Source organism: Lucilia sericata, unplaced genomic scaffold (genome assembly GCF_015586225.1).
Source record: "Lucilia sericata isolate MDLA Ls3-8-SP2 unplaced genomic scaffold, ASM1558622v1 Contig000170F_arrow, whole genome shotgun sequence".
Classification (NCBI taxonomy): domain Eukaryota; kingdom Metazoa; phylum Arthropoda; class Insecta; order Diptera; family Calliphoridae; genus Lucilia; species Lucilia sericata.
This window is the reverse complement of record NW_023994199.1, coordinates 6,034-78,122: the sequence shown is the minus strand read 5'-3', so window position 1 is coordinate 78,122 and position 72,089 is coordinate 6,034. Positions and strand designations below refer to the sequence as shown.

Here is a 72,089-nt window from a genome sequence, read left to right as displayed (position 1 = left end):
CTCAATGTGTGATGATTACGTTACCTATTGCGTTTAGACGTTCCCATCCGTTTTCTTCTACACAAAATTTTGACAGATCATATTACTTGTGTGCTCGTGTGAAGGGAGCTTAATAGAGAATATTTATGCAAAACTTCAACTGTCAAGCTCTATGCAGCCCCTATCGTGATTTCAATCGACAGACGGATCGTCTTGGAATTTATTAGGGATCTAAAATATATATATATTATTGTGGGTCTACGACCAACATTTCGATGTGTTACAAACGGATTGACACAATCCCATCATTTTTGATGGTGAGTATAACAAGTAAGAAACTATAGTTGGACATAAGTTGTGATTTATTTTTCATAACACAGAAAAATTAATTGTTAACCCAGAGATTATGGTTTTCTAAATTTATCCATCACATCAGGTTTTCCTGATATCGCGTCCTGAAGTTTGAAAAAAACCCGTTTTTAGCCACATTTGAGACGATATAGCAGAGCGAAGACATCTCTTTGAAATTTTTCTTACCATTTGGAAGATCAATCGGATTCAGCTCTGCTCAATCATATAGATATTTTGGTCTATGTGTTTCGATTTATTATAATTTTCAATAAGCTTCGAAATTATGATAAATTTCATTACATTAACTTTAAATTTGCGAATCATACCCTGCGCACAAGCATTACATAGATAGTTAGCCAGTCGGACGGACATGTTAGAAAATGGTTCTAAGCCGTTTGGTATAATAAAAGTGAGAAAATAGTTCAAAGCCGTTTGGTACAATTTAAAGTGAGAAACGCATGATATTTTAGTGCGTTACAATAGTAATCGTAAACCCATAATACCACTCCCTCTTTATTTAAATAATGAACCCTTTAACATGAAATTTAGTTGATAGTTTGTTTACGATATTTCTCTGAAATAATCTGTAATCGTTTCAAATGCCAATTTTAAATCAAAATAAAATACATCTCTGTAGTGTTTTTGGAAATCGTCCATAAACCTTACAACAATTCAAATATCGATAAAACATTTATTTTTAAATTCAAAACGCCAAGTAAATCTTAAATTCTCTCCCCTAATCATCAAATTGGAACTAAAATCGGCTCTATTCCAAATAGTAAACAATAAAATTTTTTATCATTTTTCAATTATTAGGACTTGGATCAAGTGTGTACCGATCTCTACAGATTTTATAATTTTTTAAAGATTTTTAAAATAAACTGATTTTCTGTTAAAGAATTTATCTACTTATTACGGCTTGGATCAACTTTGTACCGATTTTTTACAATACTTGTATGAAAGGAAATGTTCGATATTCGTCATTATTTTTTGGGTAACTTGTAACAAATTTCATCACCTAATAAACATAAGCATTTAAGACTTTATAAACTGTATTCCAAAGGAAAATTTACATGTGGGCAAAGTGATATATTTGACCGATATTGCCTATTTTCAATACCAAATAAACCTTAACAAAAGAGAGTACATATTTGTTGAAAATTTCAGCTTTTTAGATCCTCCTGGTTCAACAAAAGTAAGGACAGGCGGAAGGACTTAGTTACATCGTCTTAATATTATTTTGGTATTGAGTATAAAATCAATCATTATATTTGTGTACTTTTTCCCTCACCCAATACCAACTACAATTAACAACATTTAAAAACAACTACAAATAATATCAACACCACCCTTCCAGGCAAAAGAAACATATTCTTGGCTTTAATAGGTAAATATGTAAGCTAACTACCAGTTATTATTATCTATTTACTACATTTATGTAGCTGTAACAACCACCTCATTACAACCAAATCCACCTACCTACATCTTCATCACCATCATAGTCATCATCACTTATGTGATGTGTATGACAAAAAAAAAAGCAGCAGTTGGTAGTTAAAAGTTGTAAACCGAGTCAGTCAAAACAAAAAATCAAGATAAAATACGAAATTCAATCTGTCAAAAATAGATTACAGACCAATTATGTGCTCTTTAAGGGTTGCCATAATTTACAAATTTGTCTCTCTGCTGCACTGGCGGACTGGTTGAGTGACTGGCTTGCTGTTTACAATTTGCCATTGTCATATAAATGATGAAGATAATAAATACACAAAAGGATGATAATGATGTTGCAAATGATAATAATGTATTGTATTATCTCAATATGTGTTTGCTGTTAAAAGCATCCTTATTATATTTAAGAGCAGAGTCCACTAAAACCATTACACGTACTCTATACACATACATACATGGTAGCGTATGGCACTCCCTCCCCTTATAGCACTATATGTTGAATTTTTCCAATGAATTTATAAAAACTTCAACAGTAGAGATATATTCATTTAATCGACACCACTCTGTGATATTTCCTTCCTTCCGTTCAACTTCATCATCGTCATCGTTAACATCCTTATTGCCGTTTACTTTTCAAACCATTTCGATTTTATGCTTCAACACAACTAGTAACCTGCTGTCTTTATACTTTCACCCCTCCGCCCATTTCTCCGTAATACAAACAACATACGGTTCAATTTAATAGAATGAATCTTTATTTTGTTATCAAAACAACTACAACAGAAAATACATAGCTCTGAAGCTTTTGTTCGTTGACGTATTGTGAGTCAGTTAAATGGATAGATAGTTGATTGTGATATCGAGTTGATTTTCAACATTTCACTTGAATTTTTGTTTATTTGAGTGAGGGAGTGAGTGAATTTATTAGGATGTGTGCGAATGTTAAACGTTAAACTAAATAAACCAATATTAAACTTTAGTTGTTAACGTTTGATGTTTTAGTTTTTAGATATACACCTGTGATTCTAAAAACGGTGAAAATTGTATTGATTTCGTCAAATTCAAATCGCGGATTTATGCAACTCTAGATACACATTGATTTGTCACTTATACCACCCGTAAACTTTTTAAACATTTCGGCCATGGATTCCTTATTTTTGAAATATTTAGCGATCACTTCATAAAAACCAGTAATCTAGTCCAGCGGTTCCCACCGTTTTTTACTTCGCGGACCCCTTGAGGAATTTATTTAATTTCACGGACCCCCATACATATTTTGATATCTTATTGTTATAAATAATTGTTCATCCGAAAATTGTCTTAGTCCCTATAAAATATTCCCGTACATTGAGAATATTTAGTATTTCGGAGATGTTTTCAATTGCATGGTTTTAAATATAGAATGACTTCTAACATGATGTTTAATTTTATGATCGTGAGAGCTTTCATGTTCATTTCTCGCCAAGTTAGCGAAAAGGTTTCTTTATCAAGTATTGTCGACATGTGCTTAAAGAGTCATGTTTCTAAATTTTTTTGCGATTGCATAGGAGTGAGCTGAGTATGTAAGCTAAGTTTTCGGGAAAATATGTGAAAGTTAGACTTCTTCGATGTTGTTGCGTAATGCGTTACCCACATAAAATATGACCTGAACTCTTTGCGAATGTACTGTGAATTTGGATCTTAAATTTGAATTTTAAAATACCTACGAATTATTTTACTGCGTGGTTTTGACTATTTACGTAAAACGCTATGAATTTTCTGATGTTGATTTAATAATATTGGACAACAAAATGAAGTTAAAATCTGTGTATCACGTCGGAATTGGAATATTAATATTTAAAATTAACTAGATTAACACTTTTGATTACAATTTAAAAAAATATTATGAAATGTGACCTAACTTCATATTCCGGGATACCAGTACCTCGTTTCTGTAATTTTCTCGAATCGAGAAAAAACTTAAAATATAATAGTCTTCCAGTTTTTAACAGTGTGACTCTGATTATTTTTAAAATGTACTCATTAAAGTTTACTAAGAAATTTTTAAATTTCTTGTATTCACCCTGTTTTACACAAGATGATCATGAATTTTTCGACTGATTTTCTCGATGCGAGAATTACAGAAACGGGGCACAGTATCAGTATTTAATTCTAAGGCAAATCATTATCCGTCTGATATAAAAACATTTATTTCGATACATATACATTTATAAAAATTACAAATCACTTAATACTTTACTTTATAAAAGTGAAACAATAAATTTGTAGGGCCTAGCTTCATCCTGATAAACGACCGAAACAATAAAATTCAAAAAGTCACCAACAAAGCTGGGATTATTGAATAAAAATTGTGTATTTTAGTATTTATGAAAAATTTTGAGATATTTTTAATATTTTCTAACATATAGAGAATATTTTTTATTCATGATTTTTTTCGTTCGTCTTCGCGGACCCCCTAGAATTTTGCTACGGACCACTAGGGGTCCGCGGACCCCCTTTTGGGAACCGTTGATCTAGTCGACAAATAGGTCTTCTTCTCGAAAGCATCCTCGGTAATAACGAAATTAAGTTGATTGTTAAAACACTAAACTCTACGTAAGATCATACACTAAGATTATGGTTTCAAATTTTAGAGACTATTCAACTATATTGAAATCTATAAATCCAAAAAAAAGTTTCAATTACTAAAAGCATCTTTAGTTTCCGGAACTTCAAAAAGTATTAAAATTACTAAAGAGTTATCGACCAAAATTTCTTTTCAGAAAAATAAATAGAAACCATAAAAGTAACAAGAGTACTACAATTTCCCAAGAACTCTCCACGGAAATTCAACTTTCATTTTATCAAATGCTTGGTAGCATCTCTGAAAATCTTTTAAAAATGTCTATATCGTCTAAAGACTTCCAATCAAGAGGTCCTTCACTTCTAGTGAAATCTTATCAGACACTAGTCCTACCTCAAAAAATATTGATTTCAATTTAATTGATTCAAAGATTAATCATTAAAAACTGGAGAAATGTGGGACATGAAGTCGAAGTGTTTTACGTGAGTACCTGGCGTGGAGCCCTATCTCACGGTGGTACTTTTTCAACCACTGGGTGAGTATCAAGTAAACAACTCACCACTACCTCTTTGTGTTTCTTACACGCAGGTCGCAATTTTTGTACATGGATATGCCGGTCCATGTACAAGCACTTTGCTCAAGTACTCGAGCTATCTAATCTCTTGCCAAAGTAGTCACGTTGGGGAAAGACAGGTGTCATGAGCAAGCTCAATCTACCCCGACATAATGTCGCCCAACCACACTACTATGGCTCTGTTGATTCGGCAACAGCACCTAGGGGACGTAATTGGTAGTCCGAAAAACACAGATCATATAAATTGGCAAGACTTTATTTCAGTGGCTACAGAGACCCACTGTGATAAGTTGAGCTTGCACTCAACCATGTTGGAAAATCGCTTTTAAATTAAAGAAAGGGCAGTGACGACTTCGCACACCATTAGCTTGCTAGACCGTAGTCTAACTCTCGTTCATCGTTCATCTTACATCGTTACACCATTATCACTCATCCGTCAAATCCATCAATCACTCCATTCTCTTTATAGAATCAAAGTAGACATCAGAAACATCGTTCATCTTCGTTTACCAATTCTTCGCATAATCAGCTCAATTCCAACATTTTATTAATCCACAGTCATGCTCTGTAATTTGTACCGCTCCTTGCATATAGGAACGATAACAGAAATGTATCTTGAAAATTTATATTTCACCGTGTATCAGTATTTTAACCAAGCACCCCCTTCCTGCGATTTAGGTTTCAACCACAGCCACTACGTGGATCCCGAAGGAACCTCAACCAACTGACCAGCCAGGACAAGTCCTGTGGGCAACTGGCCGCCCGTAGTACCAGATTATGTGGTGTTCTGGTTAGACCTCTTTCCAATTTATGCAAGGACTTGGCCAGGCAATGATTGTCAACACCAATTTATAGTCCCGGAAGACTACAGGTATTGGTAGCACCTATCTACCCCCGGATTGCAATACACCAAGATGCGGTCTGACATCAAGGAAATATGCCCGGGGGACAGTTTTACTTGGGACATATGTATTTGGAAGAACTATAGCAATGGATCTAAATTTACATACATTTCCAAGAAATTATGAATTTAACGTGATCATGATACTAACCACCCAAGATTCTTTACTAAAAAGTCAAAATTCAAGAGTTCAAGGAAGATCCAAGTAAAAGAAACAACTTTTGCTTTGGAGACTGTAATTTTTAAACCGAAATTTTCTCCTCTTCAAAAACTCCAATTGCAAACAGATGTAAAGTAAGGCCACAACTTCTAAAAAGCAACATTTTTAATTTTTTTAGAAGACTTTACCAATGAAACTTCTAAAAATATTCCAAAAATGTCTACATCGTCTAAAGACTTGTTAAGGGTTCGAAACAGAAATTTATCCTAGGATTGGAAAACTACTCATTAATAATCGGAGAAGTGACGATAGTATTAATGGGATGATCTTGGCATTAGCCTTAAAACATTGGAATATTGGTCGTAGACCCAAAATTGTATATTCATATGTATGTATTCAGGGACCTTAATAGATTCTATTACGATCTAGCGCTGTCAGATTTCTTGTTAAATTCATAATTGGACCCAATTAACCCCAGATTGGACTAGTTAATAAATTTTATTACAAAGTATGGTGAATATCGATCAATATTTGATCCTATACCTCATAAAAGTCCATCTTTAGAAATGGACTTTAATCTTGATAACTGGCCCACTTATAAAAAATCAGTTTATTGTCTATAAATTTTTTTAAAATTATGGTCCAAAAGGACCTATATATAGTAGGGCCACCTTCCGAAATAAAAGTTCAACTTAACCAAACTTGTTATTTAATACACTTGCTATTCAAAAATTATACCAGCAAGAAATTACCATTACTCTAACCCCACACTAATTGTTCTCTAACAAAAAACTTTGATTTCTTTTTCTATTTTACCAAACCCTCCACCAAAACTGAAGATGTTTATCAGAACAGTCAAACGTTTATATTTTTGCTTTTCGCTTCATACCCTGGTAATTTAAAACCCTAAAGATACGATTAGTTTGATAAAGCTATAAAAATATAAAATGATTTGAAAATAAAGTTATTCCAATCATTTATTATAAAACCACACTTCTATACATATTTTGACATTTTGGAAAAATTATATAAAGATTTTTTAATAATTTGATTAGATTTTTATCTTGAGGGAAATCATTTTTTTTAAACTCAATTTTTTTATCCAACCAAATAAATCTCTATGACACATTGTGTAGATGTGTTAAGTATGTTAATTTGACAAATATGATTTAGGTTTATTAAACATTATTATCATAAATACATTACAATAAATACATGTGTGGATGTTTGTTACGTTTTAAAAGAGAATTTTTTTGTGAATTTATCATTTTCTTTTAAACAAAAGTCGAAAAGGAAAAAAACTTCATTGTGTATAAATGTTATAATTGCTAATCTTTCAATTTCACACTTGGTCGCGCTTGGTTGCCCGGATTATATTTTATTTTTTGTTACTGTGCATTAGAACAACAATCTGTTTAGATTGATGTCTTACTGTGTTTAAGTTTCTGAATGGTTGCTTAATTGGTTTGTTGGGTTGTTGACTAAATTTTCATTTTTATTTTTCATATTTTAGTAAATAGTTTAAATATAAACCTTGCAAGTTAAAAATGTGGCCATATGCATTAATAATAATCCTATTCAATCATGTAAGGTGCAAAAAACTAGGTCTTACTAGGAAATTTAAGCATGGATAATCCAAATAAATAAAATTTTATTCACTTGGAGTAAAATCATTTCCCTAACCTCTAGAAGTAGTTTTGAAGTGTTCATTTTTCAAATGAAAATGGATAAAATTCAATGAAAATGTTGATGGAAAAACCATGTAACAATATATGTATGAAAGAAATTATAGTCCAATCTTTAGAAACTCAGGGCCCAAATCATGGCATACGATATCGATCGAAATCTCAATTTAGATTCTATTGAGATTTCGATCGATATCGTATGCCATAATTTGGGCTCAGTTTTTTCTATCAGTAGTGGAGTAAATTTCTGAAATAGCATCCCTCCTAAGATATGTGGATAAAATTTCGATGAAAGCCTGGCAATGACAAAGGAAGCAATTCAGCGTTTCAATGTCATCTACTCATGCCCTGTATTTGTCAGATTCCTTCATTGTATTTTGTATAGTTGCGTCCATAATCCTCCCCCGGGGGCATGTTACCTTAATGAAAGACCATCATCTTGGTGTTATTGCAATCCCGGGGAAAATAGGTGCTACCAGTACCTCTAGTCTGCCAGGACTAGAAACTGGTGATGATCAAATGTATCCACAGCCTTTCATCATAGTGATTTGACATGGAGTAGAACTAGAGAACCACATAATCTGGTAACACTGAAAACGGTAGCCCGCAGGGCAATAACCGGACTTTGTCTTTTCCCGGTTATTGGAGAAGAGAATGTATAATAAAAGACTGTTGCACTGTTAAGTCTATAATTCGGGATAAGTTCGGTACAGTTGCCGAGGCAACAGGTACCCAACAGAGGAATGACTGAAGTGAGTTGGTGTATATGATACGGGATGAATGTAGGGGTATGCAGACCCTACCCATCCGTATATATAGTATGAGTGTGTCGGAGGTTTTTCTCAATGAGTGTGTGGGTTAGAGAAGAGAGGGAGAGATAGAGGAGAGTGAAAGAACAGAGACAGTTGCAAAGAGAAGGAGATGATGAGAAATGAGAAAGCCAGGGCAGCTGCCATGGATGAGTAGTGTGACTTACTCTAAGTCCTCGACTTATTTGATGGATTCGTGTTCGATCTACCGAATACGTCTCTAGGTTCTGTTACCGACTAAACAAAAGCCATCCCATTTGCGTGGTTGTCAACGAAAGTGATGTTTTTGCATCTCGGAAATTAAACAAAGGAGTGGCAATGGTCAGAGATTAGATAGCTCGAGTAGTACACGACAAGTACTTGGGCAAAGTGCTTGAACACGAACCGGCAGAACCATGTACAAAAATTGCCACTGGTGTGTAAGAAGCACAAAGGGGCGGTGGTGGGACGACTAATCATCTCATCATGAGGTTGAAAAAGTAACATCGTGAAATAAGGCCGTAAAGCACTTCGGCTTCTTGTGCCTATAATTATGTGTACCATTATACTAACCTTATAACGAGCTTATTCATTATTGGGAAGCCGTTCATCCTCATCTCGTTGGGACACGCCATAGGATTTTAATGGTCCTACCATTCTTTCAGCCATGTTTGTTAATTTAGACCTCTTTGCGTGGATGGGATTTGTACGCATTAGGTTAACTTCCTCAAGTTCCCTTATATCAAATACATTCGATCATTCATTGCTGATTATACCCGAGTGGCCTGTATTAATTTTATGTGGAGATTGGCTCTCTCATAATCCAAGAAGGTTTTAGATTTTTAACCTTATCAGCTGATATCTATCCATTCCATTTCAAATATTACGTGATATCACAGACTTCCGCCTGGAAGCTAGTGCTGTTAGTAAGAAGACGGTACATCTTGGTACACACTATTTCAGGATTTGCTCTAATGTTGCGTTTGAAATTCTCCTTCCGTCAGGGATCAATGTCTCATTTAAACCCCTCATAAAAATAATATATATCAGTCAGTATATTCCGTGATAGTATTGTAATTAGAAAGATGACAATACATTTAGGTTTCCGGGTTTTTAGTGTAGATCCAGACCCATTTATTTTCCAATTTAGAGCCATCCATGTAACAACAGATTTGTTGTAATGTTCCCTTTAACCACGATCCTTCATCTGGGACCAATGTCGCGCAGTTCCTGTCGATTTCTGTTAGCCGTTTATTATTGGGCTCGTCGGGTGTTCTATATGCCCAGTGTATGTATATTGATGACGTGTTCTTTAACCTTTGGTCAGCTCACCTAGAGATAAGAGCCGCTCGACTGCGAGTGCTTTTAGTTTTTAATGTTTTGCTTATAATTATTGTTAAATACAGTCATTGCCTAAAGTATAATAATATTATTTGAACTCACTTTTTTTGGTAAATCATTCAACAATTAAAAAAGTTTGGTGTTAAAACTACACTTTGTATTATAGTACTGAAAATAACCCCTAATTTCAATAACAATCGACCCTCATTTGAAATAAAAAAAAACATTTTATTTTAAACTTTTGCAATTTATTTTCAGCAATACTCTACAAATTCTATTGTTTGCAGTTTTTATTCTCATTGATTTATTTCTACTGTGTGTGTGTAAATTGTACTTAAATAAATTATTTTTGTTTTTTGGGCATGTTTTTTTTTTCTCTCGTTGTATTGTTTATTTATTTATGTTTGTAACCTGTAATTTTCACACCAATATCCTTTTTCGTCCAATGTCCACGATTAATGTATATTTTTTACACCATATAACCGTCTGGTTAAAATGTTTTACATTTTTTCCACGACTTTCGTCACTTTATTTGCAATTCCCATTAAATTGATATTATGAAAGTATTTAACAATCAGCAATGACAAAAAAAAACTGAAAAACAGCGTGAACATAAAGGAAAAAAAATCATTTGGGGCGTATTTTTTGCTGCAGGCATTTATGCAACATTTGTATGTAGTATGTGCAACAAACAACATTTATTCCCAATGTCAATAAAGTTAAAGGTAACAAAAGTAAATTCGTTAAACTTTTATTTTTTTATGTGTTGCTGCTGTTGTTGTGTCATGATACTCAATTTGTTATAAACCAGGGAATAAAAAATATGTATTGTACTGTTTAAAAGCTTGTACCAAACGAGTGATTGCACAGTGGGACAGGGAAGTAATACATTTTACTAACTAATGAGATAACGAAATGTTTGGAATTCCGGACTATCTTGTGATAGTCCGGTGATTATATACACCTGAATCTGAGAACAGATGTGCACTGTACGATAGTCTTCACCACCAAAGACCTCTCTAGGCCTAAGAACTTCAGACTTAACAGACAGTCATCATTCTTCTTGGAGTTGGAATTGGTCTGAAAACAAAATCAGTTGAGACTGCTCTTCAGTAGCTCATGGATTTCATAAAAAATCCCTCCATTAGTTGTCTCCCTATATTTAACGGATCTTCAAAAATGTGTTACCAGATTTGATTACATCCGCACTGAAAGGGCGGGAGGTTAGCCTGGCGATTACACGATTTATCGGCTGACGTATCGCTAGTAGGTTCGAGCAAACACAATTCTAAACATTCATGGAATATGCATTTCCAGACGAGAACTCCAAAGTTAGCTTTTGCGATTTGTTCAGTCCATTCTGGTGGGATATGAAGCATGCCATTATACACTATATTTTCTCGTTACTTCACTGATTTGGGATCCGATCTATCTTATATATAAAAACCCATTATTAATTAATTCATATATATAGGGAAACATTATCGTGGTTGATGGACGCCATTTAAATCTCTTATAGAGGTAATGAGTCTGCTCAGGACGGATGGTTATCCTTTTATTTTTATATATTTAATATTTTAGAAAACTCAAAAAGTACCAGATGAAGTACGAAAAAGTACCAAAAGACCTCTTTTATTATATGTATATATGTTCCTAAGTTCAATATTATAGAAAATTCAAAACGTACCAGTTAAAGAACGAAAAATTACCAGAAAATACCAGTTGAAGAAAGAAAAAGTACCAAAAAGTCTCCTTTTATAGATTCTCACTTAATCCGGGCTCACATGCTTAATTTCATGTTTCTTGGTTTAATATTACAGAAAATTCAAAAAGTTCCTTTTGAAGAACGAAAAAGTACCAAAAAGTCCCCTTTTATAGATTCTCATTTACTCCTTTTATAGATTCTCATTTACTCTACTTGCTTAATTTCATGTTTCTAGGTTACATTTAATAGAAAACTCAAAAAGTACCAGTCGAAAGACGAAAAAGTACAAAAAAAGTCCCCTTTTATAGATTCTAATTTCTAGGTTTAGTTTTAAAGAAAACTCAAAAAAGTACCTGTGTAGAGCGAAAAAGTACCCAAAAATCCCTTTATTATTAATTTCATGTGTCGATTTCAATATCATAGAAAACTCAAAAAGTACCATTTGGAGAATGAAAAAGTACCAAAAGATATCACTTGGTACCGGTGTTACATTTATGTTACTAATTCAAAGAATTTTATATAAATTGGATCATTGTGTTTGAATAAAATCAAATTTCCCTTTTTACCCCTTTTGGTATTTTTTTCCTCCCCATTAACGAAATAAAATAAAATAAAATAAAATACCATGTTGCAACTAGTATTGGGAGCCCGTTATTATGTATTCATATGTATATGTTAATAAACCAAAACAATGTTTAATGGAAAAAAGTACAAAAATAGGTACAATTTTCACCCCCTTAAAAGTCTGAATATCCAAAAAGTACTAAATTCATATTTTTATTTTTCGTCAAGTTATGAAGGAGTCAAAAATATCTTTTGAATGTTCTCTGCTTTAAAAGATACATGGGGTGCAAAAAAAAGTGCCAAAATACAGTTTTTACCCGTTTATTCCTTAAAGGGGCCGAAATTGATAGTATAGTTCCAAAAATTTGTGGATATATTTGGTGGGAGACCAACCTCCTGTCCAAACTTCAGCTCTTTAGCTTCAACTGTTTAGTCAGTCAGTAACGTTAGAATTTTATATACATATATATATATATATATAATATATATATGATACCTTCGTTAATAGAGATGCACAGTGGTATAGGAAAAAAAAGAGGGAAATAATTCGGTAACTTCTAAACGGTTAATGAAATTTGGTATGCACAAAGAGGAGGTGTTGTCGAGTTTAGGTTTTGAATTTGGACCTTATAGGCCAACCAGGGGCCCGGTGGGAGGTCCTCAAATTTGGACACTTCGGCTATGTTAAATTTTTAAAACGATCCTATTTCTTCATTTGAGTTCCGATTTAAAAAAATTTCGTATATAGAATCTCCTCATCGAGCACTATAAAAAATGTCGTCGTACCAGTAAATTATCTCTTATAGTAATTTTTTTGGGAAAAAAGTATCTTTTTCTTTTTAAGTTATCTAAAAAGTTTCTAAGAAGATGTATATGGAATTTATACTTTTTGGAAAGCTGACTTTACATAAAGTACGATAAATGAAACAAAGCCTAAACATTTTTGATACCGAGGGGACCAGGTCCATCCAAAAAAACCCTATTTTTTATGGAAAATTCAATTTTGAGCAAAAATTCTCAAATCGCATAGTTGATATCAAATTATAGTGACCTGTTTTATATGACCCAATATGTTCTTAATCATTTTGTAACGGGTTTTGATAACCCCGCCCCTGGTATGGATATAATAGGCAAAAAACCAAAAAATCCCATTTTTGGGATTTTTTAAAACTTTTTTAGGAATTCCGGGATTTCTAATAAGAAAATTCGAAATTTTTATTTAATTTTGGATTTTAAGTAAAAAATCTACCTAACTGTAAAATTTCATCAAAAAATATTCATAAATAAAATTTTTATTGCAATTTGAAAAATTTGTATCTTCGCTAAAACTGAATAAAAAACATTTTTTAATTTTTTTTTAAAAAAAGTATTCCGCGAATTTTTTAATTTTCAAAAATTATATACAGTTTTGAAAAATAGACAAAATTACCTTTCCATTGATATATGTATAACATGCCTACCTAATGTTTTTTAAGTGACAAATTAATTAGGGAAAACTAAACATCTTTTAGAAAATTTACCTAGCACTATTATTTTCATCCATATATGTAACAAATTTAAGAGTTAACCTTATGGATAAAAATAATAGTGCTATGTAAATTTTCTAAAAGATGTTGAGTTTTCCCTAATTAATTTGTCACTTAAACTCAAATAAAGAAATAGGATCGTTTTAAAAATTTAACATAGCCGAGGTGTCCAAATTTGAGGACCCCCCGCCGGGCCCCTGGTTGGCCTATAAGGTCCAAATTCAAAACCTAAACTCGAAAACACCTCCTCTTTGTGCATACCAAATTTCATTAAAATCGGATTAACCGTTTAGAAGTTACCGAATTATTTCCCTCTTTTTTTTCCTATACCACTGTGAGATGTTTGAAACTTCATTGAAAATTAACATAAAGTCGGGCAATAGGTCGTCTGCATAGCCTATAGTAACCTGATACTGCCCCAATGTTCTCCTAAAACAGTTTTAAATAGTATTCGACACTATGTAACAATTTCGATCATAATTGGTGTAACTTGACAAATATGTATTTAATGGATTTTTTCAATCAACCCACTGTGCACTATACATATAATTATAAGGAATTGAATTGCAGATTTAAATAAATTTATTCAAAATATGCCGGACGGTTTTTTTTATAGAAAACTACTTGTTTTTATTGCTACTGTACTGTAAGTACAATAATATCCTGCTGTTATTTAGTCAAATTATATGATATATCGTTACATGGGTTAAATTTTATTTTGAATGTTTAAATATATGCACTTTTTTGATTTTTATTATTGGGAAAAATATTACAAATTAACAAAAAATATATTTTTAATAACAAAATTCTCATTATATTACCCATAAATTCTACCATATGTTTTTTTTTACTTCGACAACAAATATCTACCCATACCATAGTTAAATTAACTTCCTACTTTTCAATTTTCCACTTCATCTAATTTTAACATCAATCATTAAAATGTAACTCGATTCGATTATTTTCTACTTCTTTTCCATTTCAAATTAAATATTAGTCTCTATTAAAATACAACTACTTGTCAACAGCAATTAGTGTGATTAAATCGTAATTAGAAACTAATCCCTTTAAAATGTTTGAAAAAAGAACTACAACAACTCGTTGTAGTTGTAATTTTACATTGAACATTTTAAATTTCTAGAATTTACGGCCTCTTTTAAACACACACAAATAACACTTTGCTATAAATTAAATTGACACCAATGGAAAAGAAAAATTAATGTCATTACCTGTAATTATGCTTAAATTACACAATACAATTTATTTTAAATAGCAAAGACCAAAAAAAAAATACAAATTTAAATTGTATTAAAAAAAACTCAAAAGAATTTAGTTTTTTTTTTAATAAAAAACAATAACAAAGTTGAATGGAATAAAAAGTCCTTTTATGTGAGAAGTACAAAAACATTGGCTTCAAATTACAATTTGATCAAATGTACCCAGTAACACCATTATATGTATACCATTAACGCCCTTTATTATTTAATTCCAGAAATATTTTTACATTGAATTAGCGTTAAAGAGAAAGGGAACTTATAGTTGATAGTGAACTTAAAGAAACAAATTTTCAATAGGAACAGTTTTTTTGATATAAAAGTAAGGTTAATTAAATTCAATAATGACACAATACAGTATAGGAGTTTTGTGGCGAATTTCACTAATATACTGCTTTCTATATATCAAAACATTATATGGGGGCTTTTGTCAGCTCTGAACAGGGGTTATATGTCGAAAAATTACGTACCTATAAAGAAGTTGAACTCCAAATTTTATAATGGCAACACTTTTTTATCATATATTCGGCTATGCCGAATCTTATATACCCACCATCAAACCTCGTTTGACTCGAATGAAACTTACTTATGTGGAATTTCATCTATATACTCGTATTTTTAGGTCAGTTATAAGCGTTAAAGTAATTTTCTGAGGGGGACCTTATATAGGGGGGTAGGGTCAATTATGGGTGGATCCTCATAAATTTGGTTCGTATTAAATTTATTTGTGTCGAATTTCATCGCTACACTCGTATTTTTAAGCCATTAATGAGCGTTGCAGTCATTTTCTGAGGGGGACCTTATATGGGGGGTAGGGTCAATCATGGACCGATCAACATAACATTTTTAGATAGATTTTGACTCGTATGAAACTTACTTATGTCGAATTTCATCTATATACTAGTATTTTTAAGCCAGTAATGAGCGTTAAAGTCATTTTCTGAAGGGGACCTTATATGGGGGGTAGGGTCAATTATGGACCGATTCCATAGCATAGTGATTTTGATCACAAGAAACTTACTTATGTCGAATTTCATCGCTATATTCGTATTTTTAAACAAGTTATGGCTGTTAAAGCTGCTTTTCGAGGGGCCACTTGTATGGGGGCTATCCGAAAACGTGGACCGATATTGCCCATGTTCAATACCAAACAAACCATATCTATAAAAAATATTTATGTGAAATTTCAACACTCTAGCTCTTTCCATTCGGACTCTATCGTGCTTTCAACAGACAGACGGGCGGACGGACGGACAGACATGGCTAGATCGTCTTAGAATTTAATGAGGTTCCAGAATATATATACTTTTGTGGGTCTATGACCAATATTTCGATGTGTTACAAACGGAATGAAAAAATTTTCTATAGGCCTTCCCATGCATGTTAAATTTCTCCATTTTTTTCCAAGTTTAGTGTTATTACTATGACCAATGTCATGTTCGAATATCTAAGGAATCAGAAATTTATCTCGAGCAAATTGCGATATAACTCTCTGAGCAGAACTGTCGTAAGTACTTTCATTTGTTATATCATACATGTTATTATGTGATCCCTAAGGTTTGTCCAAAAAAGTAAACTTACACCCTAACATGCCCAGTTCCACTTTTAACAGTACCATGTTATGTCATATCCAAGAAAATAAAAAATGATCAATTGAATTTGCATCGAATCGTATCCATTAGAGTCCAAATGAATCGAACAGAGTAATGAACCACAATTTTGGATGGTAAATCCAGCAAGAATCAAAAAAGCCTTATTTTTACACCTTAACACGCTGGCAGTTTCTTCCATATTTTCAAGGTACTACTAAAAGTGGAACTGGGCACTTTAAGGTGTGAGATTGCTTTTCTGTACAAAGTTTAGCAATCATACAAATGTATGATATAACAAATAAGAATACTTTTAATGTTTCTGCTCTGAGAGTTATATCGCAATTTGTTCGAGAGAAATTTCTGAACAAGACATTGCCCATAGTAATAACACTAAATTTGGAAAAAATGGATTCAGTGGAGAGAGCTAGCAGCCATGGAAAGGTTCCGTTACTGACTGATTGCTTAACATCGCATATCCCAATGTATGACTTTTTGGTTATAAGTGTTCTTTAACTGGAACTATTTAAATTTTCTATAATATTGAACTTAAGAACATGAAATTAATGTGTTGTTTCTAGATAACGAGCGAGTAGTTTGAGCACAAATTTTACTTGTATTTTGTTATTGTAACAAAAACAAAATACAAGTAAAATTTTAACTCAAACTACTCACACGTTATCTAGAAACAACACATAAATATATAACAGATATGAGGTCTTTTTCAAATGCCACGCTTCTAGTTAAAAATAGGTAAACTCTGTGATCACTCATACCCTCCATTAGAGATGACGTCTTACATGTATAATGAACCTAAAATAGGCTTGCAATTGTATAAATACTTACTTATTCATTAGTCAACTTCTTGCCAAGGTATGAAAAGAGTTGCGATAATCAGTTCAACCAGGTGAAAATGCACTCTTAAACGATAGCAATTTCCAATAATACGAATGTATGAATTCATTGTAATGCAGAACGAAAATATTTAATATAAATGTTGTGATCCAAGTGATAACAAGGCGACGAAGATATGTATGTATGTATACACTTTCGACTTGAATTAAGTTTGCAATTCACTAATTTCAAAAATTATGTTTTTTATTAAGTTGTTCTCAGCCTGAAGATATCAATTTAATTTAAACATGTTCTTATTTCAATAATTTCTTTCTTGATTTGATCTTTAGTGGGGAGGGTTTATTAGGTTTGAGCTGACCTCTGTAACGCACAAAAATAATCGTCCTATGCCCACCTTAAAGTATACTCAACGGCTTAAGCCCCCTTCACACAAGCACACAAGTAATATGATCTGTCAAAATTTTATGTAGAAGAGAACAGATGGGATCGTCTAAACGCAATATGTAACGAAAACATCACACATTGAGAGAAAATACGGATGGAAAATTTGACAGTCGTATGGCTCTCTTCATTTTTTTAAATGATTCAAAAAACAAGCAAGTCGCATTAGATCACGGATGTATTTTTATGTAAACACATACAAAACAAGTAGGAAAGTATAGTCGGACATGGCCGACCATATAATACCCTACACCATGAGTATATTTTAAAAAATTTTATTTTTCGTAAAGAAACTTGTTGAATTTTACCTTAATTCCAAAGTATTTAAGCAATTTATTGAAAACGAATTTTCTAAATATAAATATATAATTATATAGGAGTATAGGTCAAACATGGGCGATACTCATTCAATTTGGGAAAAGGATATATTTTTAAATAACAGTTAGTTATTTGAGTTTCATTGCGATACAAATGGTTAAAAGTCAATTTTAGACGTTAAAGACATTTTTTGAAGGAGGGTTTGTATGGGGGCTAGGGTCAAATAAGGGCCGATCATAACGAAATCCGCAGTGTCATTTATACTTATATAAAAATTATTTGTGCCAATTTTTACAGAGATAATAGTAGATTTGACGTAATTATGGCATTAAAAGCCCAAATCGGGAGGTACGGTTGTATGGAGGCTAGGTGAAATAATGGACCGATTTCAACAATTTTCAATAGGCTTTGTCCCTGTGCCAAAAAACATGTTTAGGCCAAATTTCATCAAATTATCTTAAAAATTGCGGCCTGTACCTTGCGCACAAAGTTTACATGGACAGCCAGCCAGACAGACGGACATGTCTTAATTGACTCAAAATGTGATTCTGAATCGATCGGTATACTTTAAGGTGGGTGTAGGACCAATATTTTTGTGTGTTACAAACATCAGCACAAACTTATAATACCCTACCCACTATAGTGGTGTAGTTTATAAAAAGTGAAACAGCTGTTAACATCTTACTCTGTTATTGTTTTATACCAATCGTGTACACACGAAAAATTTAAATCAAAAGACTTTTTTATTCTCTTTTTGTCATACGGATAAAATTTCATTTTACTTTTTCATTAGACTTGTCGTACGTAAAGTGTGATCGTCTGAAGGGCGCATTAGAAGCTATCTCTGAGTCGATTAAGCCGTCCGTCCGTCTGGCTGTCTCTGTAAAGCTTGTGCACAAGGTACAGGTCGCAATTTTCAAGATATTTGGATGAAATTTGGCACATACCTACGCTTTTTTGACATAAAGACAAAGCCTATTGAAAATTTTTTAAATCGGTTGATTATTTCATCTATAGCCCCCATACAACAGAACCACCCGAAAAGCGCTTTTGAGCTCATAATTATGTATATGTCGATAGAAAGCGGCACAACTAAGTTTTAAACAAGTCTTGATGACCTTGCAAAATTTCATAAAGATCAGGCCTCATTTAACTCTAGATCCCATACAAAGTCTCCTTCAGAATATGACTTGAAAGTCCAAAGTTCAATTATAAACACTAATATCGTGATGAAAATCAGCACAAAAAGAATTATTATATAAATGTAAGTCTATTCACCAAATTCTATCGGGAATTGGTCCATATTTGCATTTGATTTTGAAAAAGTTCTTGAGCAAAAGCGGAAGATCATGCCACTATGGCAAAGGAGGTTCTTTTTGAGGGGATTGCGGATTTGGAGGACGATAAACTGCCCGATGTGTATTTGATAATTTTGTAATTAAAAGAGAGATTTTATCTTCTTTTTTTTAAATTTCCTGTTTCATTCATAAATGTTAAATTTAGGCTGGGATCTGAAACGGTTGATACATTAACGGTTTTCATTGTTGCTTCCACGTTTTGATTGTTTGGTTGACGAACAAACTGGGGGCAAATTCTGGCTTTTGATATCGATCGAAACCTCAATAAAACAATTTTGTTAGAAATATCGTTCGCTTTCGAATCCCAGATGTTGGCATCGTTAGCTACAAAATTTTGAATTATTCTTACCAAATAACTGAGAAAATAAAGTTTCCACTCCAAAACTATTACGATTGAAAAACTTATTGCAACAGTTGATTGTTAGTTAGAACGACGAATTTTCCGGAACGAATATTTCGGATTATGTGGAATCTATGATAGGGAACTTTTTTTTACTTTTTCGTTCTTCAAAAGCTATTTTTTGAATTTTCCATAATATTGAACATACAAACATGAAATTAAGTATGTAGAGCCCGGATTAGGGGACTTTTAGGTACTTTTTCGTTCTTCAAAAAGTACTTTTTTAAATCCAAAATTTTCAATACAAACATCTTAATAAATCTTCAATGATTCCCCTAAAACTAAGTAGTGTGACATTAAACGTAATTTAATGCAATTAAATTCAACACTTTTGTTTTATTTTTGGAAAATTGTTTGCATTTCAAAAAGATTTAAGGCTAATTTTATATAACAAGGTCTTCGAATTACATAATAAAGGTTAAATAAGTAAAAACAATAACAACAAAATTCAATTTCCTGTTTGTGTAAAATGACATCAATATATATATATATATATATATATATACACACACACAACCATAAATGCTACCTTATACAAAGAAGGAGGGGTGTTAAACAAAGGAAAGAAAATTATTACGTTGAACTGCAATTGAATAACAATAAATAAATATTTAATATTGTAATACAACAAGCAAGTACCCGAGTATGTATTTGAATTGTGATTCTTTTTTGTCATTTGAAGCCTGGTATTATGTTCTCATTATAAAGTCCTTTCATTAATAATACAAAAATAACAAACAGGAGATGATTTCATATTTAACAGAATTCAATTCTATATACAAATGAAGGTTTCAACTTAAGTCTTGCGATAATGTCGCATTTTACTTTTGTTTAACTACAAATTATATATTTATAAAAAAGTAATAATAAATAAAACTCACACACATACACACTAACTCGTTCGTCTACAGGAAATTGTTATTAACGCTCCCAGGATATGCTCAGGATATAACTGTGTAATTTGTTGTCAAACGCTTTCCTACTACAACTTCATCTATAAACGTCATCATCATTTCTCTATATCTCGTTGTATTTCGCGATTCCTGCTGTTAAAACTATGTAGCAAGAGTTCATTTGGTACAACACTTTGTTATGTATAATTTAATGTCGTTTAGCCTGCGGCCAAATAAACGTCCCTTTTGTTGCACTCGACTGAGAGCTGGGAATGTAGTATTTATTTATGAATATGGGAGGAAAAAGGTTGTTTTACTAAAGAATTTTTTTCTGTTGAATTGTTAAATGTACAGGAAATAAAGTGTTTTAGAACTGATTTTACGTTTTGTAATATCAGATTTCTTAAGAAATTGCATGTAATTAATAAAAATGAGTTAATTAAATAAATTGCTTTTAATAGGCAATAAAAAGTAATTCTATTAAATTAAGAAAAAGAGTGATCCACCAGGTACCAGGGTTGGGGGATAATGACTACATTTTCAATTACATTTGAAGTAATTGTAATTGAAGCTTTACCAATTACAATTACTTGTAAATGAAGTTTTGACAATTACAATTACTTGCAATTGTAATCGAAGAATTTCCAATTACGATTACTTGTAATTGTGAATTTTGTTGCCTATAATTACATGTAATTTGTAATTAGTAATACCTTAATGGCAATTACAAGTAATTTTAATTGGAAACTTCAATTACAATTACAAGTAATTGTAATTAGCAAAACTTCAATTACAATTACAAGTAATTGTAATTGATTATTGGTCAATTAACCATTACAAGTAATTGTAATTGGTTATTGCTCAATTACACATTACAATTAATTGCAATTGACCTTGTAATGATTTACTTTGTGTAATCATTACCCCCCATGCCTGTATGATACACTGCAAATACCTAAATATTGCAAAATTTGACCTTTGACCTCCACATTTTATGGGTTATGATTGTCCGATATATCTCCGAAACTTTGGAGATGTATTTTATATTATCTGAACTATAATTCTCTGGAAATACTTAAATTTAAATATATGTACAACAGTAAAGAATAATACATATTCTGTAAAATATTAAAAAAGCTGCGATCTTCTCGAAATCCGCCGAGTTAAAATCGCAGGTACAGGTAAACTGTAAGAGGTATTGAACTATTTTTTTACTTTATTATTCCCTTATCGTTTGTCCATAAATCCCCATGAGATGTCAAAAAAAAGTCCACTAATGTGTACATTTAGCCTTTCAGTAAGCAAGAATCAGCTGTAGCCAATTCGTTAACAAAGTCGGATTGAGCATGCTTCGAGTAGTTTGAAATACAGTCAAAAGTCATCCGATATCCGCTAATTAGTTTAGCAGTAGATATTTAATTTGTTCCCCTAACGAAACATCCGCCATAATGGATCCATCTGTTTTCAAGAGCGTTTAGAGTAGTTTGAAATACAGTCAAGAGTAATCCAATATCCGCTAATTAGATTAGCAGTAGATATTTAATTTTTTTCCTAACGAAACATCCGCCATAATGAATACATCTGTTTTCTGTGCGATATGATAAATAGTATTTGATTTAATGGGGTCCTTATGAAATCCTGTATAGAATTATAATATTTAGACTCATAAAAAATCGTGTTCAAAGTATTCGTTGTTATGTAATATGATGTTATCCAATATATTTTGGGTTAAGTGTTGTCCGTTCGTGAGCTGGACAGTTTTCAATAAAATATCCTATGGAGAACACGAGTTCTTTTCAATAAAATATCCTATGGAGAACACGAGTTCTCATTTTCAATTTAATATTTTACTCATCTTCAAAAAACCTTTGTTTTATAACGGTTTCCAAAATATTTTTAGTCTATATCTATATTATATGGGTACTATAAGGTCCATTTCCGATAACTACGTAATCACACATATTTCAGTACTAAGTAAAAATATCACGATGAAAATCGTCATGAATGTGTTTAAATGGCATATAAATCTGCGAAATATTTTCCGGATTGGTCCATAATTGGTCATAGCTCCCATATCCGGATATTTTTCCGGATATTAATAATACTTTTATTTGTTACATTTAAGTTTGAAAAATTCGACTTCTCATCTAAAAAATATATAAATATGTAATTATTTTCGTAACATTTCGTCATAATCTTAGTGCAGGTCCATACACGGAAACTTTAGTTGAGAAACTTTTTCTTAATTCTCTTTTAAAGTTTCCTTAATGTCTACATATAGAAACTTTTGTTTCAGAAACTACGTGTTAATTGCATTGATTTCTTTTTGTACGAATGAGAAGAATAACAAAACAAAACGAGTTTCCAAGTACGAGAAACTCCGTACGGCGATAAAGATGAATGATATTTCTTTCTCTTTCTCTCTCACGCAAAATCAAAAGTTTCCCAAAAATAGTTTCCTAGTGTGGACCGGCAGTTAGGTGTTGCACTTTATTTTTGAAACAATAAAAAAATAATTTTTGCACTAAAACAGACAATACATACTCCTAAAAAACTGACAAATAACAAACATCTTTCTCTGTTTCTCACAAAATTTCAAAACTCTGAAATTCGATATTTTCGTTTATATTTTTCAAAAATAAAAAAAGACACAAAATCTTGACAGATTTCAAGAAAGAAATTCAATACATATGTATGAATGTTATTGTATTCTTTTTAAGATCCTTTATTATAATAAAGTGTTGCACAATAAGCAATAATGGGTAGATTTTATGAGATAATCATAAAATAATAAAAATAGATTAAAACTGCAGCCTCTTTTTTATTTGATTTTTTTTCTTTATTTACTAGCTGACACTTTAGCATAATGAATCGGAAGTAAAAACATTTTTCATTTGATACTTGGTACTAAGTTCGTAACGCATTTTGCAACCAGAATAATAAAAAAATAATAATAAAAATTACGAGGAACTGTCAAAGCAAAACATGAAAAGGACCCAAAAAATTGTTATTACAACTAAAGTAATATTGTGTAATAATGAATCCTGTTACACTGGAAATAAAAAATTAAATAAATGGTCATCATTAAGAGTGAAAAAAACAAACATATTGCAATAAAAAAAGGACTCACTTAAATTATCATAAAAAACTGGACATTTGTGCTGTTATCCTGTCATGTTTGTGGTTGTTTTATTTTCTCCAAATGAAGGAGGCTGTAAAATGTAAAGATGTGTATCGTAAAATATAGTATTTTATGAATCATTTACTTAAATTTGTCGAGTCATTGTTTGTTGTCTTTTTTTTTGTAGTTAGGTAGATAGATGCATTATCCTGTGGTCAGCTAGTTTTTTATTATCACCACCAAATCATAGAGACTATTTTTCTTATGTTTGTTTTATGAATAATAAATGTTGATTGTTAATGGCTTCATTACTGTGTCTCGTATTTTACGGATAACCGCTACAAGAATATTGTACATTTTTGGTATGGATGTATGTTAAACATCCCAAGAACCTGAAATCCCTTTGGAAATTTTACTTTTATAAGAAAATTGTGTTACGAAGGTATACATTACGTTGTATGAGGACATCAGCCTTTAGCATGACGACATCAGTGGAAAAAAGTGCCGCCTTGGGGAAATTTTTATCCACTGAGTGGACTATATAGACACTCGTCCCAGAACAAATGTAGAGAATAACTCTTAAGTAGTAGTTTTTGAACATAACTCTGCCGGATCATGAACAAACACTTTGTTGAAGTACTAAAGTTAACTATTTTTTTGTCGTTAGCAACGTTCGGGAATGACAGTAATCATGATTATAATTGATGTGACATTATTGCCTCTGCCTAACTGCAGTTTCCTGACCAAGACCATGACCTACGAAGTCGAATTCTCTACCTCAACACTATCGCTCAGCACCTGGAAATATATAAATATGGTAGATCGTATTATGAACTAAATAAATCGGATCGCTCTATACTGCCGGAGGGACATCATCACAGTATATAAATTATCCATAATTAAACGAAAAAAATAATTGCACTGATTTAAATTTCACCAAGTATTTGATACCATCTTCTGGTACAAATATCATCCTGGGATTCCAAATATCCAACTGTTCAATCAAATAGTCTGGTTCAATCACCCATTGACATCTGTGAAGCATCGAAAGACTTATCTAGAAGTACATAGTAATAATTATCTAGAAGTACATAGTAATAATTTCCAGCGATCTGGATTTCAACCCACATACACTATGTATACCAAAGGGACATCACTAGTCACCAGCACGTGCTCCGAAGCACCTTACCTGCAATAACACCATCTTCTTATATAAATATCATTCACGGAATCCAAAAACCCAACATGTTCAATTGATTCCTCGATAATAGTCGCACAGCCACATCTACCATTGACAGCTGTGGAGCACCGAAAGACTAATTTAGAAGTGCATATATAGTACTAGCATATATCAGTCCTTTAATGAACATTCCTTATCAGTGATTTGGGTTTCATCCAACATACACTATGTGTATCAAACGGGTCCCACATCTCACTTTGTGTTATGATCAAACTCCGAATCACCTGACCTCCATTATCTGATCAAGGTGAGGTAAGATTCACCAATGTAACTTGATCCTAGAGGAGACTCCGGAATACAGAAGTCCCAGTACCGAGTACATGACGTCGGTCTGTGGTCAAGCACTATGTTCATAGACTTGAGCATTCTATTCTTTCCGTTGTTTGCGGTCTTTAAATCATATCTGAAGAATTTGTCGACAATTTTTTTCTTATCAACTCATTCCACAATCTCTCCTCTCGAAATATTAATTTCACCCTCTCAATAGCCGGTACAGGAGAAATTCAACGGAACACCGACTCCCGTAATACTAGATTGTATGATTCTCTTCGAGTCAAAAGACTGCATGGAATGACTCTTCCAGTTAATAATCCCGCCAAGACTAGAGTTATTGCTAGCCCTTGTTTTCCCCCAAATTTCAATAATGCCAAGGTAAGGGAAGTTTCAATAAGGTAACATGTCGCAGGTAGAGAATCGGTACATAAATGACCCTACCCCCACCCAAATGACGCTGTCCTACAAAAAATTATATTCGTTCTATCAACATCGATATTTTTCTAAAAATCTGTATTACATGCAATCCATAAAAATAATTTATATAGTTACAGATGTATCTAAAAAAGTATTCTTCTCACTTCCTCTAATTCCACCCATAGCTTGCTCTTGCTTTTTACAATTATTGCTTGTAATTGTACTCTCTTCATCAAATAATAAAAAATTGAAACATTAGTGTCCTTTTTTTGCAAGTATATGTTATATTTTTTATGCTTCAATTGTTTTTTTTTTATTATTATGTCGAGTACTTACAGCCCATCACTGGCCAACCATAATCATCTATTAATTTTTTGCCAGTTGTCTAGTATTTTTTTTTATTATTTCAAAGTCTCTTAATTTTTTTTTATCTTGTTATATTGTTTAAATTTATTGCCATAATAGACTTGTCATTGTGTCATATTATTGAATGTCTATGTAGTAAGAGTGGATATACTATTGTATACATAAACTGAGGTAAAGTCAATGGAATGGACCATTAATCAACTCACTACAAGTACTTACGCTTACGTGGACACAGAACACTAATGCTTAAATGTATATTATAAGGATTTTAAAAATACAGCTAAATTTATATTATTGCTATTGATTTTTTAGGGGAGGTTTATGTTTGTTTAAAGTGTGCTATTTGTATAAACTTCACTGTAATGGCTGGTAATTGAGTTGTTTTTGCTGTGATGGTTTTAAGGGTGGTACATTGTTGTCATTGATGCATTGATGTTGCACTTAATTCTTCATATAAAGGAATTAATTCTTGTGAACATTTTTAAACTAAATTCATCTCTCTATGCAATATACAACAGTCTATGGGGTATGATTATATTAACTAATGTATTACAATATAAGTTTAACTTCCAATCCCATCAAAGAATTCATTCCTTCAAATATCTGCTGACATATTGTATTTTACTTGACCACTGATTGCAATTTTATAGTTTTTGTTTTTTTGTTTTAATTTACACCCATTATTGTTGATGATGATGTTTTGTTTGGATTTTATTTATATATTTTTTATTTAGTCCATATTTTTAAAGTTTTTTACCATTTAATAAAATAGATAAATATTTCGTGAACATGTTGTATGGTTTTGTTTCTGTGGGTCTTCTAATAACTGTCCTTTTTTGTGTGGTTAATGAGGCCTGAACTATTTCACAAACTGTTTAGGTAGTTTAGGTTTTGTGTATAATTATTAGATTCAACAGAAAACTAATATAATTTCAACTAACATAAACATTAACTATAAATCGAACCAATTTCTAACAGGATCATACGACTGATGATGTGGGGTTTCCGCCATTTATGGTTTGAGGTTTCATAAGATATCTGGATATCTCATTTCAATTACCACAGCTACACCTTTCTTTACTAAGCTGACCCAATCAAGTTATAATATAATATACGATTTCTATGTGACAATAAATCCATAAACATTTTCGTGTTTAGTGCAGATTGTAGAAGGATTTGTACTTCATTTCTATCTTCGTTTTCTCAAATTGCTCCTTGAAAGTTATATTAGGGAAACCTACTTGCCAGTGAAACCAATACACCACTATCAGTTTGCCTACCAACCAGGCTATCCATCAGTAAACGATCGTAATTGAGATGATTCTAGGCTTCAATCAAGTAGCCCTGTCATATACAAGGAACCTTTAGATAACACATCGGAAAAAATAAAACCCAAAGAGTGACCATAGATTACTAACGGGATTGTCTGGAAAGAAGGTACTCACAGAGCCCATTCATTGAACCAGAAACATTCATTAATATTCCCAAAGGATACATTACAGAAAAGGTGGTCCTTATGTTGGATGCAAATTTCTCTGTCACTGGTAGTCATGCAGGCAAAATGTTTCATAATGCTGACAAGAGGTAAAACCCTAAGAGGGACCTTAGACTGAGGACTCAGATAAATATTCAGTGAATTGTAGGATAAAACCTCCGAACATATATTTTGTGTCTGTCTGTCATTATGGCCTCTTATAGCAACATTTTTATCGCCTATTGAAGATTCATACGGGAACTTTACCTCCAATGGTGAAAACAAAGGGCTGCACAAAAGATCTTCGATCGCATTACTCCAGGTCCTATCCAAACTATTTTGAAACACGATTAAAGTATGTAGCCTTGAGCTATAAGTCCGTAAGTCTGGCACAATGTGGTTAAATTTATATTCAGTTATTCTTCCTCTTCGTCCTGCCAACTTCTGCAGATATCGTTTCTTAGAATATGCAATCTTCTGAAACCCAAAAGGCATTGGTACTATATACCGTACAATACGTAATCATCGCCATACTATAGTTTAAGCTCATCTGAATTGTACAGGTCGTATGGACAGTAAAAATGAGTCTAATCATAGGGTTAAGAACCTTTGATAGAGTGGAATATACAGCACCTGTAAAAATTAGTGATGATCTATGTATGCAACAATATATTGAAGTACAATTATGCCACTATCGTCTATAGATGGATTTAAACCCACGAACTCCCTACTGACAGACTACAAACTAACCAACAGTAACTGCGGAAGCTCCCAATTTTTATAAATTTTCTGAAAATTATATAAATCTACAATATTAAATTTACTTTTTCTTTCAATTGTCTTAAAATGCTTTAAATATAAACAAAAATTAAATAGCAATTTTTATATTTTTTGTGTACACAATTACTCTTATTGAAGCTAATTAAGAAATTACTGCAGGCATTCAATAGCACTCATACTAAAATGTCTATAAAACTTATTTTTTCCTTATACATATGTATATTTTTTACCATATATGACTTTTGAAGCCACATGTGCTGGTAAATTTTGTATATATTTTTACTCTAGCATAAGTAGGGGGAAATTACCGAATAATACCATGATGCTAATGTGAACGAACAAAAAAACTGCTCACAAAATAACCAAAAAATCCTTTTTTAAGCAGTTTTTTTTTTAGGAAAATATATATTGTTCTCTTATTTGACTCAACCTACTTGTACCACACATCCACCCACATTTTGGAATGGAGGCACTTCATTTTAATATTTCTTTTTTTTTTTTTTTGGCAACCAAAAAAAGAGGAAACGAATAAAAATTTTAGGTTAAATACGACTAGAATCAATCATATATTATTGGTAATAAATCTGGTTAACTTTCGCCTTTGTGCTTTCATAGTATTGGACCTGTCAATGAACTTACTCCCTTTTTAGAATTTTTATAAATATTTAGATATTTAGTTTCTTTTCAGTATCTTTCATTAAACCCTTTAGATAGTTAAATTTTCTTTAAGTATATTACCAACGATTCGAGTAATTTAAATTGTCTTTTATTTAGTGTAGTATTGGAAAGCCAATTCCTTTTTCAATTTTGCAACAATTTTCTTTACATTTTACACAAATGAATTGAAATTTTATTTTTATTATACCCTACACCATTACAATGGGGAAGGTATTAGGCGTTTCCGGAAAATTCTATTTTGTGAAATTGTTTCATGATATAATGGAAATCGAATAAAATTTAACTTTATCCGCCAGATAAGGTTCTCATCTAAAAATAACTGTAATGACCACAATTTAAGTAAAGAGATTGATGTATAGAGGTTTTATGAAAACCTGACTCCATCTACCAATAGTTCCTACACTATTGAAATCTTAGTCTTAGACTTAGTCGGTTATCGTCTGAAATTTGAAAACATATAGAAATTCAAACTCAAATCGAGAACAACATTCTTGAATTAAGTACATTTTGAATTAAATCAACCCTCGGCATACTTAAATCAATTCAATTTTGAATGAATTTAAAAACTATCTTAACTATAGTCACAATATAAATATACATATATTGCTATTAGGCCTGTTGTTAGCTCACTTTGAGGAAATTTTTAAATAAAATAACGATCTATGGAAAGAGTTATAGTCAAATGTTCACATACTCAGTTTCCTGGAGGTAATTGTTAGAATTTTTTTATTTTCCAATTACATCCTAAGGAATCCAATATCTGGCATAACATCGCTCCCGAGATATTTGGGACATATTTCGCGAAAAGGCTGACAGAGTAGCTGACTCTTCAATCGTATAGTTGTTACCGCACACCTTTGTGTCCACACTTTCGACGAGGCTTCTAGTCTTGCTCACTCGCCCATGTTTATACCCTACACCACTTTAGACCCACCTTAAAGTATACCAATCGGCCTAGAATCGTTTTCTGAGTCGATTAAGCTATGTCCGTCCGTCCGTCTGGCTGGCTGTCCATGTAAACCTTGTGCGCAAGGTACAGGTCGCAATTTTCAATATAATTGGATGAAATTTGGCACGCACGTTTTATTTGACGAAGCCTATTGAAAATGGTTAAAATCGGTCAATTATTTCACCTAGCCCCCATACAACAGAACCCCCCGAAAAGGGCTTCTGAGCTCATAATTATGTGAAATATACCTATATATCGATAAAAAGCGGCACAACTAAGTTTTATACAAGCCTTGATGACCTTGCCAAATTTCATAAAGATCGGGCCTCATTTGACCCTAGCTTCCATACAAAGCCCCCTTCCGAAAATTACTTGAATGTCCAAAATTAACTTATAAACAGAAATATCGCGATGAAATTCAGCACAAATAAATATTATATAAATATATTCACAAAACTTTATCGGGCTTGGTCCATATTTGCCCTAAAGCCCTAATTGTCAGCTGGTAGTTGTAAAATATATAAACCTATGTTAGCGTCATATTCACCTGGGAGCTATGTATGATTGTGAAGATAGTAATGTATCTTGGATCTCCGGTTATCAATGTTGATTCATAGACCCGTTTTCCCCGAATTAGTACCATCCGCTTAACAACAGATTATCGCAGATATTAGCATAATAATACCATGATCTTCCATCTGGGACCAATGCTTTACAGTTCTCGACAATTTATAATTCCGGTGTGCAATCGGACCTGTCCTGTAAACGTTTTTGAACTATTTACCTAAAAGATAAGAGCTTCTCGACTGTAAGTTTTCTTTCAAAATTATATTTAAGACCAAAACATCAAACATGTTGATGTACAAATCTCATGAAGGAAATGCATCAGTAATGTAATATTTGGCCGGTCTTACCCGTCTATAATTTTCCTCTTTTTTATTCTCTTCACATTTTGTTATATCATTTAAAAATAAGTAACACAAACACAAAGAAAAAAAAAGTAAACTTAAAATAAGAAATAATAATATTCGAGACCATATAGAAAAATAAAAAAATCCATTCATGCGCTTAAATAAAATGCTCAAGCCACTTGACTGCATCCATATAAAAAATTAAGGCTTTTTACTCGTACGAGTATGTTTTGCCAAATAAATTTCAAAAAATGCTTAAAAAATAGATAATAATGCTACAATAATAACAAAAAACGGTGAACCCTTTTTTTTTGCCAAAAAAATAAAACCAAATGTTGATTTTATATTCATTCTTTCTTTATTTGGCTGCAGTGGCACTCAACTCATCGTATTTTAGATTCAAATTAATTTGTAGCTTCTAACGTTTCAGTTATTTTTTTTTTTAGTTTTTTTGTTGATTTTTTTTTTTAGATTTTATAACAACGAGTAATAAATAACAAAAAAATTGTTTTTTGTTGTGGATTCTTTTTTTTTAGTTTTTTTTTATTCTGTGAAAGGAAATTTCTTATTACGTTAAGTGGATAATATGGAAAGAAGCCAACAAATAGACAATTTTTTTTATCGTAACATTAAATTCACCCAGCATGCTATTATTGTCTATTTATGAATATTAGAAAATAAAGTAGCACTTAACTGGAAATTTTGTAGTTTTTGGAAAGTAGGAAATGGTTGGCACTTTACATTTCTTGATGGCTTCATTCATTCTTATCTTAAGATTTTCGGTTCGGATGTCGTCAGAACGATTCCTACCAATAACTTTGGTAAAGGAGCTCTTACTCATTCTGTGCTTTAGATATTTTGTTTCTTGGACGCAATTACCGAACATTTTCCCATCAGTGTTCTTGACGGATTTTATGTCCAGAATATTATCGCTCCAAAACGTTTGGAACTAATTTAAACGAAAGCCTGGCAATGGCAAATAAAGGGTTCCAAAGTTCAATGTCTTTTCCACATGCTCTACATTCTCATTGCTGAGAAGGTTTCCTACTCTCGTTGAGATTACCCCATAGAATATATGTGGTTCTCCCCAATGATTAGCCTGTGTTGCGTCGAACGGGTTTGCATTCGTCAGGTTAACTTCCTCGACTTTTTTTGTCTTGAAAGCAAGTACAATCGTTCTTTTATTTCCGATTATTACCGAGTGGCCTAGTACCCATATGATGCAAGGTTTAAGTCTAGGAGAGTATTCGGTTAATGCTCTCTTATAGTCCAATACGGTCTTAGATTTAACCTTGGAAATCAGTCACCGATACATCGGAACTGTCTCGACGTTTTATCGAAAAATTATGTTCAGCGAAGTGGCTCATTTTTAACATAGTGGAAAATTTCCGCATATGGGGTGAGAGCAATCCACAACAAACCCAAGAGACTCAAAAATCAAGAATCGGAACATATTAGATATACATAAATATATGGGCCATTTCGTGTCAAGTGAACCAACTTTAAAAATCGATGTCTTTAAAACAATTTCGAAACATTGAAGAAATAGCTATATGAACTCCTTTGGACAATTTTTGTTAGGATCAATTTACACGCATTAAAATAAAACCCTGTATGACGAAAAAGTCCAACTTTGACCACCTCTAAGTCCGACAGATCTGGACCGATAGCGCTGAAAATTTGTGTCTGGCTTACTATCCAATAGTACTAACCTTGGTGCAAATTTCGTCAAAATCGATTTTTTGAGTTGGGTCACTTGATATGAAATTGCCCATATATTTAAGCTTAAACTAATATAAGTGATTTTGAAAAGATTAGTACTAGAAGGTTTTGTTACTTCCTTCAGCCTTAAATATATTTTTATCACTAACTCCTTAAACCTAAAATAATAAACGTAGGGCAACTGCATTATAATCTTAATAAAATACAATAAAAATAATTGGAAAAAATTCTAATATTTTTCCTGCTATTCATAAATAAATATTTAAATAAAATATTTTTATGAATATCCTCTTAAATAAACCTCATAACTAATATGCAAAAAAATATGGGGGGAAAAATGGAAAAAAAATTTAAATAAAACAGTTTGTCATAATGATGAATTAATGTTGTACATTATTTTGATGGTGGAATGATAGAAATATTTCTGTTTTATTCTATTCTATTTAATTTTATTTTTATTTCTGTTTTAAGTGAACTAAATAAAACTGAATTAAAGACAATGAACAATCAGACTCTATTTTTAACATTTACTGGAATGATTATGAAAATATATATTTAAATAAATGACTGAATGAATGAATAAATGGAAGAAGAATCAACGAACGAAACAAATAAAAACTACGCTGAAGGAATGACTGAATGAATATGAATTTGTTGAATACAAAACAATGTCAGTCATTGTAAAGTAATTCTCATCAATCAAATCTAAAGAACAACAACTGAAAAAAAGCGTTATAGTACATTTGAAAAAAACAGCAACTAGACGGAAGGACGAGTAGTCCTGTGGTCGATTTTTTTTTTCGCTTCTTAATCATTGTTAAGTATGGGTGAGTATGAGGTTGTATTTATGTATTTGGTGCTGTTAAAATTAAGGGTTGTTGTTATAAATTGAATAAGTTTTAAATTAGAAGGAAATGAAAATTTATTTCGAAATATGACAAAAGGTGAAATGTTTTTTAGTCGCAGGTTTAGTCAAGTGGCTAATTAAATGAGTATTACTTTAATAGATTTCAATTTCTTGCAATATCAAGTAAAGCCACTTAATAATTTTGTACCCAATGACTGTACATCATTTTCTTTGTATATCTGAAACTTCTTTCTCCTACATACGCCATGACCTCAAACATCGATCACATAAATGGGCCTAAAAGTACGTGTGGACCAGTCTTTCAAAAGATCACCTATATTTCAATTTTTCAAGCGGAAACTTAAGACATACACTTCATAAATTCTTACAGTAACTGATTGTATTTTACTAAAAACGTTTTCAGTAAATTTAATACTTAACTAAAAGAAAGCACAAAGGTAAGGGATCAAAAAATATCTGTAATTTGTAAAAGTCAGGTTTCCATTATGGTCTTATTAACCTATAAAATTTGAAAATAGAAGATATTTCTTGAACCAAGCCTCGCGTATGCTTCAAAAATGGATCTTAACAGACGAATGCCTTAACATTCGGACTTAGGACCATCCTTATAGGCAAAATGTTCACAATTAAATGACACTTAATCCCTTCTTATTGCATTAAATGAAATTTGTTAGCAGCGAGTTAGTTAGTTAGTTAGATAGTTAGTTAGTTAGTTAGTTAGTTAGTTAGTTAGTTAGTTAGTTAGTTAGTTAGTTAGTTAGTTAGTTAGTTAGTTAGTTAGTTAGTTAGTTAGTTAGTTAGTTAGTTAGTTAGTAGTTAGTTAGTTAGTTAGTTAGTTAGTTAGTTAGTTAGTTAGTTAGTTAGTTAGTTAGTTAGTTAGTTAGTTAGTTAGTTAGTTAGTTAGTTAGTTAGTTAGTTAGTTAGTTAGTAGTTAGTTAGTTAGTTAGTTAGTTAGTTAGTTAGTTAGTTAGTTAGTTAGTTAGTTAGTTAGTTAGTTAGTTAGTAGTTAGTTAGTTAGTTAGTAGTTAGTTAGTTAGTTAGTTAGTTAGTTAGTTAGTTAGTTAGTTAGTTAGTTAGTTAGTTAGTTAGTTAGTTAGTTAGTTAGTTAGTTAGTTAGTTAGTTAGTTAGTTAGTTAGTTAGTTAGTTAGTTAGTTAGTTAGTTAGTTAGTTAGTTAGTTAGTTAGTTAGTTAGTTAGTTAGTTAGTTAGTTAGTAGTAGTTAGTTAGTTAGTTAGTTAGTTAGTTAGTTAGTTAGTTAGTTAGTTAGTTAGTTAGTTAGTTAGTTAGTTAGTTAGTTAGTTAGTTAGTTAGTTAGTAGTTAGTTAGTTAGTTAGTTAGTTAGTTAGTTAGTTAGTTAGTTAGTTAGTTAGTAGTTAGTTAGTTAGTTAGTTAGTTAGTTAGTTAGTTAGTAGTTAGTTAGTTAGTTAGTTAGTTAGTTAGTTAGTTAGTTAGTTAGTTAGTTAGTTAGTTAGTTAGTTAGTTAGTAGTTAGTTAGTTAGTTAGTTAGTTAGTTAGTTAGTTAGTTAGTTAGTTAGTTAGTTAGTTAGTTAGTTAGTTAGTTAGTTAGTTAGTTAGTTAGTTAGTTAGTTAGTTAGTTAGTTAGTAGTTAGTTAGTTAGTTAGTTAGTTAGTTAGTTAGTTAGTTAGTTAGTTAGTAGTAGTTAGTAGTTAGTTTTTTTTACGATTTTTATTATACTAACAACAAAGTTTCAAAACACGAGTTTGTTGTCTATCCAATGATTGAGTTACACATCGAGAAATCGGTTACCAACTTACATATCTATTTCCAAATACTTTGAACGTATTTTGAATAGCATAACAAATTTTGTTTTACTACAACTTAAACCTTTTTTTAAGTACTCCTTTAATGACCCCTTTGTATATACTCACCTAAACTTCAATTAATAAATGCCACAATTCTGTGAAAAGTGTTACATTTAATATGAAATCTAAAAAGCTTGAAAATAATTTTAACCTCCTACACAATGATAATGAAAGTTTTTCCAAACGTCCTTAGCACAATAACTTGAATTTGGTTTTATTGTTTGTTACTGTTTCATTTATTGTGGTATTAAAATAATAATAAGAACAACAACAACAAAAAAGTAGCAACAAAATCTGTCTGCAATTAAAAAACAAGCATCGTCTAATTGTGCAACATTTTGTTTCTATTTATTTATACTTTTTTACGTTTTTTTTTCGTTTGTTCGTTAACAAATGCTAAACAATGGGGCAGAATAAAAGAGCACACATTTACAATTAATTGCCAGCGCAACTAAACATAAAATATTGTTGCAACAATTGTTAACAATTGTTGGTTTAAGTACTATAATATAAAATAAACACATACATTTAGACATGTAAATATTTAAACAATACTTACTGCACACAAACCTACATATTTTTAGACATATTTAATCGCAGCATTTTGTTGCACATTTAATTGTTGTCAGTTGTGTTGGTTGACGTGTTGAATTGTACAGAATTTTATATAATTTTTTTTTTTAATACATTCGCGTATATGAGCCGTAAATTGTTTACAGATTGAGTTTTTTTCCAATGATTCTCCTATAGGAGAATCATTATGATTGTTGCAGGGATAAACATACTAACGAATACTTTATGAAACAATTGTTTATTTATGTATGAATTTAAATATTTGTGCTTACATATGTACATGTGTAAGAAGTTGTAATAATTTCCATGTTTAAATAATGATTCAGAATAATAATTTGCAATAATTTCCTCACGTGGGAAATTTTTTTTATTACGAGCATTATACATCTATTAGCGATGTTTGTAAAACGACATACTACATAATAATGCAGATTGACATCATCAGTATCACCTTCTGGTAAAAATTTAAATCACGAATCAAACTCTAATCGAGTTTTAAGGCTCTCACAGAACCTTATATCCGAAAATCACATAATCGTAAATAACTCTATTCATGATATCGGTATAATAATCGGCACTTATATATATGTATGCATGCTGTATTGACATAAGCAAATCATTCTGTGAAATACCCATATAAGGTCCACCACTGAAAATCAGTTAAAAACACATACATACATACATACATACATACATATGTATTATTCGAAATAGTTTAAAATAGCGCTCCAAATTGCTTTAAATCAAATTAATTATAAATGTGCTCACTTACATTTCGATGTTCATGGGGATGCAAGTTCCATTAACACCAAAGATTCTGATCACTGCCATGGATTTATAGTACTAACGATATCTGAACATTGTGCCATTGAACAAATTATCAAGTTTTTAGATTAAAAATTGAAGTAATTTTATAGCGAGTTTTTATACCCTCCATCACCATCAGTGGTGATAGAGGGTATATATACATAAGTTTGTCATTTCGTGTGTAACACTAAGAAATATTCATCTGAAATCCAACAAAGTATATATATTTCGGATCCTTATCAAATTCTGAGTCGATTTAGCTATGTCCGTCTGTCTGTCTGCCTAAAACACGCTCACGCTCTGCCTAAAACACGCTCACTTTAAAGCAAAATAAATAAACCAAATTCACCAAAAGTATTAAATGTTGTCCTAAGCAGTTTTAGTTTTGAAAATCAGCAAAGGTTATGAGTAAAAATTGCAGACTATCTCGAAAAAAATAATTTTTTTTTTAAATTCTTAAGTCGTTTTCTCAGAAACTTCAAAAGGCAATTCAATGAATTTTGTCACACGTTATTTTTTACCCAGGGATCATTTATGTTGAAAATCAAAACAATCGATCTAAAATTTCCCATAGCCCCTATACTAAGGTACATACATATATCTGGAAATGGATTTATCGTTAATAACTTCATCAAAAATATCGATATCAACTCAAAATTTTGCGCATATAAATATAATATGAACAGAAATCACATAGCTCCCATATAAGGCCCACTTCTGAAAATCACTCAATCGCGCATTTTTCACTGATAAATAAAGTTAGAGATAAAATTCGACATGAATATGTTGTGTGTATATATAAATCACTTTACAAATTTTTTTCCGAAACGGTCCATAATTGGTCATAACTCCCATATAAGGTCTACTTCCGAAAATCACTTAAACGCTCATATTCCCTTGATATATAAAGCTATCGCGATAAAATTCGGCACAAATATGCTTTGTGTATGTATCAATTACTCTACGAATTTTTTTCTGGCTAGGCCCGTAATTGCTCATAGCTCTCATATAAGGTCAACTTCCACTTAAACGCACATAATTTGTTAACTAATAAAGGTATAGACGTGAATATGTTTTGTATATATATAAATCATTATGCGAAAATTTTCCCGGATCGGTTCATAATTATTCACAACTCCCAATAAGGATCATTTCCGAAAATAACTTAAATGAACAATTTCATTGACAACAAGTAAGAATTTATAGTCGGGCATATGATACCCTACACCAGTGATTATGTTACAAATTTTGATTATTTTTTTAATAATAAAGTATTTAATTAAATTTTTATCTTAATTCAGAAATATTTTAACAATTTTTTGACAAAAAAGTGATTTTCTGAAGGAGGTGTTAAATGGGGGCAGAGGGTTAATATGGTCCTATCCTTATACATTTTGGTAGAAAGATTTACGCCTATATATATGTATATCATCGTATATTAGTGTTTATAAGTGAATTTTGACCATTAAGTCATTTTCTGATGGGGACTTAGTATGGGGGATAGGATCAAATGAGGCTCGATCGTTACAAAAATTAGTAGTATCATTAAGACTTGTATGAAACTACGTTTTGTCGATTTTTAGAGTAATACAAGGATATTTAACATATTTATAAACTCAAAAGCCCTATTCGGTGGGTACGGTTGTATGGGAGCTATACGAAATAATGAACCGATTTTAACCAATAGGCTTCGTCCTTGGGTCAAAGTGCCAAATTTCATCTAATTATCTTGAAAATTGCGACCTGTAGAGTGCGCACAAGGTTTACATGGACACACAGACGGGCGGACAGACGGACATAGCAAAATCGACTCAGAAAGTGATTAAGGTGGGTGTAGGACCAATATTTTAGGGTGTAGGATATAATAAAAGTTATCATGATAAAATTCAACTTGAATATGTTTTGTGTATATATAAATCAGTATGTGGAATTTTTTCCGGATCCGTCCATAAATAGTCATAACCCCATATAAGGTTTAATTCGTAAAATCACTTATAATCGGATAAAATTCGACATGAGCATATTCTGTATATAGATAAATCATTATGCTAAAATATTTTCCAATTGATCCATTATCGTAGCACCCATATAAGGCCACCAACATCGTTTAAAAAGTCCATATCCGAAAATCACATCAAAATAAGTTCCATGCATGCATAAAAAATTAATAAATGATAGTACCATAACTATGAAAACAAAACTAGACAGTTTGGGTTTTAATAAAAAGTAGCTTGTTGGTGGAGGGTATTTATGATACGGCATGGCCGAATATAGCACTCTAACTTGTAAATAATAATATGTTCTTCTCCGTGAATACGTTGTATATGTTTTTCCATAAGATTTTCTTTGACTTATTTTTATAATTAAGCGATTGTAGAAAGTACTTGCTTTTAATGACATCTCCATGTTAAAATAATGACTTGAATTCCCCGATATTTTGTAAATAAGATTATGAAATTTTATTTAGCCTATTAATTTCGTGATTTTCGTTTTATTTCAACGATTTTGTTAATCGGCTATACCGAATCTTATCTACCCCGAAATACACCCATATAAACATCAGACTGATATTTGGAATAGAGCTTAAGTCAATTATGGCCCGAGATTCTTTGAATTAACAAAATATTAGTTTAAAAGAAATAATTTTCGTCCCATTTTTATAACCATAAACAGGTTTTCTGTAAGGGGGTTATATTAAGGTTGTGCACAGTTATGGACCGATCTTTATAATTGTTGTAGATCTATTACGGTTCAAACAAAACTTGTTTAAGTATAATTTCATCACTGTACTCGTATTTCTAAGTAATGAGTGTTAAAATAATTTTCTGAAGGGGATTTTATATGGCGGATAAGGTAAATTATGGACCTATTATCATAAAACTACAGCCATTTTAGCTCATACAAATTTTGTTTATGTGGAATTTTATCGCTGTACTCGTATTTTAAGGCCAGTTGTTATCATTAAGGTATTTTTCTGAAGGAAACTCTTTGTGGGGGGAGGTGTAGGTTCAGGGCTAGGTGAAATAATGGATCGATTTGGGACTCTAATATAAATATCGTTTCTTTACAAAATACATAATGAAATTTCCGAATTAAAACATTTTTAAAGTTTTCGGTTTATAAGCAATTATATTTTTTTTTTTTATTATTTTTTATGTTTTCTTTTCATTATAATAGTAATAATTATATTATTAACATTTTTGTTTATTTCTCTTATTACTTATTAATACATAATAATTTAACTAATAAAAAAAAGATATCTATGCTTAATACATATAAATAATCTAATATTAAACTTTTGAAAAATTTACAACTTATATTTAATAGAAAAAACTAAAAATAACTTATATCACTATAAAGTTATTAAATATTTTTATACATATGTATACGAAAAATACTTATAACATAAAAGTTAAAATAAGTTTTATTTTTTCTGAAGATTTTATTATAAATTTACATGTTTCGTATATTGTATTTAACATACTAAATATTGAGCAATTAGACATATACAAAAGTTTCGTAAGTATTTGATAATTTTTCGTTTTGAATAATATTTTTACATCATTGACTTAAGGTTAATAAATAGGTGAAGAATATTTACAGAAATTAAATAGGAACAATTAATATGGTTGATATTTTTTTTTTTTTTTTTTGGTTTTTTTATATATAAATTTTATAGGATTTTTTACAATATGTGATAATTATAATTCTTTCGTTTTTATGAAACCAATTCCTTTATTTTGGATTTTTTTTTTTAAATGTTAAAATTTATTTATTTAAATTTATTTCCTAATATTTTTTACAGTGTATATGACTTTCATAAATCTCTTTTTGTTTTTGTTTATGACCAGAATTTGTGTTCTCAATAAATTTTATGATTTTTTATTTGTTCTGCCATATTGTTATGATTCAAATTGCCATTCAGTTTTCCTTCTTCTCCGCCAGCTATTCCTCCCATTGAGGCCTTATGCACACCATTAACCTGCCTTTCCAATGCCAGCTGATGCTGAGTTTTTGGTATAAGCAATTCAGTTGTCTGTGCGCTCTGAGCGGTAGGAGTTGTAGAGTGACCATTTGTCTGAGAAAACTTTCCCGTCATCATTTCCTCTATATTAGCACTTTGAGAGTTCTGTTGTTGTTGTTGTTCCTCATCCTCATTTTCCACATCTATGGCCGTATCATCGGCCTCAGACTCATCGTGTGAATGTTGAGAGAGTGGTGTTAATGCTGCTGCCAAAGTGGAATGGTGGGCAGCATGATGAAATGGTGATTGCGAAGAGGCACGCATTAGGTGCTGCAAATGATGATGATGGGCATGATGGTGATGAGCATGGTGTGACAAATGAAGATTATGATGAGGTGAGAGTGGCGTTGTGGGTCTACCATATGAAGTTGTGGCTGTTGTAGTTGATGATGACGTTGTTGAAGAGGAGACACCAGCTGCTGCAGCTGCTACGGCGGCCGCAGTTAAGCACCCCACCCCCTATACGAGTGAAGACAATGGTGGCCGAGGTGGGCTGTTGTTGCGTGCGGCGGCAGCAGCATAATATTGCATGGCATGAGGATGTGGAGGTGGTGGTGGCACAAAACCAGATGTCGTACCATCATGATACAAAACGGGCACTCTCACTAAACGTTGGGCAGCATGGGCCATATTTGCCATATTAGCAGCCTCCAGCTCAGCAGCCAATTGTCTTTTCCATTTATTGCGACGATTTTGAAACCATATTTTCACTTGTGTTTCGGTCAAACGCAAAGAAGCCGCCAAACCGGCTCTTTCCGAAGAACTTAAATAGCGTTTCATATCGAATGTGGATTCCAATTGGAAAACTTGAGCTCTAGAGAATACTGTACGGGTTTTTTTCTTACGCTTCGTTTGATTCGAATCGCCTTGAGGTGAAGAACCATCCGAAGGACCATCAGTGCCATCATCTTCTTCAATGATTTCTTCACCCTCATCATCGGATTCATTTGAACTGGTGGGTAGTAAATAGCTAGAGTTGGAGTGTGAGGAATGATGATTGAGACCTGCGCTCGAACTAGTGGGTGTTGAGGGCTGATGGGGTTGTGAGAGATGATGATGATGGTGATTATGATGTTGTTGATAGGATAAATGGGGAGAGGGTGATTTTGTGCCATTATTATTGTTGTTGTTGTTGCTGCTGCTACCATTAGCCAGAGAGCCATTATGTTGGGGGGAAGGTGGTGATGAGGGATTCTCTGTGGTGTTTGTAGAAGAGCTATCTGTAAATAGAGAAAAATATAAATAAATTAATATAAAGTTTTAATTTCAAAATTTTAAATCATTTTCATATTAATAAAATAATTAAATTTCTTTACGAATTTTATTAAAACACTCAATTTCTGCGTAATGACTAAAGCGCTTGTGCCCAGAGCAAATTAATCTCTTTTGTTTTTTAGGACAGAGAGTGAGAGAGAGTAGAGATTTTGGTGGTTGTTTTTATTTCTTTTGTTTTTTTTTTTCAATATTTAGTTTCCTGTAAAGTAGGTGTTTTTTGTGTATGTATAGAGATAACTGTAATAATTGATGTTGTTGTTGTTGTTGCTTTTTTGTTTTTGTTTTTAAAAATGGCGTTTAAGTTAAATCTTTTGTTTTCTCATAACAACGTCATAAATGTCAGCAATTTACAGAAATTATAAGAAAAATTTAACAGGCACTTGACTTTTTTATATACAAAAACACAAACAAACAAAAAAGTAATAATTATACTGAAGACAAAGAGTTAAAAAATACATATACTGCTGGAATATGTGCAAGAAAAGAGGTTTATTGTTTAATTACTTTGGATTTTTTAAGTAAATATGTAATGAAATTGATTTTTAAAAGTTTTTTGAAATAATTTCATCCTTAACTTAGGCTATATTTTGTTAAGCCTAAATATATGCTATGGATTTGTAGAAATTGATTTATAGCAATTACTAAACAAAAACATATTAAAATATTACACACCTTTAGCTCTTATGTACATTAACTAATACAATTTAATTAAATTACCATTGAAACTAAAAATATTTCGCTTTTTTCTTTCATTACACAAGAAATAATAAGCTCTGGAATCCACTTAATCGACAAAATTCTTTTGTTGCTTTATTTAAATTTAGACGATAAACATTTTTAATCTTTTTTCGCAATTAATTACAATTAACAAAATTCCAATAAATTCTCAACGTTATTAAGGTTTCTTGGCAAAAGTGTTTGTCCAAAAGAATGTTGTACAAACGACATTGTTTCTTAAGAAATGAATATTTTTGTTAAGACAAAGAAAAATGTAAACTCTAAAGTCTGTAATTTTCATTGTAATCTTCAAGCCCACCAAAACTATTCGCAAACTTCTTAAATAACTAAAATAATACAAATATGTACAAGCAATTGCAGACAAACACACACGCACATACACTTATACACTTAACTGCTCTAGTAAAATGTTCAATTCAATTAAATGGCCAAAACAATTTGTACAAATAGTTTCATTAAAGGGTATTACATTTCAAAATGGTTTAACGGTTGCAATATAGCACGCATTCCAATAGCTTGGTATGTTTGCATGTATGTATGTATATGTTATTGTATGTATGTATATTTAGCGTTAGTAGGCTGCCATTTAACTAACGGAAGTCATATAAGACGGCTTTTATTGTGAATGTTTGCTTGTCTGTCTGTCGTTAGAGTTTTGCATGTATTGTGTATTTATAGTTGAGTAGCATTTATTTTTGAATTGGTATTTTAGTTGTGGGCTTAAGCCTATTTAATTGGCCTCTTGCATTAAGACCCTACTAAATGCAATTGAATTTGATCATGTAAATTGGCCTTAAGTAACTAGTGAAATATGTATGTAGGTTTTTTTTTTTTGCTGTTGTACATGTAGACATAGTTGTTAACTATTTTATTTAATACTCCCAAGAATGTGTTTATTGTAAGCTTTAGTTAATGCCAGCGCAACGTAAAATATTTTGAATTTTTAGCTAATCGTTTAACAGCTTATTTTACAAAGAAACAATTATTGAGTTGTTGTAACTTTCAAAATTTTTCAAACACTATTTTTGTTAAATTTTTTTATTAAGCAGATTTCCATAATTTGTCTCTTTTCAAGAAACTCAAGAAAAAAGGATTGAATATTCAAATCAATCAGAAGTGTGGTAAGTTCGTCTTTTCTTAAATCAAGTACAAAATACTTGATTCAAGTACGAATCGGTTAAGTACGCAAAACCTAACTAAGCCTTTTTGGATAAAAGTGATCTTATAATAAACCTATTTTGAGTATTTTCACTTTGATTTAAGCTCAAATGCATACTTGTTTTGGATTAAAAAATAATATTAAAGTTTGAATTATTTCCAGCAGCATATTGAAGATGGTCCGTGGTTCTACCGAACCACCATAAAATCGGCCCTTGTCCGTCTGTCTGTCTGTTCGTTCATTTAAAGTCTTTAATCAAACTACAGATCGAAATTTCTAAAATAATTGAATGAAACACACACAGCATATTGAAGATGATCCGTTGTTCCACCGAACCACCATACAATCGGCCCTTGTCCGTCTGTCTGTCCGTTCATGTGAATTTCCCATGAATTTAAATTTTGAGAATTATTGCATGATATTTGATACGTGATCTTTTATTGTACCAGTGACAAAGTATATTGAAAATTGTTCAGGTTGGTCCATTGTTTCGCCGAGCCCCCATAAAATCCGCCCATCTTCGCCTGTCTGTCTGTCTGTCTGTCTGCCTGTCGGACTGTCTATCTGTTCTTTCATGTAAAGCAAACTACAGCTCTAAATTTCTAAAATAATTGAATCAAGTACGCAGCATATTGAAGATGGTCCGTTGTTCCATCCAACCACCATACAATCGGCCCTTGTCCGTCCGTCTGTTTTTCATTTAAAGCTTGGAATCAAATTTCAAGTCGCAATTTTAAGAATTATTGCATGATATTTTATACGTGATCTTTTATTGTACCAGGGACTAAGCATATTGAAAATTGTTCAAGTTGGTCCATTGTTTTACCAAGCCCCAATAAAATTGGCCCATCTTCGCCTGTCTGTATGTCTGTCTGTCTGCCTGTCTGTCTATCTGTTCTTTCATGTAAAGCTTTTAATCAAACTACAGGTCGAAATTTATAAAATAATTGAATCAAGTACGCAGCATATTGAAAATGCTCCGTTGTTCCATCCAACCACCATACAATCGGCCCTTGTCCGTCCGTCTGTTTTTTCATATAAAGCTTGGAATCAATCTTTTACTGCACCAGGGAGGAAGCATATTGAAAATTGTTCAAGTTGGTCCATTGTCCATTGAGCCCCTTCTTCTCTTCTTCTAAAGAAAATTTTTGACAAATTTCCTCTCTTAGAGATTACTTGAGATTATTATTTATGTATATGTAAAGAAGATTTTCGATGAATTTCTTTTTTTACTCCGAGAATATCGTAAAAATCCGTTATTTAAAAAAGTATTTTATAAAGTGTTAACTTACCATGTGTAGGACTATGAAAAGGCATACGTTGTGGTGCCCAGGGCCAACCAGGAGGACACAAGGCAGCATAACGACCAGCTAAAGCTCCCCATTGTGAAATGAAACCCAATCTGCAAAAAAAAAGAAAAAAACAATAACATTTAAAAATCATACAAATCAATAATTTCTTTCTAATAAATACTACACAAACAAAATAATCACAATAAAATTAAACTTAAACTAACCCTTTTTTAAATATGATAACAAAAACTTTTACGCAAACATATTAAAATAAATTGTTGTAAAAGCTTTTTATACAGCAACAGCTTGTTAATATTTATAAGATTTATTTTATACAAAATATAAAAGAAGTTTTTTGCAACAACAACAGCAACAACAACCCTTAAGAAAATCTTATAAAATTGAAACTTCTATCAAACATGTATTCACATTTAACAAGCATTTATCTTAACATGATAAATCAAGGCAAAACAAAAACATTAGCTTCTTAAATTTGTATCTGAAGGGTTGTCTTGTACGTAAATCAGTTTAAAGATAATTTCCAACAGGTACTATTTTCGTTTCATACACTTTTTGGGGGGTTGTTTTTGGGAAATCTTTACTTTCATTCTTGTTAAAAAGCAAAGTTTGATGTTTTGTTTTCTTTTTTTCGTTGACTTAATAAAGCACTTAAGTGATTTGTTTCTTTTCTTACATTTTCTTCCTTCTTCCCTTTCCTCAGATGTTAAATATTAAGATGTTTAATGGATGATTAAGAAGGGTAAAGTATAATGGTTTGTAACGGGAAAATGCTTTTTTTTTGGGAGGGTGGGACGAGGTTGAGGGTGTAGTAAAGGTAATGAAATCCATATTGCTGTAGTTGTATTTTAGGGCGGTGGTTGGGTTGTATAACGGTAATAGTTGTTAATAGGTAGGATATATTTTATACATTTTACTACTTATGTATGTATATGTAAACAGGTAATCATTAGAGGTCAAAGTTTTTTTCGTTTATATTCGGTTTTTTGTTTTTAGAACAAGTTTTCTAAGGGGATTTAGTTGAGATTTTATATCTCCAGACAAAATGTCTGTATACTTAAAAGAAAATTTTGTTTATTTTTTTTTTCTTGGGATATTCTACTTTAAGTCAGAAGTGTTTTTTAAGTTGTTATAATTTGTATTTATAAAACAAAAATACAATCAAATGGTTTTATTTAAGATTTTTATTGATTTTTTTGTTGGTAAAAAATTTTAATAAGATTTAAAAAAGTTTAAGCAAATTTTTGTTTAAATCAGTTTAAGTTTATTTCAAATGAAATTAAAATTTTGTGGCATTTTATTAGAATTTTTGTTACTTTTTATATAAATTGGCAGCAATTTTCTAAACTAGTACAGAAACTTAACAAGAATATAAAATTTTGCTTTTTCGAAAATATTCCTAGAACTTGTTTTTCCATGTATGGAACATGTATGGAAATCAGTTCGTTGCATCAATGGCATTAATCTCTTATACAAATGAAAAGTAAAATTGTTAAAATAAAACTCGAAATTTTTTCGAGACTATTCTAGGAATTAATTCTTTTTTTATATATTTAGTTTTTGTGAATCAGCTGGAGTGATGGAAATTTATACATTATGAACAAATTAAACATTTTTGAGAATATTTCAGAAATGTTTTTTCTAATAAATTAGAAATAAAATTAATAATTTCAACTGTTTCGTGAATATTCCGGGAATGTTTTCAATGAAATGTAAATAGAATGTAAGAAATATAGCATACATTTAGGTGCTTATAAAAAAACTATCTTATATTAATATTAACATCAGGAATGTTATCCAGTTAGAAACTTAATATGCACTGGAATCAATTATAGACCGAGCTGTACAGAATTTAAAAGAGTACAAATGGAAAACTCTAAAACTAAAACTCGAAATTCTTTTGAGACTATTCTAGGAATTATTTTTTTTTTAATTTTTAGTTTTTGTGAATCAGCTGGAATGCTAGAAATTTCAACTTTTTAGAGAATATTCCAGAAATGTTTTTTTCCAATAAATTAGAAATAACATGAACAATTTCAACTGTTTCGGGAATATTCCGGAAAGGTTTTTTAATGAAATATAAATATAATGTACGAAATATAGCATACATTTAGGTGTTTATAAAAAAACTATCTTATATTAATATTAACATCAGAATTGTTTTCGAGATAGGAACTTAATGGACGCTGGAATCTATTATAGACCGAGCTGTACAGAGTTTAAAAGAGTACAAATGGAGAGAATGTGTTTCAATCTATTTTTCGATTCTACTACCAATATTTTGATGCGTTATAATTGTACTGATAACTGCTTCTCCCATTCAAACCATATCATGCTTGCAATAGACATGCCGAAGGACATGACTAGTTCTAGACTCTAATTAGCAGCCACTTTTGTGGGTTTAAGTCATACATTTTCATGTGATCCAAATGATATAATAAAATCAAAAGCTTTAGTTGCTTTAAAGCTCAATTAATAGTGCATTATAATCTATCTTCTTAAAGCCGATTAAATGTAATAATATTTCCCTAAAAAAACGTCTTTCCTTTAAAAAAAAAAAACTCCTCTTTTTTTCATTTTAAACAAAAGAAACCTTATGTTAAACAACATGTATTTTTTAACTACCAGCTAATTTTTCAAAACTCCATAACTCAGTGGTCATAAAGTCCCCCCTTCCCGCCTTAAAAACAAAAACCACAAATAGACCAGTAGAAAAAAGAAACCAACAAAAATAGAGATGGAAAAACCTAAACAATTTATTTAAAAATTCATTGTTTAGGTTACAAAAAAAAAAAAAAAATAACGAAAAATGTAAAAAACATTTTTAAAACAAACTGTAAACTCAAAAACTACCCTTAATAACAAAATAAAAAAAAAATAAATACAAATATTAAAACAACAGCGAACGGGAGCTCTACAGATCTATTTAAAATTGGATACCTTTTACAACAACAACAACAAATTTCAGTCTATTTACATCTACCACATTTCCGCCACAAATGACACCCATTTAACGTTTTACACAAAAAAAAAATTTGTAACAACATTTTACTTTGGGCTAAATTTTTACGTATTTATTACATTTAAGTTCACACAGACATTTATTATTTATTTTCAGTTATTTTTCATTTAGGCTGGAAAAAATATATTACGGCTAAAAATGAAATTAGCCCATTATAATTTTTGAGGTTGGTTTTTTTTCTTTTGGTGTCAGTGAGTGAGGTAGGAAGTTTTTTTTTTCGTTTCAGCACAAAAGTAGCTTTTGTTTTTAACATCTTTTGATTTAAATCTAAAAGGACTTTATATAAACAATTAGCATAAGATGTTGATCTAAATTAAAAGGACATTATTTGTATACAAATTGAGAGCATGGTAAAAAATAAATGAAAACATGATGAACAATGACAGGGGGTCTGTATTGATAAAGAGCTGTTGTTTATTATAAATTAATGTAATTAAGTTTAATTTTTTAAATTTATTTAAAAGGTCTGGTAGATTTTAGGGCTAAAATTTGTTTTAGAATTACATTTAATGGAAGTACCTTATCACTATTTTGAATAACTAGTGTAATTGGTGGTAAGTATTTACCACACTCACTTATAAATAAGGAGTTAAATAAGTCATTACTTGTAACTCAGAATCTAAATCCTATGACAAATCTATATTAAATCCATTGTTTTCGAAGGTCTTTTTCTGTGCTTCCATATAGTTAATTCCACTTCTTATTTGCTTCTATGGAAGTTCTTTCTCGGTATTTAATTAACATGTTTCTTTAAAATTCCTTTTTTAATTATACCCTACACCACTTTAGTGGGAAAGGTTTATTGGATTTGTGTTGATGTTTGTAACGCATAGAATTAATGGTCCTTTAAGTATAGTAATGGGCTCAAAATAAATTTCTGAGTCGATTAAGCCATGTCCGTCTATCCGTCTGTATGTCTGTCTGTTTGTCTGTCTGTCTGTCTGTCTGTCTGTCTGTCTGTCTGTCTGTCTGCCTGTCTGTCTATGAAAAGTTTGTAATCAAACTACAGGTTGCAATTTTGAAGATTATTGGATGAAATTTGGTACACACATTTCCTTTGACCCAAGGACCGTGGCCGTTCACGTCCGACTATACTTTTTTACTTGTTTTATTTTTCCCATATTTTCACACATGTTTTAAATTTCTTAAAGGTTTTATAAATGAACTTATTTTAGTTACTTGGTATTACGGTAATATTTTCACACACCACAAGCAACCCTGCTGTTCATTAACCTTTTGTTAATAACCTTTTAGACTATTGTCAAATGAACCGATTTAAAAACGTCAGTGATTTGTATTTGCATGTCTACGAAAAGTATACTCTATACACTAGACCTCACTAACCTTCTCGCAAAAGCAAACGCTAACCTACTCCACCCCCCGCCCCCCATTACCAACTAACAGACAGTTGTGCCCTTAAGCTGTAAATAAAAAGAATTTAATACATACATACATACACACATATATGTATGTATGCATGTACTTATTGGCTAATTGAAATAAATCTTTATCGCCCCTTTTCCTACCTTTAGTAGTTCAAACTGACCTGTTTTTTTAATTTAATTTAATCAATATATAATTTGATTTGTTTTATTATTTATTTTTTCTTAATTTTATTGTGATTTTTCTTATTTAATTTTGTAAATTAAAGTTATTTTAGTTAAAAAGATTTTGAAAAATATTTCTTATTCTTATTTGTATAAATTGTTTTGGGTTGAGTTGTTGGTTTCTTGTAGGGTTTCTTTTACAAATATCTACTTTATTTTTTACTAGTATCTTTTGTATGAGTTGTTTTTGTTGTTGTCTTTTATGGTTTAATACCAATATTTATTTTTCTTTATTTTTTTGTTAAGCTTTTTAAAAAGTCAATTAGAGAAACAATTTAAGTGTGAAAAATAAAACAAGAACTAAATAAAAAGAATGTTACACCAAACAAAAAAATATAATGTCTAACAAACAATTAAATTAAAAGGAGGTGAGCAAAATGTCATTTAACACTAGATATCCTAAAGGGGGGTCTAAAGGTTACGAATAACGGATTGAGAGATTGAAAATATTCTTACCATTATACATACACATTTTCTAAAGGATTGAGCTGATCAGAATCTAATCTCAGGTTTTCGAGATATTTGGGCCTAAAATTATCTTAGAGTTTTATAATTATACTCCTTGAATTTATAGTTTTTTAAGTTAAACTTAACACAACATAAACGTAATATATGACACCTTAAAGTATGTTACATTTTTCAAATGAATATATGATAAACAATGTGTAAATAGTATAAAGTTCTTGGAATATTCTCGAATAATATCAAAATGCTCTTTTTTATATAAATTATATAATTCTTAATTAAATTTTGTTAATTTTTTATTGACAAATAGTAGTTTTAAAAAATAAACAATAGATTCCCGGAATATTCTCGATATAAGGAGACAAATTTACAACAACTTCTCTAATTATACTTTATTCGATACTATTTGGGATTTTTTTCCTAAATATTCTCGAATGAATAATATTTGCATAATTTTTTTTAATTTTACTAACTTATTCGTGAATATTCCAGGAACTTCATGGTTTATTGCTTAACTTTAAATTTATAATAATAAAATTTTTAATTTAAAAAGTCGAGAATATTCCGGGAACTTTATTATACCTTTACTTTATTAACACCCAAATATATTGGTCCTACACCCACCTTAAAGTATACCAATCGGCTTTCCAATCACTTTCTGAGTCGATTTAGATATGTCCGTCTGTCCGTCCGTCCCTCAGTCTGTTTGATGAAATTTGGCACATGCTCTTCTTTTGATCCAAGGACGAATCCTATTGTGGTTAAAATCGGTACATTATTTCGTATAGCCCCCCTACAACCGTACCCCCGAATAGGGCTTTTGAGCTCATAAATATGTTAAATGTTATTGTATCAGTTCAAAAGTCGGCAAAAATTAGTTTAACTTAGTCCCCCATACCAGTCTCCTTCAGAAAATAATTTGATGGTCACAATTCACTTCTAAACACTAATATTATGATAATATTCTGCATAAATAACTAAACCTAACCTAAATCTCTCTATCAAAATGCATAATGATAGGACCATATTTACCCCCTGCCCCCATATAACCCCTCATTTAGAAAATCCCTTTTTTGTCATCAAAAATATTTCTGAATTAAGGTAAAAATGAAATAAAATACTTTAATCACTGGTGTAGAGTATCATATGGTCGGCCATGCCGGACTATAAATTCTTATTTGTTTTTAATTGTAATAATAAAATTTTAGCAATATTTTATTAATAATTATTTAGTTTATATTAAATGTTTGTATACTTCGTGAATATTCCAGGAATTTTATATCGTTCAAACATTTCTTTGACTTTATTCGAGAATATTTGGGAATTGTTTTCTTATTGATTTCCTAAATATTTTCGAATGAATAAAATTTTGTTTTTTTTTTTTTAATTAAAGAATATTTTAGGAATTTTAAGCTTATTGTTTAATATTAAGCTTGTGATAATGAAATTTGAAAAAGTCGAGAATATTCCAGGAACTTTTTTGCTTAATGTTTAACTCCAGTATTGGGATGATAAAATTTTAACAAAATTTTATTAATAATTATTTAGTTTATATTAAATAAACAACATTTTTTAAATTCTGGTATTATTTGAGAATATTCCAATAACTTTATTTTGTTGTAATATATCATAATATTTGAATAGCTTAAGGGACCTTTATTGTTTGTCATATTATTTGAATAGCTTAAGAGACTCTTCATACACTCAAAACTAATACCATAAATACTAATCTAAAATCCAACAAATTACCCTCATAATCATATTAAAATAACATTAAAACCAAAAAAAATTTTTTGGTGTTAAAATCCTGCACAATAAAATTTAAAACCTCCCCCCCTAAGGCAAATAAATCTTTTTTTTTTTTGGAATATTATCCTTTTTGAATTTATATTTGAAAAATCATTCATGTATACCAAAGATTAAATTAAAAATTTCTATTATTTCATTGCAATAACATTTTATACTAATTACCATCTTTTTTGCATTTTACATTTCTATTTACAGCATAATACTCTTTGTACCCCTAAAGTGGCGGTTAGTTGAGACTGTAAAGAAGGAAGAAAAGAACCGAACAACAACCTGGTCACTTGAAAAACCACAAAGTAGCAAAATATTTCAATTACCTTTTTTTTCTTGCAATTCATATTTATTTATTTATTGTTTGATGTTGCTGATGTTTTGACTGGGTAAGTACCATTATTACACACAAAATACAATTGTCGTTGTACTCATTTGAAAATGTATATTTTTGTTGTTTTTTCTTGAATTTCATTCTGATTCATGCGTTTTTCATGTTTTCAATTTTTTTTAATCGATTTTAGTTTTATGTTATGTTGGTTAAGTAGAGATTTGGTTGCGATTCACTCTTCCTAGTATTACTTTCTTTGAATTTTTTTTTCCTTAAAAAAATATATTACGCCTGATTGCATACGCAGTTTATGAGTAAGCATTTGTGTCGTATGCGTGCCACATTAATCTTAAAATGTAAAAAGATTAATTTTTGCGTCCAGTAGCGTTTTGAAAAGTTTCATTGATTTCCGTATGATGAAGGTAGCAAGAGAGGTATGGCAATTTTGCTAGAGTAACTTACTCATGTTTGTTTTGTAAAATTGTTCAAGTATTGTATTTATTGGATTGTAAACATTCGTGGGTATTAGAGGACTTTTATGACATTTGCTCTATATATAGAGTTTTTGTATGCAAAATGTGCGTAAGTGGTGGATTTTGTTTTTGCTACGATTTTCTGTATAAAGGTATTAAAATTTATGCGTAAAGGGATTAACTATCATTCATAGTAAACATTGTACGTAATGCTTTATAGGTAAAAGGTTAAAGTTTAGTAAAAATCAGTTCAGTTTTCAGCAAAGAAATACAATTTTGGACCAGAGTGTAGTAAATGCTTGAATTGTTCCTAGAAGTACGAAAAAGATTCATTGTATCCACCTGGTTACCTCTAATACCTACTTCTTTCATTACAAATATACTATTTGTAAACGAGAGTAAAGACTGTCATCACTTTACTGTCCCCAAGTAATCTAGGGAGTAGAAAAGGTTCTTTGCCATGTATTGACTACTTTGGACTAACTTTATGAATGGCTCTTTGTAATTTAGGTAATCTGGATAGTCGGGTGGCTAGGACTTTTATGACATTTGCTCTATATATATCGAGTTCTGTTTGCAAAATGTGCGTAAGTGGTGGATTTTGTTTTTGTTGCGATTTTCTGTATAGAGGTATTAAAATTTATGCGTAACGGGATTAACTATCATTCATATTAAACATTGTACGTAATGCTTTATTGGTAAAAGGTTCAGTTTTCAGCAAAGAAATACAATTTCGGACAAGAGTTTCTTAGAAGTTACACAGAGTCATTGTATCCACCTGATTGCCTCTAATACCTACTTCTTTCGTTACAAATATACTATTTGTAAATGAGAGAAAAGACTGTCATCATTTTACTGTCCCCAAGTAATCTAGCAAGTAGAAAAGGTTCTTTGCCATGTATTGACTACTTTGCACTAACTTTCTGAATGTCTCTTTGTAATCTATGTCATCTACATAGTTGGGTGGCTAGGTGTTACCCTAGGTAGTAGGTTAGAGACCGTCCTACCGAACTGCTGGGTAAGAGCCTGTATTCTAACATATCTAAGGCAAATCAATCAACTGTTTATTCAGTTCAGTTTTCAGCAAAGAAATACAATTTTGGACCAAAGTGTAGGAAAATGCTTTAATTGTTCCTTAGAAGTACGACAAAGAGTCATTGTATCCACCGGGATGCCTCTAATATCTACTTCTTTCGTTACAAATATACTATTTGTAAACGAGAGTAAAGACTGTCATCATTTTACTGTCCCCAAGTAATCTAGGCAGTAGAAAAGGTTCTTTGCCATTTATTGACTACTTTTAACTAACTTTCTGAATGTCTCTTTGTAATCTATGGCATCTACAAAGTTGGGTAGCTAGGTGGTAGGTAAGAAACCGTCCTCCCGAACTACTGGGTCAGAGCCTGTATTCTAACATATCTAAAGCAAGTCAATCAACTGTTGGCTACAACTTCAAATCAAATAATTTTTTAATTTTGATCCCTAAACAATCTCATAATTAATTTCTAATAAACTCCCAAAAAAATCAGATAACAATACCCTTAACCTCATGTTTTGGGACATTTAAGCAGATTTCTATCTTAAAAAAAAAACAATATTAATTGCATATTTTCCAGTTTCTTTCCCACTAACAAAATAGCCATTTTTTCACTATCGCGCCATTAACATCTCTCATAACAACTCTAAAAGTAACAAACATTGCGAAAAAAAAAGAGAATCCTTAAAAATATATTAACCCTCCATAGCAAAACATAGACAAAATCTAGCTTTACAAAAATATGGCATGTGAGCAAACTGCTAGAAAAACAATATGAAATTTGATAAGTTTGTAAATGAAGAAGAACCAAAATTTGATGTGTGTATGCTTTAGTTATTTTTGCCGGCTTAAGCTAGAGTACCCAGAACAGATTTACACAAATCTACAAAAACAAAACAGGGAAATAAAACAAATTTGTTTCTTTAGCATTTTACTCATATTCATCTACACACATACATACACACACCCTTTGGTAATAACACCAACTAAATACTTTATATAATAGCAAATTTTGTATGGACTCGAGTACTATGCTAGTGTCCTTTTTGTTGCTAGCACTTCCTTTTTTATATTTTGTTCTGTTCTATTGTTTTGTTTGAAATCCTTTGTATTAAGGTTATTTAATATGGAACATATATAAATATATATTGGTTCTATAGGTGGTTGATGTTAAGATGATGTAAGAAATTTGTCCATTTTTTTCTATTTTGTTATCATTATTATTGTATTAATGAAGTACAATTATAATTAAAATTAAATAATTACCATCAAAATGTATAATAAATTAGATGCAGAGATTTAAAGGTATTGAAAATTGAAAATGTATACATTGTTCCTATATTACGTAAATATTTTAATTTCAAAACAATTAATACCTTTAGCAAACTGCCTGAAATTTGTAATCCTGAATTGGCATTTTCGTACACACAGACACATTGAAAACATCCTTTAAAATTTTACACATTTCTGCTATAAATATGATAATCTTATATACAGCATATAAAAAGGGATTAAATGTTTTTACAAATGTGTTCATACATATGTATGAATTTTTCTAACTGAATGACTATTTGTCTGTCTGTTTTACTATATGTGTTGACTTTACAATCCATTTCCTATTAAGCCATTCTAACTAAACTGTTAATAATTTGTAAGTACAATAAATGTTTGCAACATTTAGAAGCATTTAGTCGAAAATAATTGCTAAAATAAAAAATGTTTAACAAAAAATGGCAAAGCATTATATATTTGCATTAGCACTTTGCAGTCATTGTTTAAATGATTTTAAATAAATTTATATTCGTTTAATTTTTTTTGTTTTAAATCCACAGGATTTTTACTAAAAGTTTAACATTAAAATTCGGTATTAAACGTTGGCATTTAGGGGAAAATGTTAATTGTTTAATAAGCTTTAAAATTAAAATATATGTTTCTAAAAATAAACAAAATATTAAATTTTTTTATTAACTTTTACTTATGAAAGTTATATGTACAAATATTTTTAAAATAGCCAGTTTTTATTAAAAATAAATTAAGTTGAAATTTAATATATTTCACTAATATTCCAGGAACTTGTACAACAAATAATGTATACCTTTATGAGTTATTATTTTAATACATTTCGCGGTTTATTTTAGAGTATTAATTTTGTCAAAGTTTTTATTTTCGCAAATGTTCCAAGAACTATTCTTACTTTTATAAGATTACATAAATTTAGGCAGTTAAAAAGGTAGTAGTAGTAATTGTTTCAATATATTTCTCAAAGAAATCATATTTTAAAGCTGTTAAGCTGCTTTAAAATTATTAATAGTTTCAATATTATTCGCAAATATTCCAAGAACTATTCTTATTTGTATCTTTCGCGATCATTCTAAGAATTTGTACAAGAAAAATTCATACTTTTAGGAGTAATTTTTGAATAATATACTTTTTGAATTTATCTTCTTATTAGTTCAAAGAACACACCTTTTAAAGCTGTTTTTTCGCGAATATTCCAGGAACTAGTATTACTTCTACAAGAAAGCAATAATTGTTTTATATGTATATTTCTTGAATTTATACTGCTATTTGTAGGAATAAAACATATTTTAAAATGATTTTAAAAATATTAATTATTTCAATGTTTTTTTCGCAAATATTCCGGGAACTATTCTTGTATAAGAAAGCCTATAATAAGGCAATTAAAAAGTTAATAGTAGAAGTAATTGTTTTAATAAAATTCTAGAATTTATATTCTTATTTCTACAAAGAAAACATATTTTTAAGCTGTTAGAAAAAATGTTCGCAAATATTCCAGGAACTATTCTTAGTAGTAAAATAAAGCCTTCTATTATGTTGTCAAAAAAAGACAGTAATGAAATATGAAAGACAGAAATTGTTATTAAAATCTTTGAAAACTAAAGTTTTAAACACATTCATGTCTTTCAATGATCAGATTATGACATATTATGAATGTAAAATAAAAATTCTGGGAATATTCTTGAAAAAATTTTAATTTTATATTAATTTAAAAATTTATCAAAAAAATGACAAATTATTATTTATTTTAGTTTATTATTCCAAGAATTTAATTTTTTTTCTACAACCAAAAATTTTATTCATTAAACTTTAATCGTAAATTTCATCAATATTTACAAACAAATTTGTAATTAAGCAGAAAAATTATGTGTTTAAAAATACAAACATAGTAATTCCATCAAAATATTTAAACATTCATAAAGCTACATTAATCAATTTTATTATCTAAACTAGACGCCCCAAATGCAAAGAAAAAACCCTTAAAATATACTAAATAATTAAACGATTACTCAACGACTTTGTTAAGCTTTAATTAATCATTCATACAGTTTTTGACTTTTGGGCTAAAAACCTTTAATGTACAAAATACATTCATTGTAAAAGATGTTAAATGTGATAAATTTATCAAAAAGGTAAGCACACGTCAACTAAAGCGCCAATTTAAAGAAGCCCTACTTACACTCACTCATTCATTTACTCCCTGGCTGACTGGCTGGCTGTCAAATACACACGCTTACACGAGCCACAAACGCGGGAGGATCCGCTTTTATCTTGATGGCTTCTTTTTGTGTGTATTTTTTGGGTTTTTTTTTAATTTTTAAATAAATGTGTGTACATCACTTTAGCACTTGCCAGATCTTTATCTGTTCAAAAATATATAAAAAACCAACAGGGTTTCTTTAGGTATTTACCACTACCAATAAAACAGAAATGTAAGTATGTTTTCAGGCCAAAAGGGGGAATATTTATATAATTTCTGTTAATATAATGAAAATGATCATTATTAACAGACGTTAATACATTTAGGGGTTTGTTTTTTTTCTCGAAGTTTTAATTTAAGCAACTTTTGGTTATATATTTTTGTTAAACTGCTTAAAAAAGTAACTTGATCCTTGATTATATTTTAACATAAATTTTTGTAAGGCATTTGTATTTAATATTAAAGTTATTAAAATGACCTTTAACGTTTTACATTTTACATTTATGGGTCACTTTTAAGTACTTTTAAATTGTAGGGGTGTATTATATTTTTTTAATTAACAATATTTCTTTATTTAAATTTATCAGCTGTTAATAAAATTTTGATCGTTTGTCCTTTCTTTAAGTGAAATTCAATAGGTTTTATAATTATTTTTGAAACAATTACACAAATTTAAATATATCAAGTTTTTTCCAAGAAACACTTAAAGTGTTTGTAAAATTATACAGCGATTAACATTGAACAATTTGTTTGGATTTTATTATCTTTTCGATCTAAAAGATTTATAAAATTCCAGACATTTTTCTTAGTAGTTGCTACTTACAGGTGAATTGTTGAATTGGCTATGGTGTAATATGATTTTTAAGGGATTTAGTCTGATGACAAATTCTTTAAAATTTACTGGAGTTTTGTTAATTTTGTCATTATGCAAAAATATAGATATTTTTCTCAAGTAAATTTTCAAAATTGTTTTATTTTCTAATAATTCTGTAAACAAGTAATTTTTCTATATTTAATTTGAATTAAAAAACAAATATTTGTCTTATACATACAAAAAACTAAACATTTCTATGTTAGCCCAAAAGTATGCTTTTGTTTTATAAATTACTTCAAATTTGTAAAAACGAGTTCTTGAAATATGCTCGAAATCATTTAGAAATGTCAAAAAAAACATAAACAAATAAGATTTAATAATGTTGGTTCAACTTTTTAATGTAAACCTGAAAGTATGCTTTTGTTATGTAAATTATTTAAAATTTGTAAAAACAAATTCTTGGAATATTCGCGAAACAAATTAGAAATGTGAAAATAAACATATTTCTTTAAATTTATGAATATTGAATAGAATCGATATTTCTCACAATGTTGCACCGAATTCAAAGAATTCATTTGATTTTTTTTTTAATTTATAAATATTGTTCAAACATTTTTATGTTTTCCAAAAAATATGCTTTTTGTTGTGTAAATTATTTCAAATTTTTAAAAACAAATTCTTGGAATATTCTCGAAACAAATAAGAAATGTGAATATTGAAAAGAATCGATATTTCTCACAATGTTACACCGAATTCAAAGAATTCATGTGATTTTTGTTAATATATAAATATTTTTCAAACATTTTTATGTTTTCCTAAAAGTATGCTTTTTGTTATGTAAATTATTTCAAATGTGTAAAAACCAATTCTTGGAATTTGAAAATAAACATATTCTTTTAATTAATGATAAATTTTATAAATTTTTGTTAACCACGTTTACCACTTTATACTTTTAAGAGAATTTTCAAATCATGTACATGTACTTTCAACAAATCCCAAAAGTATACCACACTATCAAGCATACAACTGAACATTTAAACAAAAAAAATCTCAGAATATTCTCGAAAGCTATTAAAATCATATACCAATCTTAGATCAGTAAACTATTATGAATGCAAAGTCAAAAATTTTAAAATTTCCATAACTTTAAATAACTTTTCCTATTTAGAGTAAAATTAAAAAATTTACGTAAGCCTAAAAGCATGCCACTATTAGAGCATTACAAATAATTTAACAGTTAAGTGAAGAGATTCCCAGAATATTCTCGAACGAAACTAAAATCCGTTATTATTCTCAAATTTGAAAGCTAAAATAATAACCATTTTTATGTAAGCCTAAAAATGAGCTCTCTTTTTGAAAACAATAAACAAATTCTAGGAATACTCGCGATAAATAAGAAATCACAATCATTACTTTTAATTTTATTTCTCATACTGAAACGTCCCAAACCATAAAATGGACTCGAAATAGTTAATATTAAAAAAAAATTCTAGCTCTGAATATTATAAAAATATTTAACACGAAATTTACTTCACAAAATCTTTATGATTTTAAAAAAGAAAAATTCCCAAAAAAAAAAAAACTCTTACCTTGACAACATGGCAGCATCTTGTGGTCCTCCAGCGCCTACCGTAGCCGGCGGCAATTGCGGTATGGGTGTAATTAAATTAGAACCATTCTTTTTCGGTTCATTGCGACTTAAAATGGAGGAAATGGAAAAACTAGTGAAACCATTGCCCGATGTGACTTTATTAATATTGCCATTTAAAGCTGCCGCTGCTGCTGCAGCAGCTGCTGATTGTTGTTGTTGACCGCCAGCGGTATTTGTTTCATTATTATTTAACATCTTTGAATTATTATTATTGTTATTTGTTTGTGATTCTTCGGTAGTGGTGGATTCGGGTGATTTAGGAGCCATGGCAGCCATAGCCGGTGGACTAAGACGTTCACTATTGAGAGCATTGGAAAAATGATGTGCCGCCGCCGGTGTTACAGCAGCTGGATGTAGTAAATGTTGATGAGCAGGATGTGTTAAATGGCCAAAACTGTGCAGAGCATGATGCAGAGCTACCGGATGGCCAGCATTTAAAGAATTCAAATGATGCTGTAGGTGATGATGTAAAACTGTTGGTGGCACAGCTGCAGCCATAGTGGTGGGACTGTGGTGATGATGATAATTGGAAGTGTTTGATGTGGGTGTGCCTGCGGCTGTAGTGGGTGTATGATTGGAGTTGGGCGTTGAGGCACCATGTGAACGGGCCGGTGAGTTGGATCTGAGAGGCGTTTCATGACCCTCTTGACCACAACCCATGGGACTGGGTTCGGGACTAGAGACCACACTGATATCAACTTCATGTTCAGAGGAAGACATGATTGTATTTGTTATTTGTTTCTAAGTTGTTTATTAATTAATTTTTAATAATTTTTTTTTTTTTTTTAACACAATAATGGATTTTTTTAAATGATTTTTTAATTTCTCATTTTATTATTTCTTTCTAATTTTGATTTAAACTTTTTTTTATAATATTCTTAAAGGTGTTCTTTCATTTGTACACGTTTTGTTTTTTTCTTATAGAGATTTCTTTTTATAAATTTGAAAATTGTTTTGAAAAAAAATCTTTAGCTATTTTTATCCGTTATTAAAAATGTATACGTCCTTTCACGATCATCAATGTTTTACATTTAAATCGTTCATATCCTTTGTTGTGTATCCGTAACCGTTAACAAACGTTTACTGTCGGTCTACTCTCGCTTGACAGAAAGACAGACAAACCAGCGAAAATTCTATACACACACTTTTTTTTACATTCAAACTTCTACAAATATATTATCCTTGCTAGAATTATATCCTTTTTTTTGTGAAAATTCTATTGAGCACGTTATAGTTTTTGGTGTGTTTATGTGTGAGTGTTGTATGGGTGTGTGAATGTTTGTTGATTGAATAAATTTTAGTTAGAGAGAGTGTGTAAAAATGTTTTTTTTTTTAGAGGATTTTCAACATCAAATAATTGTTGTTTTATTTTTTGTTTTCCACAATTGTGGCCCCTCTCTTTTATTTAATATTTGCAAACTTTTTTTTCTTAGTTAAACGTTGTAAACCGTTTTATATCGAAAATTCGTTTCTTTTTTTTTGTAAAATAAAGTTTTAGTTGAGTTTTTGATGACGTGTTTGTCTGTTTGTGTTTAAAACACAACTGAATCTAAGGTGGTTGGTTTAAAATTCTTTTAGTCTTTTGCCAACACTACCCAAAAAAAAAAAAAATACAAAATAGCACAGACACACACACAAATGTTTAAGCGTAAAAATGGTTTTTCACTATTAGTCCACATCCATACACACACTACCACCACCTTTTGTTACCGTTTCTACAGACAGGAAAATGTTCTCAAAACACACAAACAAATACAATTGTAGCAAAGACAAAGACTCTTTTGCCACCTTGTTTTCTTTCCATTCTTCTATTTGTAGCAGAGGGTTGGTTTTTGCACTTAACTATTGCGAATCCATTTTTCCAAATGAGTAAATTATTTTTTTTTTCTTTACATCACCCCTCTTTACTCAGCGTTTTAGTTGAAGTTGGATTCACTCAGTTCTATTCTGCTTAAGTGTTTCAATTCCATTTTGCCAACGAGTTGTTTTTCATTACACAGATTTATTTTGTCTTCATTTCCGTTTCCCTGTTGTTTATCAATTCTATATATTCGTTTGACTGTGTTTTTTTTTAACGTATGTATATATTTCAATATATTTTTCTTGTAAAAAGCATTAAATCAATCATTTAATATACAAAAGGTCAAGTGTTACACTATTGCAACAATAACTTTATTTTTCATTTAAGGACAAAGTGATTGTGTTGCTTTTATACTTCCTTGAACAGACAGAAATGCCAATATGTCTCTAAGCCAAAGAGAATAAACTGTTACACCGAGCAAAATGCTAACATGTGTTACTAAATACTAGCTCTGATGTGGCCCTATATATGGGGTTTGAATCAAGTATTGATCGAACCTCTCAGTGTAACAATTTATTTATCTTTATATCCTTTATTCATGTGATAAGTTTGTGATTCTTCGTATTGATTGAGAAATCGATTTGACGATGTCTGTCTGCCGGTATATGTGTTTAAATACATTTTCTTATATCCCGAGATATATGTTGTTAAGAACCCAAATTTTGAATCATACTATCAGATATTTTCATTTATGAAACCTATTAAATCGACAAAAGCGATCACAGATTTTCAATATATTCTCTTATCCTTGTTTATTCACATATAATAAGCTGACAGGTGTCTGGTACTTTTTCGAAATTCGGTTATTTTTAGGAGCAAACGGGTAAAAACTGCACTTTGAAACTTTTTTGGACCACATTTTAATTACAAATGTAAATTTCTTACTTTTGGGAAATTTGGGCCTTTAAGGGGTAAACGTAGTTATAAGTTACTTTATATTAATTGTTTTATAAACATATTTATTAATAGGGCGGAACTACGATATTTCAATTTTGGGAATATTGCATTTATTTCCATCGCCAGTGAGAGAAAAAGTACCAAAAGTGGCGTAAATATGGGAATTTTAAATCTATTTAATCTCATTGAGTCAATTTTTATGTGCTTTTTGAAACTCGGATTCCAAGTCCTACTTAGGACCAAACTTGGGTGAATAATTTGGTACTTTTGAATGGTACTTTTCACAAAAGCAGAATTTACAAGAATTTTGAAATACTTGGCTCCGATTGGAAGTAACTGTTCGGTACTTTTTTGTTTTTTTAATCGGTACTTTTTAAATTTTTCATAATATTGAACATAGAAACATAAAATCAAACACCATTCATTTTCATTGCATCGGAACCTATTCTGGTATATTTCGTCTATAAAATGGTACATCTTGGCTGACTTCCAAAACGTCAGTTGCTTTGTGTACGAACAAAGTATAGTGTTTCATAACGCCGCAGTACAAAATATTGACAATGCATACTGTTTCAAAACGTCATCGACAAGTATTAGAAACGCAGCGATATGGCAATCAGAGCATCAGTTTTAAAGTTGATGCTTGTTGAACTTATTTGCTAAAACTACACAAACAGCTGATTTACTAAAAACAATACTTTGCATCTTCTATATTTTAGAACGTGAAAATAAACAAAGCATCGTTGCAATGTTTTGAAACTTTACATGTGTACTAGATATAAATACCGCAATAAAATTGTATTCAAACTTTGTATTGGTACGTTTTGGAAGTCAGCCCTTTTATTGAACTAAAATTAAATATACAAATTTCTAAAAATCTGTACTATTACTTAATTGATACCTTTTATAACCACCATCAAAAAAGATGAGGCGGTATATTGATTTTGTCATTTCATTTGTAACACATCGAAATATTAGTCATAGACCCACAAAAGTATGTATATTCTGAGTCCTTATTAAATTCTAAAATGATCTAGCCATGTCCGTCCGTCAATCCATCTGTCCGTCTGTCTGTTAAAATCACGATAGGGACCACACGGAAGGAGCTAGACAGTTGAAATTTTGCATAAATATTCTTTTTTGCTAAGGTTTGTTCGGTAATGTATCGGTCCACGTTTCCAAAAAAAAAAAAAAAAAAACAGCTTTAATGGGCATTACTGTTTTAGAAGTACGAGTATAGCGATGAAATTCGACATAAATAAGTTTCATATGAGCCAAATCTTTCTACCAAATTTTTTGAGGATCGGTCCATTATTGACCCTATCCATCATATAAGGTCCCCTTCCGAAATTGAGTGTTAACATTACTGGCCCAAAAATGCGAGTAAAGCAATGAAATTCGTTATAAGTAAGTTTCTTACGAACCAAAACCTCTCTACCAATTTTTTTTGGATCGGCCCATAAATGACCCTACCCCCATATAAGGTCTTTTTTTGAAAATGACTTTAACAATCATTACTGGCCTAAAAATTCGAGAAGAGTGATGAAATTCTGTATAAGTAAGTTTCTTATGAACCAAAACCTCTTAACCAATTTTTTTTAGGATCGGCCCATAAATGACCCTAAACCCCATATAAGGTCCCCTTCTGAAAATGACTTTAACACCTTTTCTGGCCGAAAAATTCGAGAATAGCGATGAAATTCGGTATAAGTAAGTTTCATATGAACTAAAACCTCTTTACCAATTTTTTTAGGATCGGCCCATAAATGACCCCACCCCCATATAAGGTCTTTTTTTGAAAATGACTTTAACGATCATTACTGGCAAAAAATGCGAATATAGCAATAAAATTTGACACAAGTAAGTACCTCGCGAGGCAAAATCTCTCTACCAAATTGTATGTGGATCGGTCATTAATGACCCTACCTCTACCCCATATAAGGTTCCCTTCAGAAAATTATTTAAACGATCATTGCTGGCTTAAGAATACGTGTTATGAAATAAGGTTTTGAAATTCGAAATAATAAACTTTTATATAAACGTTAATCTTGTCACCGAATTTCATGTGGAATGTGTGGATAACTCACCCTATCCCCCATATAAGCCCCCTTCAGAAAATTACTTGAACGCTAATTACTGGCATAAAAATGCGAGTACAGCGTTGATATTCAATGTAATCAAATATCACCCTGATATTTATAGGGAAGCGTTCCTTTTACGGCATACGGTTGGATGGTGGGTATATGAGATTCGGCACAGCCGAATATAACACTCTCACTTGTTTGTTCTTCAAATGACACTTTCTAAATTTTCTACAATATGAAACCAAAACATATTAAAATAAAAAACTACATAGTCTGACTATCTAAAAGGCTACTTTTTGATAAATCTCCTGCCATAAAATAGAAAGATCAAATTAAACATATATTGGTACACATAAACAGAATCATATAGAGTTTTTATTGTGACGAAAATGTTTTATTTTAATAAATTTATAAGAGCATACACATGATATCTTTTTATACATTTATACGCAAAATTTAGGATTACTTTTTACTTCGATAATAGTAGCTAAGCACCCAGAATATGATAGAGGATTATTCCACTTTCGCCTATAAATGAAAAACAATCCTATCGAATTCCACTTATCTCTTGCAATCAATTTGATTGGAAAATTTGGTATTAACAAAAAATTTAAATAACTAATGGGTAATTTAATTAAAACACCTTAATTGAGTTTAAATGTAAATAACATTTTAAATAGAGTAATGATAACATTGTCAACAACAAGGATTTCAAGAAGGTTTCTGTAAAAAAAACATCTGAATAAGAGTCATCCAGAAGACCACTAGAGGCAAAGAGAGGGAGAATTTCCTTAAATATAATAATAACAACAAGCTATAAATTAACTAATGAACCTCTTATCAAAATTAAATTCAATAGTTGCACAAACACTTTGACAAAGTAATACAATCAATATACACACACACAAGCCCAAACATCTGATATCCGTTTCAACAAACTTAATATTAGAAAATTAAATATACTACACACCTTACAAACAACAACCAACAAAGAATGTTATTGTAGTAGTTGTATTTTTAGGAAAACACCTGTCGTAAGTGTCGTTTAATTTAACAACTACTGATTGCGATATAAATACTTGTAAAGAACGTAGGTGGGGGCTATTCAAGAATTGGCAGTTCAATAAAACCACTATAAACAGACTAATTAACAGAATATATATATATATATATATGTGCATACATACAACATATTAGGATTAAATTATGTTTGAATTTAAGTGATTAGTTTTCATGTTTGTATAAATACTGAATGGATATCGAATTTTGTAACCATATTAGACAATAGACTAGATTATAGACTATAACTATACTATAGACTATACTAGACTATAGACTAGACTATAGACTAGACTATAGACTAGACTATAGACTAGACTATAGACTAGACTATAGACTAGACTATAGACTAGACTATAGACTAGACTATAGACTAGACTATAGACTAGACTATAGACTAGACTATAGACTAGACTATAGACTAGACTATAGACTAGACTATAGACTAGACTATAGACTAGACTATAGACTAGACTATAGACTAGACTATAGACTAGACTATAGACTAGACTATAGACTAGACTATAGACTAGACTATAGACTAGACTATAGACTAGACTATAGACTAGACTATAGACTAGACTATAGACTAGACTATAGACTAGACTATAGACTAGACTATAGACTAGACTATAGACTAGACTATAGACTAGACTATAGACTAGACTATAGACTAGACTATAGACTAGACTATAGACTAGACTATAGACTAGACTATAGACTAGACTATAGACTAGACTATAGACTAGACTATAGACTAGACTATAGACTAAACTATAGACTAGAATATAGACTAGACTATAGACTAGACTATAGACTAGACTATAGACTAGACTATAGACTAGACTATAGACTAGACTATAGACTAGACTATAGACTAGACTATAGACTAGACTATAGACTAGACTATAGACGACTAGACTAGACTAGACTAGACTATAGACTAGACTAAAGACTAGACTATATACTAGACTAGACTCTAGACTAGACTATAGACTAGACTATAGACTAGACTATATGACTAGACTATAGACTAGACTATAAGACTACTATAGACTAGACTATAGACTAGACTAAAGACTATAGACTTAGACTATAGACTAGACTATAGACTAGACTATACGACATAGACTATAGACTAGACTACGAACTATAGACTAGACTATAGACTAAGAACTATAGACTAAACTAGCAGACTATAGACTAGACTACTAGACTAAGACTAGACTATAGACTAGACGATAGACTAGACTATCCGTGACTATAGACAGACTATAGACTGCTATAGACTAGACTATAGACTAGACTATAGCTAGAATATAGACTATAGACTAGACTATAGACTAGACTATAGACTAGTCTATAGACTAGACTATAGACTAGTCTATAGACTAGACTATAGACTATAGACTCGACTATAGACTAGACTATAGACTAGACTATAGACTAGTCTATAGACTAGACTATAGACTAGTCTATAGACTAGACTATAGACTCGACTATAGACTAGACTATAGACTCGACTATAGACTAGACTATAGACTAGACTATAGACTAGACTATAGACTAGACTATAGACTAGACTATAGACTAGACTATAGACTAGACTATAGACTAGACTATAGACTAGACTATAGACTAGACTATAGACAAGACTATAGACTAGACTATGGACTAGACTATAGACTAGACTATAGACTAGACTATGGACTAGACTATAGACTAGACTATAGACTAGACTATAGACTAGACTATAGACTAGACTATGGACTAGACTATAGACTAGACTAGTCTATGGACTTGACTATAAACTGGACTGTGGAAATATAAGATACGGCACTCCCTAGTATATTATTCTTATTTAGAAATGTTGATTTATGTTTTGAGGTTTAATCAGATCCACTTAAACTATTCATACACTATGATTTAATATTGCTTTACGAAATTGTACCGTATACTAATTTTTAAATCTATTGACCATTTAATTCAGAAACGAATTGAATTCGCCTTATAGCACGTGCAACCTTTCAAACAACCATATACGTACCTTGAAATGAAACTTATAAGGAATGATATGGAAACAGAAACACTCAAAGTTTGAGAAAACAACTCAACTCAGTTGTAATAACAATTAGGGGTTGTAAACGGCCATTTTTATACAAAAAAACCACTTAAGATTTGTTAAACGATTCTTCATTTAACAGCCGTGCCGCATACAACGCAGGAAAAAAACAAACATTCTTGCAACAAATGTTGTGTGTGCAGAAATCAACAATTGCGCACTGGCGAGGAAGTGAGCGCAATGTGTGTGACATATAAACAGCATTTAATGGTTGAAACAACAACTACAACCGTAGCACAACAACAATTTCCAGAGACAATAAAATATTTAAATGCTTTCGCTTTTTATTTCTTCTATACACAATGCAACAAGCCCACCAGAAAAAAACTAAGAATTAAATTTAAATGTTTCGCAGCAAAGAAAAGAGGGGAGAGCCAAAGTTTTTGAAAACAATTTACAGTGAATAAAAAAAATCAAAACTACAAATGAGTTAAATAAAAATGTTGCAGCAAAATATGAGAGTATTTTGCAAATGTGAAAATAAAAAATGGGCGTGGCTTAGAATTAAATTGACCAATCATTTATAACAACAAAAGGAGAATTTAACTATTTTGCTTTTTCCAAACACCCAAATTTTTGACACCCAGCTGTATTTATTGCTCAAGTACTTAGATGTGTTTAATTTGTATTCTACATACACCGTACCGTCGGAATAATTTGTTTCGTTTTTTTTTTTAATTTTGAAACTATGAAATAGAATTGTTACTTTTGTTTGAGTTGTCTAAAAAAAATGCTGGAAATTACTAAGAAAAAAAACAGCGATATACTGAAAATAGCAGCATCGCAATCACAACTTTTTCATGTAGAAAAATGCGTTGAAATTCATGCGCAATTACTTTTATCCTGTTTGCCAAATTGTTTCTTGGTAAATAGGCGAACAAGTATTAACACCACTAAAAAAAAAATTAAAACCTAACACCACCACCTCCCTCTACTTTCCACGGAGTTTTTTTTTAAGAATAATCAAAGAAATGTGTGGAAATATTTCAATTGTAGAGTAAAAACACTTTTTAAAAATCTTCTGCTGCCAGCAAGTAAGAGGACAACTCCTCTAAACGTAAAAGTATCTAAAGTCGTTTGCTTAAAATAAATTTTATAACTAACTTTTTTTTCTATTACGTTCATACTTATAAGGACAGAGATCACAGAAAATTATACTTAAATTCTATATTATTGAGTAACTGATTACACAGACCGATAAAATTAAAAAAAAGCGGAAACATTGAGACCAAGTTACACGTTCCTAAAGGAATGAGCCGTGCTGAGTCCTCATCATGACATCTGGAATTTGAGATATCGTGTCCTAAAATTTGAAAAACGTCATTTTTGATCCTTTTTGAGTCGTTATAACAGCGCCAAGACAACTCTCAACAACTAATTCTAACATATCTTCTTTATTCTTTGAGATATGTTCACCTAAATCTTGAAAACTCATTGTTTGCGGTATATTCATACTATAGTGTGGAGGGTATTGCGCTTTGTAAATAATGTTTATAACGAATAAAAATATTGGATCCACACCTATTTAAAGATGCTCCAGTCGACTCCAAATCACTTTTTGATTGTACTTAAGAATGTCTGTCCGTCCGTCAACTACAACGGATGATATCTCAGAAACTACAGCAGATTTTCATACCCTACACCACTATAGTGGGGAGGGTATTATACGTTTGTGCTGATGTTTGTAACACACAAAAATATTGGTCCTACACCCACCTTTAAGTATACCGATCGACTCAGAATCACATTTTGAGTCGATTTCAAGATAATTTGATGAAATTTGGACCAAGCATGTTTTTTGGCACAAGGACGAAGCCTATTGAAAATGGTTGAAATCGGTCCATTATTTCACCTACCCCCATACAGCCGTACCTTCCGATTTGGGCTTTTTATGTCATAATTACGTCAAATATGCTACTATCTCTCTAAAAATTGGCATAAATAAGTTTTATATAAGTATAAATGACACTGCAGAATTGTAACCATTTGTATCGCAATGAAACTCAACATAATTAACTATTATTTAAAAATATATCATTTTCCCAAATTAAATGAGGATCGGCCCATGTTTGACCTATACTCCTATATAAAGCCTCATTTAGAAAATTTGTTTTTTATCAATAAATTGCTTAAATACTTTAGAATTAAGGTAAAATTCAACATAAAAGTTTCTTTGTGAAAAATAAAAAAATTTAAAACTCATTGTGTAGGGTATTATATGGTCGGCCATGCCCGACTATACTTTCCTACTTGTTTTTAATTGAAATGTATTGGAAAAAATAGGCAAAATGTACGAAAAAATACTGTTATTGTTAATTTATTTTTACATCAAGCTTTAGGTGAAGATAACTCGATGAAGAGAGATGATATGTCAGATCTTAAGCCCCTATTTTAAAGTTGATAGAATGGATTTTCAGATGGCATAAAATATTTAATAAATAAAGTTTTCTTGGCGTTGTTATAACGTCTCAAAAAGGGCCAAAAATGCCATTTTTCCAAACTTCAGGACTCGATATCTCAAATCACAGATGTGATGGAGAAAATCTGAGGTCAATCATTTCAAAAATCCTTTATACAAAGGACTGGGTTAAAAGTTTGTTATTAAACATATCAAATATGCGGATTTGTGCAGACATGTTTGAACTAAAAGAAACCATTATGATAAAGGCTATTAAATTTTCTTCAAAATTAAGATTTGTACTTGAAATCGATTTGTAACGGTTGTCCAACTTTAAATTAATATAAATAGGATCCACACTAGTGTGTGTTCTATAAATATAGATATGCTAGTATGAGCTCCAAAGCAATGTTCGGGGTTCGCTCGCATACAAGTGTGGATCTAGTGCAGAATTACATACCACACTCGTTTACAAAGGGATAGTTTGGTAAATAGTTTTAAAAAGTGCCAACGAGATACATACGAACCAGGACTACGTGTTTGTTGGTCAATTTTCCTACTCACTGGTCCACTGCGTGTCACAAAAATAATTTTGCTATTAACTGGAGATCAATACTTTACAGAAAGACCTTAAGTAAGAACCCTTATGCTATGACTTTTACTTAAAAGATCTGCAGAAGACGGGATTAAAATAACGTAGTTACAACATCGAAATATCTCCGTGAACTGAATGCAGTTCAACCGATTACTTCCTTTCACTCTTAAAAAACTTTTACAGAAGTCTTTAAAGGAAAACTCGCATGCGCAACTTCTAACAAATAAAATACTAATAAAATTTTGGATGTTTAGGTTATTGAAATTAGATAAGAGCTTCAGCCAAACAGATAATTTCCTTGTCCAGGTTCGGATCCAGTAATTAGAACGTGTTAAACACAAATATTTTGATTTCACACATGATTATAGAAAATAGTCTTCGTCGCTTAAATTCGAATTTATTCACTAGTTCAACTAACGTTAGTCCTTTTAACTTAAAATTCATATGAGTAAGTATATCGAAATAAGAGCTTTACTTATACAAACATAAAAATATGCATGAGCATTTCCCGATGTATGTATGTATTTGTAATTGTACAACTATCTGTATATTTGTGTTTCCTCCATCACTTGCTCCTAAAGGTTGAAAAGGTGTCACTTAGGAGTTGCCACATTTTTAATCTCATGTTCTCTATATTTGCTTAAAATCCTTTTACATTTGTTGTTGGTGCTGTTGTAGATTTTTTCTACAGCTTTTACACTCTGTTAGTTCATATACATTTAAATACATACATACATATATGCTGCTTTTAAATGGGTGGCTGCTACATTTTAATTCGCCCCCTACAGTGGTTTTGGAACTAATTTTTTTATATAAAGAGTGTTATATTCGTAAATGGAATGCTCCCCTATAAACACTAGGTTGATATTTAAAATATGTCTTAAGTAAATTATGGACACATCCCTTTTGGATTAACAAAATATTAATTTTTAATAACAAAATATTTCTTTTCAGCTTTTAAACCACAAACATCACTCGTGGTCAATTATAGCCACTTGTATGGGGTCTATGCGAAAACGTGGACCAATATTGCCCATTTTCAATACCAAACAAACATATAAGAAATATTTGTGGAAAATTTCAACTCTCTAGCTCTTTCCGTTTGGACTCTACTTTCAACAGACAGACAGACGGACAGTCATGGCTAGATCGT

At 30.8% G+C, this 72,089-nt stretch overlaps 1 protein-coding gene across 1 annotated transcript; it reads right to left on the bottom strand.

Annotated features, from left to right (window-relative positions):
- Positions 1 to 40,244: 40,244 nt before the first annotated feature.
- On the bottom strand, positions 40,245 to 61,438 carry LOC119601499 (homeobox protein Hmx). Its single transcript, XM_037952456.1, has 3 exons — positions 59,859 to 61,438; positions 45,208 to 45,317; positions 40,245 to 41,963 (listed from the first exon to the last, which is right to left on the bottom strand). The coding sequence occupies exons 1-3, from the start codon at positions 60,638 to 60,640 to the stop codon at positions 41,203 to 41,205; spliced, it is 1,653 nt and encodes a 550-aa protein (XP_037808384.1). The 5' UTR covers positions 60,641 to 61,438; the 3' UTR covers positions 40,245 to 41,202.
- Between the last annotated feature and the right edge of the window lie 10,651 nt (positions 61,439 to 72,089).

Excerpts from the sequence above, each read along its gene's own strand:
- LOC119601499 (XM_037952456.1), bottom strand. The coding sequence starts at position 60,640 with ATGTCTTCCTCTGAACATGAAGTTGATATCAGTGTGGTCTCTAGTCCC. Across the intron at positions 45,318-59,858 it reads GATGCTGCCATGTTGTCAAG|ATTGGGTTTCATTTCACAAT; the intron begins GTAAGAGTTTTT and ends TTTTTTTTGCAG. Across the intron at positions 41,964-45,207 it reads TTTTCATAGTCCTACACATG|ATAGCTCTTCTACAAACACC; the intron begins GTAAGTTAACAC and ends CTCTATTTACAG.